Genomic DNA, 72089 nt, shown 5'->3' with positions numbered 1-72089 from the left:
CTGCACCGCTCCCTACTACGCCCATGGGAGGGCAGAGAGAGAGTAGACAGGATGAGACAGGGAGGAAAGAGAGAGAGAGAGGAGAACAGGATGAGACAGGGAGGAACAGGAGAGAGAGAGGAGAACAGGATGTAGACAGGAGGACAGAGAGAGAGAGAGTAGAAAGGATGAGAAGGGAGGAACAGGAGAGAGTAGAACAGATGAGAGCGGGGAAAGAAGAGTAGAACAGAGATGAGACAGGGAGAACGAGAGAGAGTAGAACAGGATGAGACAGGGAGGAACAGAGAGAGTAGAACAGGATGAGACAGGGAGGAACAGAGAGAGAGAAGAGAGAGTAGAACAGGATGAGACAGGGAGGAACAGAGAGAGGAGAAGAACAGGATGAGACAGGGAGAACAGAGAAGAGAGAGTGAACCGGATGAGACAGGGAGGAACAGGAGAGAGTAGAACAGGATGAGACAGAGAGGAACAGAGAGAGAGAGAGAGAGTAGAACAGGATGAGACAGAGAGGAACAGAGAGAGAGAGAGAAACAGGATGAGACAGAGAGGAACAGAGAGAGAGAGAGAAACAGGATGAGACAGGGAGGAACAGAGAGAGAAGAGTATAAACAGGATGAGACAGGGAGGAACAGAGAGAGTAGAACAGGGTGAGACAGGGAGGAACGAGAGAGAGTAGAACAGGATGAGACAGGGAGGAAACAGAGAGAGAGTAGAACAGGATGAGACAGGGAGGAACAGAGAGAGAGTAGAACAGGAATGAGAGCAGGGAGGAACAGAGAGAGAGATAGAAACAGATGAGACAGGGAGGAACAGAGAGAGTAGAAACAGGATGGACAGGGAGGAACGAGAGAAGAGCATTATATCCTCTACATATCCTCTTCAGTTATACCTCTTCAGTTATATCCTCTACATATCCTACATATCCTCTTCAGTTATATCCTCTACATATCCTCTTCAGTTATATCCTCTTCAGTTATATCCTCTACATATCCTCTTCAGTTATATCCTCTAGATATCCTCTTCAGTTATATCCTCTACATATCCTCTACAGTTATATCCTCTACATATCCTCTTCAGTTATATCCTCTATATATCCTCTTCAGTTATATCCTCTACATATCCTCTTCAGTTATATCCTCTACATATCCTCTACATATCCTCTTCAGTTATATCCTCTACATATCCTCTTCAGTTATATCCTCTTCATTTATATCCTCTACATATCCTACATATCCTCTTCAGTTATATCCTCTACATATCCTCTTCAGTTATATCCTCTTCAGTTATATCCTCTACATATCCTCTTCAGTTATATCCTCTAGATATCCTCTTCAGTTATATCCTCTACATATCCTCTACAGTTATATCCTCTACATATCCTCTTCAGTTATATCCTCTACATATCCTCTTCAGTTATTTCCTCAACATATCCTCTTCAGTTATATCCTCAACATATCCTCTTCAGTTATATCCTCTATATATCCTCTTCAGTTATATCCTCAACATATCCTCTTCAGTTATATCCTCTACATATCCTCTTCAGTTATATCCTCTACATATCTTCTACATATCCTCTTCAGTTATATCCTCTACATATCCTCTTCAGTTATATCCTCTACATTCCTCTTCAGTTATATCCTCTTCAGTTATATCCTCTTCAGTTATATCCTCTTCAGTTAAAGCCTCTACATATCCTCTTCAGTTATATCCTCTACATATCCTCTTCAGTTATATCCTCTACATATCTTCTACATATCCTCTTCAGTTATATCCTCTACATATCCTCTTCAGTTATATCCTCTTCAGTTATATCCTCTACATTCCTCTTCAGTTATATCTTCTACATATCCTCTTCAGTTATATCCTCTTCAGTTATATCCTCTTCAGTTATATCCTCTACATATCCTCTTCAGTTATATCCTCTACATATCCTCTTCAGTTATATCCTCTACAGTTATATCCTCTACAGTTATATCCTCTTCAGTTATATCCTCTACATATCCTCTTCAGTTATATCCTCTTCAGTTATATCCTCTTCAGTTATATCCTCTCAGTTATATCCTCTACATATCCTCTTCAGTTATATCTTCTTCAGTTATATCCTCTACATATCCTCTACAGTGATATCCTCTACATATCCTCTACAGTTATATCCTCTACATATCCTCTTCAGTTATATCCTCTATATATCCTCTTCAGTTATATCCTCTTCAGTTATATCCTCTACATATCCTATTCAGTTATATCCTCTACAGTTATATCCTCTACATATCCTCTACAGTTATATCCTCTATATATCCTCTTCAGTTATATCCTCTACAGTTATATCCTCTACAGTTATATCCTCTACAGTTATATCCTCTACATATCCTCTTCAGTTATATCCTCTTCAGTTATATCCTCTACATATCCTACATATCCTCTTCAGTTATATCCTCTTCAGTTATATCCTCTACATATCCTCTTCAGTTATATCCTCTACATATCCTCTTCAGTTATATCCTCTTCAGTTATATCCTCTACATATCCTCTTCAGTTATATCCTCTTCAGTTAAATCCTCTTCAGTTATATCCTCTACATATCCTCTTCAGTTATATCCTCTTCAGTTATATCCACTACATATCCTCTTCAGTTATATCCTCTTCAGTTATATCCTCTTCAGTTATATCCTCTACATATCCTCTTCAGTTATATCCTCTTCAGTTATATCCTCTTCAGTTATATCCTCTACATATCCGCTTCAGTTATATCCTCTTCAGTTATATCCTCTTCAGTTATATCCTCTTCAGTTATATCCTCTATATATCCTCTTCAGTTATATCCTATTCAGTTATATCCTCTACGTATCCTCTTCAGTTATATCCTCTACATATCCTCTTCCGTTATATCCTCTACATATCCTCTTCAGTTATATCCTCTACATATCCTCTTCAGTTATATCCTCTTCAGTTATATCCTCTTCAGTTATATGGGGCGGCAGGGTAGCCTAGTGGTTAGAGCGTTGGACTAGTAACCGAAAGGTTGCAAGTTCAAATCCCCGAGCTGACAAGGTACAAATCTGTCGTTCTGCCCCTGAACAGGCAGTTAACCCACTGTTCCTAGGCCGTCATTGAAAATAAGAATTTGTTCTTAACTGACTTGCCTAGTTAAATAAAGGTAAAAAAAAAAAAAAAAAAAATCCTCTTCAGTTATATCCTCTACATATCCTCTTCAGTTATATCCTCTGCCTTTATTTATTGCGCCACCCCAGAAATACCCCCCTTGATAGGAAAACAGGAAACATTCCACTCCGATATCTTTTTGATTCTTAACACACGTTTCTTCTGCTCCGCAGACACACAAAACATCTAAATGAGACCCCTTCTTTCAGTGGCTTTTTGCTAGTTGAGACCGGCTCGACATCGGGTTGTCCTTGCGCAGGAACAAAAAAGTGCAAAAGATGACACGCAAATTAGTGAAGCGTTTCTTACTACCCTGGGGGTAGTTTGGGCTTTTTTTAACCTAAGAACTGCCTAAATGACGATGTCTGAAGCCATGAAGTGCTTTGAAAGGCTGGTAATGGCTCACATCAACACCATTATCCCAGAAACCCTAGACCCACTCCAATTTGCATACCTCCCCAACAGATCCACAGATGATGCAATTTCTATTGCACTCCACACTTCCCTTTCCCACCTGGACGAAATGAACACCTATGTGATAATGCTGTTTGTTGACTACAGCTCGGCGTTCAACTCCATAGGGCCCTCAAAGATCATCAATAAGCTTAGGACCCTGGGACTAAACACCTCCCACCGCAACTGGATCCTGGACTTCATGACGGGCTGCCCCCAGGTGGTAAGGGTAGGTAACAGTAGCATGCTAAAGTTACTGTACTGTAGCCTGCATCACGTAAACACTATTTCACAACTTCACAGACGTCTTACACCATACAACAAAGCACGAATTTAAGCGATAGTATGCATTAAAATAGCTACGATTGTAAAAATACTATTGAAAATGCAGACGAGTGGCCGCTGATTGTACCGGTAGTTACCGATACCAAACCAATGCTACGGGTATCATAGGTAGATGACTGCAGAGATAGAACTATATAATGTTTTCAATTCACTTTTCCATTCTTCTTACAACTTCACAGATGTAGCAATACGATTACAATCCATTTCATCCAACCTTATTAAAGATACTTCCTCTGTAACTCTCCTTGTGATTTAAACAATGATCCGATGAAGGGAAAGTGTCTTCTTCTTCGATGGAGTTTAACGGCGGTTAACATCCAATGTTAAGGTGCATTACCGCCACCAGCTGGACGAGGTATTAAATAAGAAACGTAAACAAAATATTCCGGATAAGAGGTAAAACGATATCATACAAAATAAAACACGTCAACTAAAAAAACCATCATACGTCTTCAATCCCAGTCCAGTCCAAAATACATCCCTACACCGGCTCAGGGGCCTGTGATGGGGCTACATTCACCGACAGGATTTCTTGCACCGAGGAAATCAGGAAGACCCCCAAAAACGTTCAGCTGCATTCACAATGATTCCAATGTTCTTAGACTTCTTCTCTGCTTGTGTTGTACAGTTTATAACCATTGTAATAAATTATACAAAGTCCACCATTTTAACATGTAGCATTTTACTATCCCTCGGTTGATGAAAAACCTTCACTGGTCCTGGAGGCTCTACTACCATTGTTCTTCCCTGCCATTCTTTCCTTCCCATTTTCACTCCTTACCCTTGACACCTCATTCTCCTTCAGCCTATCAGGGCACTCCAAGAGCCACATGTTCACCTCCACAGTTGCAGCATTTCCCTTCATCTATTGGACAGTTTCTATACATCTTCCTACTTGTTGCGAGATGTCGCCAATAGATGGCGCTGCTGTTATGTGTATCTGAGTGTGATACTATATAGTACTAGTGAGCCAAGTTAGGCATGACTTACTACGCGCTGAATGGAGCTGTATACGTACTACAGAGTTATGCTGAAGTAAAGACTAACTAATCAACATTACCTTGCTCTTGTATAGAATAAACACCGTACAAAACAATACTAAACCATCTTTGGAATAACTGACAACTAAAAGAGGGCTTTCAATAATCACTATTTTTAGCTCAAATAATTTGCACCAATGTTGAATTGTCTCATATGGGAATCACTTGGCTACATTTACAAGCCATACGTACAAAACACCAAACTTTCAAATGCTTCATTACAGATATTTTATTCCTTCCATTGGGAAGAAGATTGATCATATTTAGGGAAAGCTAGTCAGTTGAAGGAATTCACCCCAAATGTGTCTTTCACATCAAACCCAAGCCCTCTGAATCAGAGAGGTGGGGGGGACGGCCTTAATCAACATCCACGGCACCCAGGGAACAGTAACTGTTGTTGGGGGTTAAATGCCTTGCTCAAGGGCAGAACGGCAGATGTTTCCACCTTGCCTTCTCAGGGACTAGAACAAGCAACCTATCAGTTACTGTCACAACGTTCTAACCTCTAGACTACCTACAGTATACAGGGGCAATATGCAGCTCAAACAATAACACATTGTCTCACCCCGTCACTGTTTGGGTTAACAGCTGAGGGATAAGGGCTGGAGAAATGTAAACACTCTCAAATTCATAGACAGAGCTTCTGATGCAATGACTGACAATCCATGATATCAAAATAATAGTTTTAACCATGTTTTGAGGGTATACAATGTTTGTTTACAACTAATACAGCTGTCTACTACAGCAGGTCAGGTCAGTAGTCTACTACAGCAGGTCAGGTCAGTAGTCTATTAAAACAGGTCAGGTCAGTAGTCTACTAAAGCAGGTCAGGTCAGTAGTCTACTAAAGCAGGTCAGGTCAGTAGTCTACTAAAGCAGGTCAGTGGTCTACTAAAGCAGGTCAGGTCAGTAGTCTACTAAAGCAGGTCAGGTCAGTAGTCTATTAAATCAGGTCAGTACAGAAGTCTACTAAAGCAGGTCAGGTCAGTAGTCTACTAAAGCAGGTCAGTAGTCTACTAAAGCAGGTCAGTAGTCTACTAAAGCAGGTCAGTACAGTAGTCTACTAAAGCAGGTCAGGTCAGTAGTCTTCTAAAGCAGGTCAGGTCAGTAGTCGACTACAGCAGGTCAGGTCAGTAGTCTACTAAAGCAGGTCAGGTCAGTAGTCTACTAAAGCAGGTCAGGTCAGTAGTCTACTAAAGCAGGTCAGGTCAGTAGTCTACTACAGCAGGTCAGGTCAGTAGTCTACTAAAGCAGGTCAGGTCAGTAGTCGACTAAAGCAGGTCAGGTCAGTAGTCTATTAAATCAGGTCAGTAGTCTACTAAAGCAGGTCAGGTCAGTAGTCTACTAAAGCAGTTCAGGTCAGTAGTTTACTAAAGCAGGTCAGTAGTCTACTAAAGCAGGTCAGTACAGTAGTCTACTAAAGCAGGTCAGGTCAGTAGTCTACTAAAGCAGGTCAGTAGTCTACTAAAGCAGGTCAGGTCAGTAGTCTACTAAAGCAGGTCAGGTCAGTAGTCTACTAAAGCAGGTCAGGTCAGTAGTCTACTAAAGCAGGTCAGGTCAGTAGTCTACTAAAGCAGGTCAGGTCAGTAGTCTACTAAAGCAGGTCAGTAGTCTACTAAAGCAGGTCAGTACAGTAGTCTACTAAAGCAGGTCAGGTCAGTAGTCTACTAAAGCAGGTCAGGTCAGTAGTCTACTACAGCAGGTCAGGTCAGTACTCTATTAAAGCAGGTCAGGTCAGTAGTCTACTAAAGCAGGTCAGGTCAGTAGTCTACTAAAGCAGGTCAGGTCAGTAGTCTACTAAAGCAGGTCAGTGGTCTACTAAAGCAGGTCAGGTCAGTAGTCTACTAAAGCAGGTCAGGTCAGTAGTCTATTAAATCAGGTCAGTACAGAAGTCTACTAAAGCAGGTCAGGTCAGTAGTCTACTAAAGCAGGTCAGGTCAGTAGTCTACTAAAGCAGGTCAGTAGTCTACTAAAGCAGGTCAGTACAGTAGTCTACTAAAGCAGGTCAGGTCAGTAGTCTTCTAAAGCAGGTCAGGTCAGTAGTCGACTACAGCAGGTCAGGTCAGTAGTCTACTAAAGCAGGTCAGGTCAGTAGTCTACTAAAGCAGGTCAGGTCAGTAGTCTACTAAAGCAGGTCAGGTCAGTAGTCTACTACAGCAGGTCAGGTCAGTAGTCTACTAAAGCAGGTCAGGTCAGTAGTCTATTAAATCAGGTCAGTACAGAAGTCTACTAAAGCAGGTCAGGTCAGTAGTCTACTAAAGCAGTTCAGGTCAGTAGTTTACTAAAGCAGGTCAGTAGTCTACTAAAGCAGGTCAGTACAGTAGTCTACTAAAGCAGGTCAGGTCAGTAGTCTACTAAAGCAGGTCAGTAGTCTACTAAAGCAGGTCAGGTCAGTAGTCTACTAAAGCAGGTCAGGTCAGTAGTCTACTAAAGCAGGTCAGGTCAGTAGTCTACTAAAGCAGGTCAGGTCAGTAGTCTACTAAAGCAGGTCAGGTCAGTAGTCTACTAAAGCAGGTCAGGTCAGTAGTCTACTAAAGCAGGTCAGGTCAGTAGTCTACTAAAGAAGGTCAGGTCAGTAGTCTACTAAAGCAGGTCAGTGGTCTACTAAAGCAGGTCAGGTCAGTAGTCTACTAAAGCAGGTCAGGGCAGTAGTCTACTAAAGCAGGTCAGTACAGTAGTCTACTAAAGCAGGTCAGTACAGTAGTCTACTAAAGCAGGTCAGGTCAGTAGTCTACTAAAGCAGGTCAGTAGTCTACTAAAGCAGGCAGGTCAGTAGTCTACTACAGCAGGTCAGGTCAGTACTCTATTAAAGCAGGTCAGGTCAGTAGTCTACTAAAGCAGGTCAGTAGTCTACTAAAGCAGGTCAGGCCAGTAGTCTATTAAAGCAGGTCAGGTCAGTAGTCTACTAAAGCAGGTCAGGTCAGTAGTCTACTAAAGCAGGTCAGGTCAGTAGTCTATTAAAGCAAGTCAGGTCAGTAGTCTACTAAAGCAGGTCAGGTCAGTAGTCTACTAAAGCAGGTCAGGTCAGTAGTCTACTACAGCAGGTCAGGTCAGTAGTCTACTAAAGCAGGTCAGGTCAGTAGTCGACTAAAGCAGGTCAGGTCAGTAGTCTATTAAATCAGGTCAGTAGTCTACTAAAGCAGGTCAGGTCAGTAGTCTACTAAAGCAGTTCAGGTCAGTAGTTTACTAAAGCAGGTCAGTAGTCTACTAAAGCAGGTCAGTACAGTAGTCTACTAAAGCAGGTCAGGTCAGTAGTCTACTAAAGCAGGTCAGTAGTCTACTAAAGCAGGTCAGGTCAGTAGTCTACTAAAGCAGGTCAGGTCAGTAGTCTACTAAAGCAGGTCAGGTCAGTAGTCTACTAAAGCAGGTCAGGTCAGTAGTCTACTAAAGCAGGTCAGGTCAGTAGTCTACTAAAGCAGGTCAGTAGTCTACTAAAGCAGGTCAGTACAGTAGTCTACTAAAGCAGGTCAGGTCAGTAGTCTACTAAAGCAGGTCAGGTCAGTAGTCTACTACAGCAGGTCAGGTCAGTACTCTATTAAAGCAGGTCAGGTCAGTAGTCTACTAAAGCAGGTCAGGTCAGTAGTCTACTAAAGCAGGTCAGGTCAGTAGTCTACTAAAGCAGGTCAGTGGTCTACTAAAGCAGGTCAGGTCAGTAGTCTACTAAAGCAGGTCAGGTCAGTAGTCTATTAAATCAGGTCAGTACAGAAGTCTACTAAAGCAGGTCAGGTCAGTAGTCTACTAAAGCAGGTCAGGTCAGTAGTCTACTAAAGCAGGTCAGTAGTCTACTAAAGCAGGTCAGTACAGTAGTCTACTAAAGCAGGTCAGGTCAGTAGTCTTCTAAAGCAGGTCAGGTCAGTAGTCGACTACAGCAGGTCAGGTCAGTAGTCTACTAAAGCAGGTCAGGTCAGTAGTCTACTAAAGCAGGTCAGGTCAGTAGTCTACTAAAGCAGGTCAGGTCAGTAGTCTACTACAGCAGGTCAGGTCAGTAGTCTACTAAAGCAGGTCAGGTCAGTAGTCTATTAAATCAGGTCAGTACAGAAGTCTACTAAAGCAGGTCAGGTCAGTAGTCTACTAAAGCAGTTCAGGTCAGTAGTTTACTAAAGCAGGTCAGTAGTCTACTAAAGCAGGTCAGTACAGTAGTCTACTAAAGCAGGTCAGGTCAGTAGTCTACTAAAGCAGGTCAGTAGTCTACTAAAGCAGGTCAGGTCAGTAGTCTACTAAAGCAGGTCAGGTCAGTAGTCTACTAAAGCAGGTCAGGTCAGTAGTCTACTAAAGCAGGTCAGGTCAGTAGTCTACTAAAGCAGGTCAGGTCAGTAGTCTACTAAAGCAGGTCAGGTCAGTAGTCTACTAAAGCAGGTCAGGTCAGTAGTCTACTAAAGAAGGTCAGGTCAGTAGTCTACTAAAGCAGGTCAGTGGTCTACTAAAGCAGGTCAGGTCAGTAGTCTACTAAAGCAGGTCAGGGCAGTAGTCTACTAAAGCAGGTCAGTACAGTAGTCTACTAAAGCAGGTCAGTACAGTAGTCTACTAAAGCAGGTCAGGTCAGTAGTCTACTAAAGCAGGTCAGTAGTCTACTAAAGCAGGCAGGTCAGTAGTCTACTACAGCAGGTCAGGTCAGTACTCTATTAAAGCAGGTCAGGTCAGTAGTCTACTAAAGCAGGTCAGTAGTCTACTAAAGCAGGTCAGGCCAGTAGTCTATTAAAGCAGGTCAGGTCAGTAGTCTACTAAAGCAGGTCAGGTCAGTAGTCTACTAAAGCAGGTCAGGTCAGTAGTCTATTAAAGCAAGTCAGGTCAGTAGTCTACTACAGCAGGTCAGGTCAGTAGTCTACTAAAGCAGGTCAGTATAGTAGTCTACTACAGCAGGTCAGGTCAGTAGTCTATTAAAGCAGGTCAGGTCAGTACAGTAGTCTACTAAAGCAGGTCAGGTCAGTAGTCTACTAAAGCAGGTCAGTACAGTAGTCTACTAAAGCAGGTCAGTACAGTAGTCTACTACAGCAGGTCAGGTCAGTAGTCTACTAAAGCAGGTCAGGTCAGTAGTCTACTACAGCAGGTCAGGTCAGTAGTCTACTAAAGCAGGTCAGGTCAGTAGTCTACTAAAGCAGGTCAGGTCAGTAGTCTACTAAAGCAGGTCAGGTCAGTAGTCTACTAAAGCAGGTCAGGTCAGTAGTCTACTAAAGCAGGTCAGGTCAGTAGTCTACTAAAGCAGGTCAGGTCAGTAGTCTACTACAGCAGGTCAGGTCAGTAGTCTACTACAGCAGGTCAGGTCAGTAGTCTACTAAAGCAGGTCAGGTCAGTAGTCTACTAAAGCAGGTCAGGTCAGTAGTCTACTGTGCTAATAGTTCAGAAAGTATTGTCATTAATAGTGAATGTTGATCACAGCGTGAAACTCAGGTCAGACTAAACCAGGTCCATTATTACCTGCTTGACCTGATGATGTCACAGGTTCCTGGTGGTTATGTCACTACATCATCATCACCAGCACAGAAACAAATACAACAGGTAGGTAATAACCTTTGACCCCCACAGAGACACAGTCATCATCATAGACATAATGATCACGTACATCCCGATCCTTGAGGAGAAGCGCTCTCGGAATATCACCTTTTGGACACTGATCTGGGGGGTTATGGGTTAGTAGTAGGGTTAGGGGTTAGTAGTAGGGTTAGGGGTTAGTAGTAGGGTTAGGGGTTAGTGGTAGGGTTAGGGGTTAGGGGTTAGTGGTAGGGTTCATCAACTGAATAGTTCCAACATGTCATACAGCCCTGATTGGGGGTTCAATACTTGTTTGTTCTGGTCCTCTTGGTTCACACTCCAGTGTGCTTCAGCCATCACTGGTTTCACAGCAGTAGGCTGTCCATATGATATCTGGGATGTTCACTCTGTTGTTCAGTGTGTTGTTGTAACAGCAGTAGGCTGTCCACAGGAGATCTGGGATGTTCACTCTGTTGTTCAGTTTGTTGATGATGGGAACTGCTCCAGTCACCACATAGGCTTCTGTCTTGTTGTTGTTATTCCTACAGTGCTTTTATCTGGTCGTTAGCATCCTTACAGTGCTTTTATCTGGTCGTTAGCATCCTTACAGTTAAGCTTCAGAGAGATTCAGAGTCGTTTTGACTTTGCACTCCATTTCATTCCAGCTGCCCCCGTTGAAGGACACCACCTGGGGAACGATGTTGGTCAGGGTAAAGGTGGACTTCTGAGTATCAAGGTCATGAGCATGTGAATTTGGGAAGAGGTGACCTCTGTTCACCCCTTTATTTGGTATTGAGTTATTATAGTCGTTGTCTCCAGCCTGGTGTTGGTATTCAATCTCTTTACTGTCATTCTCCATTTCAGGGCTGTTGTTTTCCCTGTTGAGCTGCAGGAAGCAACAGTCATACATTCATTCACTAGTTCTGTACAGTAACCTCTATTTTCAGGGGGGATCCACAATCCACAATCAAGACAATCAAGTCTCTATATCCTCCATAGTGGTAGTTCTATATTCTGTTAACATTTATTTTAACCTTTATTTAACCAGGCAAGTCAGTTTAAGAACAAATTCTTATTTTCAATGACGGCCTAGGAACAGTGGGTTAAATGCCTTGTTCAGGGGCAGAACGACAGATTTATACCTTGTCAGCTCATAACTGTCTGTGATATACAGCAGTAAACAAATCATGTTATGTTATATGACAAAACATTAGTCCTACCTGGGGCTCTATCATCCAACGTTGATTTGGTCTGCGGTCTGTAGGAGGACCAGTGAAGGTGTAGGCTGAGAACACAGGGATCCTGTTGGTCGTGTCGTAGAGAGTTGCAAACCTGTAGATGTTTTTGTACTTCTGGCAAATCAGCTTGTAGCGGTTCTGATTCTGGCCCTGGTTCTGGACTTTCCCACCAACCAAAATACCTGGGAGATTAGGAGTTGTCCCCTCCAGGAAGAACTTCTCAGTCTGTAAAATCACTGAACTTCTTCACTACATGAGAGAGAGCAGGAGGAAGGAGAGAGAGAAGGAGGAGAGTAGAGAGATGATTCAATACCCCCATCATCACCTGAAGACTGTACACCACAGAGACAAAGATGAAGTTACAGAGACCAGTTGGTAGACTGGAGAGACTGCTGAGCTGAGTCATGATTTTTAGCACGTATTTTTCTTAAAAATAAATTGTTGGTTAAGGGCTTGTAAGTAAGCATTTCACTGTAAGGTCTACACATGTAGTATTCGGCGCATGTGACAAATACAATTTTATTTGTTACACATGAAAACATGTTGTGAACCTGGTGTGACATTATTGAAACTGTGCTGACACCTAGTGGACATCAAGAAGAACTACCACACAACTATAACCTTAAAACAGATGGGATGCTTTACATACGTTGCTCTTTTTTATTAGACACTAATATATATGTCCAATAAACAGACATTCAAAGTCGGAATGTAAAGTCGGAATGTAATGAGTCGAGCATCTTGATGTTACCTGAAATAGGCCAAAGCATATATTTGAACATTTCTCATTTATTTAATATTTATTTAACTAGGCAAGATGAACTCAACAACATCGACACAAGTTACCTGCTATATTTGGGAAATAATTCACACAGAGAGAACTTGGCAAAATACAATGTATGCTTCTGGATTACGAGTAGGCTGATATATACCGTGTCATCGGTAACAATTGTGTACAAGCCACCTAGTTAATAAAATATTGGAGCTAGTAGTCATTAGTTAAGTTACATGTTAACCATAGAGAGAGCCTAATAGAGGCGCAGTAGAGTTCACCTGCCGAATGCCGACACACCGGAAATAATAACTAAAACAACGAACGAGACACGGTGGAGGCTACCAGAATGAAGACAGACTTGTTTCGGAATAAACGTGGTGAGTAAAAAAACGGAATTACATAAGCCACTTCCTGCCCGGTATCTTATTGCGCCGCTATACAGCCTTGTTATTTACAGCGCTTTTGGAACAGATTCCTATAGGAACGTTCCACCAATTATACCCACCCTGACAGGCTAACCATGTGTATGTGACCAATACAAGTTGATTGGATTTGACAGGCTGGTGGTGTGTGTGTTGAGAGAGCAGTACAGTTATTGGCTCCCTTCGTGTACACCACTAACACGCGGTGAAACACCGCTTCCCAGTCAGTACTGACCGCTGGATGGTGATCAGACATATTGAGTGGTTGCGGTGGCGAGTTTGAAGCTATGCGACTTTCACCAGAGAGGAGGATACTTGTGAAGGGGGTGGCAGTGTTTTTTAGTTTTTTTTTAGGGCGAGGCAGTGTGTTGCGACAGCTCAGCGGTTCCAGGTCACTGTATCGTGTCGCAGATAGATTGACATGATCCTATAGTTCCTTAGTTTTTTTTTAGGGCGAGGCAGTGTGTTGCGACAGCTCAGCGGTTCCAGGTCACTGTATCGTGTCGCAGATAGATTGACATGATCCTATAGTTCTACATAACTTCTGTCTTTAACGGGACAATATGGAGACTTATTCGGTCTGCGGGTTGTGGACACTTTTAATGTACATCATTAGTATATCATCAACATCAAGAGACACAGGCGGTAAGTACGTTTGCTATCTAGTGATAATGTGGGTTTTGCAGTTGTAACGTTACTATCTTATTCCCAAAATCAGAAATCAGAAAAACTGTTACATTCCTCAGTTACTTGGTCCTTAATCCGCTGTTCTGAGATCATACTGCTGGTGTCCTTTACAAAGGAGGGGAGCTGTTCTGAGACCATACTGCTGGTGTCCTTTACAAAGGAGGGGAGCTGTTCTGAGACCTTACTGCTGGTGTCCTTTACAAAGGAGGGGAGCTGTTCTGTGAGTGGTCTAATAAAAAGGTCAACAAAAGTCGATAGAGGGGCCTTACTGCATCAATCCCCGCTACAATAGGGCGCCCTGAAGGTTTTGTAACATTCTTGTGTAATTTCGGCAAAGTATAGAAAGTGGCAATTTTAGGGTGTTGAATTTTAGGGTGTTGAATTTTAGGGTGTTGAATAGCCAAAAAGTTGTGTTATTTTTGGGTGATTTGACCAGAACTTAAATACCCATCTAGGACAGTTAACCTCTAACGAGTCACAAACCCGGATCCGGGATCCCCCCCATCAAAAAAGCAGACTAGCATAGCCTAGCCTAAAGCCACAGGGATATCATATAATAAAATGTTCATGAAATCACAAGTCCAAGACACCAAATGAAAGATACACATCTTGTGAATCCAGCCATAATTTCTGATTTTTAAAATGTTTTACAGGGTAGACACAATATGTATTTCTATTAGCTAACCACCATAGCAAAAGACACAACTTTGTTTTTCCGCCATTTTTTTCCTGCATAGGTAGCTATCACAATTTTGACCAAATAAAGATATAAATAGTCACTAACCAAGAAACAACTTCATCAGATGACAGTCTGATAACATATTTATTTTATAGCATATGTTTTGTTAGAAAAATGTGCATATTTCAGGTATAAATCACAGTTCTACATAGCAGCTGCAATCTGAAATAGCGCCGAAGCAGCCAGAATAATTACAGAGACCAACGTCAAATACCTAAATACTCATCATAAAACATTTCTGAAAAATACACAGCGTACAGCAAATGAAAGACCAACATCTTGTGAATCCAGACAATATTTCAGATTTTTTAAGTGTTTTACAGCTTAAACACAATATAGCATTATATTAGCTTACCACAATAGCCAGAAACACAAGCCATTTACCAGCAGCAAAGGTTAGCGATCGTAACAAACCAGCAAAAGATATATAATTTTTGACTAACCTTCATAAACTTCATCAGATGACAGTCCTGTAACATCATATTACACAATGCATATAGGGTTTGTTCGAAAATGTGCATATGTAGCGGCACAAATCGTGGTTATACAATGTGATTAGTAACAACATTTCAGGCATTCTGTCCGGCGCCATCTTGGAGAGGCACCTAATCTAATCAATAACTAATCATAAACTTGACTAAAAAATACAGGTTGGACAGCAAATGAAAGATACATTAGTTCTTAATGCAACCGCTGTGTTAGATTTTTTAAATTAACGTTACTACGACATACAGCGTGCGTTACAGCGAGACCGCACCGAAATTAATGGCGGAATAATAATTTTACATTTTTCCACAGAAATACGAATTAACATCGTAAATAGTTCTTACTTTTTGATGAGCTTCCATCAGAATCTTGGGCAAGTTGTCCTTTGTCCATAATAATCGTTGCTCGGCTGTAGAATGTCCTCTTCAACTTTGGAACTAGCAGCAAACATTAGCTATGTGGCGCAGAGGTGTCCAACTGTTCATAACGCAGAACAAAGAAAATTCAGAAAATCGCAATATACTCATGTAAACTCATGTAAACTGATATAACTCGGTTTAAAATAAATACATTATGATGTTTTTAACACCTATATCGAAGAAAATCAGAGCCGGATATATCTAACGCCGATAACGTGAGCTTTTCAGAATGCCATCCTGAGGTCTCTTCTTGCGTCTCGATTCTTGCGAATCTCGCTGCCAAACGAGTTCTGTTTCACTCAGAGATATAATTCAAACGGTTTTAGAAACTAGAGAGTGTTTTCTATCCAATAGTAATAATAATATGCATATTGTACGAGCAAGAATTGAGTACGAGGCAGTTTAATTTGGGAACGAATTTTTACAAAGTGAAAACAGCGCCCCCATATTGACAAGAAGTTTTAAGATAGTATTCTGAGATTGGGCAGTGGGGTCACTTCTGAGTTTCTTGTAAAAAGTGTTGTCAAGTAGTTGTCTATGACACACACTTACATAAACAGTCCTATCCATGAGTACAACCGACCCACCCTTATCAGCAGGGAGGGTAAGGACTGACTATCGGATTGTAAATCAAGCTAAGCTTGTTTTTCATCCTGTCTGTTCTTAAGGAGATTAACACCACACTTTTCAACGAGTCTGCAATATGTCTCAATAGAGAGATTGTGATTGGCTGGAGGTACAACCAACATGTTCAGTTGAAATATCACGATTTGAGGATCTTAAGTATTCACTTAGCCTTTTGTCAATCTAGGGGGTGCTGTTTCCACTTTGGAAAATATCGTCTCCAAATTAAACTGCCTCGTACTCAATTCTTGCTCGTACAATATGCATATTATTATTACTATTGGATAGAAAACACTCTCTAGTTTCTAAAACCGTTTGAATTATTTCTCTGAGTGAAACAGAACTCGTTTGGCAGCGAGATTCCTGACGGGTACTGCAAAATCTGAAAATGTTGACTCTGTTCTAGGATCAGTCTAAAACTCTGTATGTATCCTATGGGTCGACATGAACTGCACGCGCCTTCCCCTGGATGTCAGTAACCAATGAGAATTGGAATGGAGTTTCTAGGCAGATCTGAGACCATATAAAAGCCCATGGCATGGGGGGTGCACTCTTTTCATTGTTCGTCATGGCGCAAAGCAGGACCTCAGCATGGCGTTCTGAAAAGCTCAAGTTATCGGCCTTAGATATATCCTGCTCTGATTTAATTCGATATAGGTGTTAGAAACATCATAACGAAGTTATTTTAAACCGAGTTATATATATATATATATATATATATATATATATATATATATATAGTTATGTATATTGCGATTTTCGGAATTTCCTTAGTATTGCGTTTTGAAGATTTGGGCATGTCTGCGCCACATAGCTAATGTTTGCTGCTATTTCCAAAGTTGAAGAGGACGTTCTACAACCGAGCAACGATTCTTTTGGACAAAAGTAAGAGCTATTTATGATGTTAATTCGTATTTCTGTGGAAAAATGTAAAATGATTTGTCCGCCATTAATTTCGGCACTGGTCTGGCTGTAACGCACACTGTATGTCTAGTAACGTTAATTTTAAAAGTCTAACACAGCGGTTGCATTAATAACTAATGCATCTTTCATTTGCTGTCCAACCTGTATTTTTTAGTCAAGTTTACGATTAGTTATCGATTAGATTAGGTGCCTCTCCAAGATGGCGCCGGCCAGAATGCCTGAAATGTTGCTACTGATCACATTGTATAACCACGATTTGTGCTGCTAAATATGCACATTTTCGAACAAAACCTATATGCATTGTGTAATATGATGTTACAGGACTGTCATCTGATGAAGTATATCAAGGTTAGTCAAAAATAATATATCTTTTGCTGGATTGTTACGATCGCTAACCTTTGCTGCTGGTAAATTGCTTGTGTTTCTGGCTATTGTGGTAAGCTAATATAATGCTATATTGTGTTTTCGCTGTAAAAAATCTGAAATATTGGCTGGATTCACAAGATGTTGGGCTTTCATTTGCTGTACGCTGTGTATTTTTCAGAAATGATTTATGATGAGTAATTAGGTATTTGACGTTGGTCTCTGTAATTATTCTGACTGCATCGACGCTATTTCAGATTGCAGCTGCAATGTAGAACTGTGATTTATACCTGAAATATGCACATTTTTCTAACAAAACATATGCTATACAATAAATATGTTATCAGACTGTCATCTGATGAAGTTATTTCTTGGTTAGTGACTATTTATATCTTTATTTGGTCGAAATTGTGATAGCTACCTATGCAGGGAAAAAATGGTGGAGAAAAAAAAGTTGTGTCTTTTGCTATCGTGGTTAGCTAATAGATTTACATATTGTGTCTTCCCTGTAAAACATTTTAAAAATCAGAAATGATGGCTGGATTCACAAGATGTGTATCTTTCATCTGGTGTCTTGGACTTGTGATTTAATGATATTTAGATGCTAGTATTTACTTGTGGCGCTATGCTAGGCTATGCTAGTCAGCTTTTTTACTGATGAGGGTGCTCCCGGATCCGGGATGAGTAGCAAGTAGAAGTTAAACGGATGTTTCTAAAAAAATAAAAATAAATACGTGACTTAGACATGTTTATCTTCACATCGAAATTGTTGCACTGAGTTGTAGACACAAAATATAAGCCATTACAGGCTGCTGCTGAGTGGTGGTGTGTGTGTGTGTGTGTGTTGAGAGAGCACTACAGTTATTGTCTCCCTTCGTGTACTACTAGCACGTGGGGAAACACCGCTTACCAGTAACGACCGACCGCTGGGCGGTGATTGGCGGTGAGCGGTGACTGGGCGGTCACATCGGGTGGTTCGCGTAGCGAGTTACCGCAGGTTGAGGGCACAGTGTGTTTGTAGCAGCGAGAAACAAGGAACAAGAAACAAGCAGCTCAGCGGTTTAACTCTCGTGGTGTGGTTTGTGTTTGTAGCAGCATGGGCGTAGGTGACTTTCTTTAGTGGACAATACATGCTTGCTATAGAGAGTGTAAAGAGGAGGATACTTGGGAGGGGAGGGGCTGCTATAGAGAGTGTAAAGAGGAGGATACTTGGGAGGGGAGGGGCTGCTATAGAGAGTGTAAAGAGGAGGATACTTGGGAGGGGAGGGGCTGCTATAGAGAGTGTAAAGAGGAGGATACTTGGGAGGGGAGGGGCTGCTATAGAGAGTGTAAAGAGGAGGATACTTGGGAGGGGAGGGGCTGCTATAGAGAGTGTAAAGAGGAGGATACTTGGGAGGGGAGGGGCTGCTATAGAGAGTGTAAAGAGGAGGATACTTGGGAGGGGAGGGGCTGCTATAGACAGTGTGTAAAGAGGAGGATACTTGGGAGGGGAGGGGCTGCTATAGACAGTGTGTAAAGAGGAGGATACTTGGGAGGGGAGGGGCTGCTATAGACAGTGTGTAAAGAGGAGGATACTTGGGAGGGGCTGCTATAGAGAGTGTAAAGAGGAGGATACTTGGGAGGGGCTGCTATAGAGAGTGTAAAAAGGAGGCTACTTGGGAGGGGAGGGGCTGCTATAGAGAGTGTAAAGAGGAGGATACTTGGGAGGGGAGGGGCTGCTATAGAGAGTGTAAAGAGGAGGATACTTGGGAGGGGAGGGGCTGCTATAGAGAGTGTAAAGAGGAGGCTACTTGGGAGGGGAGGGGCTGCTATAGAGAGTGTAGAGAGGCCTTGGAGGGAGGGCTGCTATAGACAGTGTGTAAAGAGGAGGATACTTGGGAGGGGAGGGGCTGCTATAGACAGTGTGTAAAGAGGAGGATACTTGGGAGGGGAGGGGCTGCTATAGACAGTGTGTAAAGAGGAGGATACTTGGGAGGGGAGGGGCTGCTATAGACAGTGTGTAAAGAGGAGGATACTTGGGAGGGGCTGCTATAGAGAGTGTAAAGAGGAGGATACTTGGGAGGGGAGGGGCTGCTATAGAGAGTGTAAAGAGGAGGATACTTGGGAGGGGAGGGGCTGCTATAGAGAGTGTAAAAAGGAGGCTACTTGGGAGGGGAGGGGCTGCTATAGAGAGTGTAAAGAGGAGGATACTTGGGAGGGGAGGGGCTGCTATAGAGAGTGTAAAGAGGAGGATACTTGGGAGGGGAGGGGCTGCTATAGAGAGTGTAAAGAGGAGGCTACTTGGGAGGGGAGGGGCTGCTATAGACAGTGTGTAAAGAGGAGGATACTTGGGAGGGGAGGGGCTGCTATAGACAGTGTGTAAAGAGGAGGATACTTGGGAGGGGAGGGGCTGCTATAGAGAGTGTAAAGAGGAGGATACTTGGGAGGGGAGGGGCTGCTATAGAGAGTGTAAAGAGGAGGATACTTGGGAGGGGAGGGGCTGCTATAGAGAGTGTAAAGAGGAGGATACTTGGGAGGGGAGGGGCTGCTATAGAGAGTGTAAAGAGGAGGATACTTGGGAGGGGAGGGGCTGCTAGAGAGAGTGTAAAGAGGAGGATACTTGGGAGGGGAGGGGCTGCTATAGACAGTGTGTAAAGAGGAGGATACTTGGGAGGGGAGGGGCTGCTATAGAGAGTGTAAAGAGGAGGATACTTGGGAGGGGAGGGGCTGCTATAGAGAGTGTAAAGAGGAGGATACTTGGGAGGGGAGGGGCTGCTATAGAGAGTGTAAAGAGGAGGATACTTGGGAGGGGAGGGGCTGCTATAGAGAGTGTAAAGAGGAGGATACTTGGGAGGGGAGGGGCTGCTATAGAGAGTGTAAAGAGGAGGATACTTGGGAGGGGAGGGGCTGCTATAGAGAGTGTAAAGAGGAGGATACTTGGGAGGGGAGGGGCTGCTATAGAGAGTGTATTTGCAGTAGCTCTGTGGTTTCAGATCACTGTATCGTGTCGCAGATAGATTGACATGATCCTATAGTTCTACATAACTTCTGTCTTTAACGGGACAATATGGAGACTTATTCGGTCTGCAGGTTGTGGACACTTAATGTACATTAGTATATCATCAACATCAAGAGACACAGGCGGTAAGTACGTTTACTAGCTAGTGATAATGTGGGTTTTGCAGTTGTAACGTTACTTTCTAATACACAGGATCTGTAGAATGGAACAGGGTTGGGTCCCGGTTTCCCAAAACCATCAGATAGGATCCTATGGTTCTAACGATACACTGAGCCTTAAGATGCTTCTTGTCGTGTACACAATCTGGGTGGGTATAATTTATAATGTAATGAAACAGCAGGGAGCAGGTCTCGAACCCTCGACCCCCTAGCCCTAGGTCCGGCGCGATAGCGATTGTGCCGCAAAAGCATGCTCGTGCGGCAGCGTCGATTTCCGCGCTTATAAACCCAGCGTCGTTACAATAATTTAAGAGAGAAAGAAAAAAGAGTAGCCTTTGTTATTGTTCAACAGCTGATTGCCGCTTTAAAGAAATGTCTGCAGGTAACTGTTCAGGAGAACTATTAAAGGCCCAGTGCAGTCAAATGTTCCAACTTGTAAGTCGCTCTGGATAAGAGCGTTAAATGACTTAAATGTAAATGTAAATGTGTTTTTACCCCCTGTGTTCTATATTTCCACACTGAGGTTGGAATAATGCTGTGAAATTGTGATAATGATGATTATGTCATTGTAGTGTTGGAGCGGTTTGAAAGGACCAGGTGAAATTTCAACCTGTTTTGGTGGGATGGAGTTTTGTCTTTCCATGGTGACATCACCATGAGGTAAATTAGTTAATAGACCAATAAGAAAGAGTTCCAAACCTCTCTGCCAATAACAGCTCGTTTTCAGTTTCCCCTCCCCACTCAGACCAAGATAAATTATTGCTTGAGAAAAGTCTCTTTGCTAAGATTCTATTTGTTTCTTTTGGACAATTTTAAGTGAATACATTCACAATAACGTCCTTAATAGTTACCCAGAAATGATTTGATATTCAGATAAAAACGGCTGCATTGGACCTTTTAAAAGTGTCTCCTGAGGTAGCCTAGCATCATGGGAAAGCTCTCACTAAAGCAGTCCTTCTCAAATAGTGGGGCGCCCCCCCTGGGGAACATGCTTTTAAAAGTGTCTCCTGAGGTAGCCTAGCATCATGTGAAAGCTCTCACTAAAGAGAGATCAGCTGTCTGTGGAAATGCAGCCTTTTTCATATCTGTGATTGATTCAAACACCTCCGATCAACTAATCAATAAACCGATTATTCTAACTGATCACTACTATTTAGTGAGACGCTTTATTGAATTGTGTATGAGAGTAAAGTTCACATTTGTAGGACTGCTGATGTTAGTCAATGTTCATAGATCATTTCATGTTTTAAATTACCTGTTGTGGAAGTCCCTGTCAACCTGCTCAACATACAGTAGCCATATATCTTGTTTTGTCTCAAAGTATATCAATCTGTAATCTGTTTCTTTCAGGTACAGTTCAGCACATTGTGGCCTTAGTTGGTGATGACGTCATCCTGCCTTGCACCCTGAGAAGCACTGTCAGTGCTGTGCATCAGACAGTAGAGTGGCAGAGACCGGACCTAAAACCAAAAGAGGTCCATCTTTACAGAGATGAGAAGGAGGATCTGGTGCTCCAGAATCCAGTCTTCAGGGGAAGGACGTCACTGTTTAAAGAAGAACTAGAGAACGGCAACGCTAGTTTAAAGTTGACCAGAGTGAAACTGTCTGATGCTGGAAACTACACCTGTTACATTCCACTGCTGGACCACCAGAAAAGCATCATTCAACTCATTGTTGGTGAGTCAACACACCTGCTGACCACCCAAACCCCCTTAGGAGACAGATCTCATGAAATCAAGGGTGAGTTCAATGTCAAGTCCATAGCATGATGAGTATTAGTTACATACTGTACATTGGTTAGACTACATACTGACCTTGACCCCAGCTAAGTCCCTGTACAATGCTGTGATCTATTGTTAGTTCCTCTTTTAATTTAAAGGTCCAAGAATATCAACAAACCCTTGTGTTATATTTAAGCAATAAGGCCCGAGGGGGTGTGGTATATGGCCAATATATCACGGCTATGGGCTGTTCTTATGCACGACGCAACCTGGATACAGCCATTAGCCGTGGTATATTGGCCATATACCACTAACCCTGAGTTACCTTATTGCTATTGTAAACTGGTTACCAAGGTAACAAAACAGTAAAAAGTATTGTTTTGTCATACCTGTGGTATACAGTCTGATATACCACACATTATAAACTAGGTGGTTTCAGCCCTGAATGCTGATTGGCTGAAAGCCATGGTATACAGTCTGATATACCAAACATTATAAACTAGGTGGTTTGAGCCCTGAATGCTGATTGGCTGAAAGCCGTGGTATACAGTCTGATATACCAAACATTATAAACTAGGTGGTTCAGCCCTGAATGCTGATTGGCTGAAAGCCGTGGTATACAGTCTGATATACCAAACATTATAAACTAGGTGGGTTCAGCCCTGAATGCTGATTTGCTGAAAGCCATGGTATACAGTCTGATATACCAAACATTATAAACTAGGTGGTTCAGCCCTGAATGCTGATTGGCTGAAAGCCGTGGTATACAGTCTGATATACCAAACATTATAAACTAGGTGGGTTCAGCCCTGAATGCTGATTGGCTGAAAGCCGTGGTATACAGTCTGATATACCAAACATTATAAACTAGGTGGTTTCAGCCCTGAATGCTGATTGGCTGAAAGCCGTGGTATACAGTCTGATATACCAAACATTATAAACTAGGTGGTTCAGCCCTGAATGCTGATTGGCTGAAAGCCGTGGTATACAGTCTGATATACCAAACATTATAAACTAGGTGGTTTCAGCCCTGAATGCTGATTGGCTGAAAGCCGTGGTATACAGTCTGATATCATAAACATTATAAACTAGGTGGTTTCAGCCCTGAATGCTGATTGGCTGAAAGCCGTGGTATATCTGTATAGGTGCTGCATCTAGACCAGTTATCATCATTGAGGGAATCAAAGGCGATGAGGTGGTCCTGCGGTGTGAGGCTGAAGACTGCTACCCAGAGCCTGTCATGGAGTGGTGGGACGCTCATGGACGTGTCCTCCCTGCTGCTGGACCTACAGAGACATCCAGAGACCGTGAAGGCTGCTACACTGTGACAAGCCATGTTAACGTCCCGAAATCTGACAACAACACCTTCACCTGTCGGGTTCAACAGTTGGAGATCAGACACATGAAGGAGAGACAGATTCACGTTCCAGGTGAGGGTCTGTTTTGGATATTTGAATGAAGGCACTATCTGGAAAAAATGTCCTGTTTAAAAGTCATTTCATGTGTAATAAGCATTAGGTATTGTAATAATTCTACATCCTGTGTTTCAGATCAAATGTTTCCTAAGACGTGTCATTCTTGGTGGCTGACAGTTCTTGTTGCAGTTCCCGTCGTTTATGTAGCTGGAGTTGGAGTCGGAGCTGGAGGTCTCTACCTGTTGATAAAAAAAGGGATATTGACCATCAGAAAGGTAAGTCACACTTCCTGGTGTGGTAGTGTTATGTGGTGGAGTTACTTCCTGGTATGGTAGTGTTATGTGGTGGAGTTACTTCCTGGTATGGTAGTGTTATGTGGTGGAGTTACTTCCTGGTGTGGTAGTGTTATGTGGTGGAGTTACTTCCTGGTGTGGTAGTGTTATGTGGTGGAGTTACTTCCTGGTGTGGTAGTGTTATGTGGTGGAGTTACTTCCTGGTGTGGTAGTGTTATGTGGTGGAGTTACTTCCTGGTGTGGTAGTGTTATGTGGTGGAGTTACTTCCTGGTGTGGTAGTGTTATGTGGTGGAGTTACTTCCTGGTCTGGTAGTGTTATGTGGTGGAGTTACTTCCTGTTGTGGTAGTGTTATCTGGTGGAGTTATAATATGACTTTCCTCTCTCTTTAGGTTGTTTAATATGTTTGTCTACATTAGTGGTCACCAACCGGTCGATCGTGATTGACTGGTCCATCTCCAAGCCTTTCCTAGTCTATCACCAAACATTTCTGTATAAAACCCAACGATAAAGCTGAGAAGAACAACATTGGCAGGGAAATTCAAGCTTATCCAATATGCAGTGATACTGTATTGGGCCTATATCCTACTGCACAAACCTCATCGCTACAGAACTGTTTTTAATAGGTTAATGTTGAGTAGGCTTCTGTTATTGAAGTCCTGTTTTAAAAGAGAATCTGAGTGGTAGTGATGTTGACAGAAGGTTGGTGACTACTGGTCTACACGGCCAATAGGGGACCACCGGTCTACACGGTCAATAGGGGACCACCGGTCTACACGGTCAATAGGGGACCGCTGGTCTACACGGTCAATAGGGGACCGCTGGTCTACACGGTCAATAGGGGACCACTGGTCTACACGGTCAATAGGGGACCGCTGGTCTACACGGTCAATAGGGGACCACTGGTCTACACGGTCAATAGGGGACCACTGGTCTACACGGTCAATAGGGGACCACTGGTCTACACGGCCAACAGGGGACCGCTGGTCTACACGGCCAATAGGGGACCACTGGTCTACACGGTCAATAGGGGACCACTGGTCTACACGGTCAATAGGGGACCACTGGTCTACACGGTCAATAGGGGACCACTGGTCTACACGGTCAATAGGGGACCACTGGTCTACACGGTCAATAGGGGACCGCCGGTCTACACGGTCAATAGGGGACCGTTGGTCTACACGGTCAATAGGGGACCGTTGGTCTACACGGTCAATAGGGGACCACTGGTCTACACGGTCAATAGGGGACCACTGGTCTACACGGTCAATAGGGGACCGCTGGTCTACACGGTCAATAGGGGACCACTGGTCAATAGGTGACCACTGGTCTACACGGCCAATAGGGGACCACTGGTCAATAGGTGACCACTGGTCTACACGGCCAATAGGGGACCACTGGTCTACACGGTCAATAGGGGACCGCTGGTCTACACGGTCAATAGGGGACCACTGGTCTACACGGTCAATAGGGGACCACTGGTCTACACGGTCAATAGGGGACCACTGGTCCACACGGTCAATAGGGGACCACTGGTCTACACGGTCAATAGGGGACCACTGGTCTACACGGTCAATAGGGGACCACTGGTCTACACGGTCAATAGGGGACCACTGGTTTACACGGTCAATAGGGGACCACTGGTTTACACGGTCAATAGGGGACCACTGGTCTACACGGTCAATAGGGGACCACTGGTCTACACGGTCAATAGGGGACCACTGGTCTACACGGTCAATAGGGGACCACTGGTCTACACGGTCAATAGGGGACCACTGGTCTCATTGGTCAATAGGGGACCACTGGTCTACACAGTCAATAGGGGACCACTGGTCTACACGGTCAATAGGGGACCGCTGGTCAACACGGTCAATAGGGGACCACTGGTCTACACGGTCAATAGGGGACCACTGGTCAATAGGGGACCACTGGTCTACACGGTCAATAGGGGACCACTGGTCTACACGGTCAATAGGGGACCACTGGTCTACACGGCCAATAGGGGACCACTGGTCAATAGGGGACCACTGGTCTACACGGTCAATAGGGGACCACTGGTCTACACGGTCAATAGGGGACCACTGGTCCACACGGTCAATAGGGGACCACTGGTCTACACGGTCAATAGGGGACCACTGGTTTACACGGTCAATAGGGGACCACTGGTCAATAGGGGACCACTGGTCTACACGGTCAATAGGGGACCACTGGTCTACACGGTCAATAGGGGACCACTGGTCTACACGGTCAATAGGGGACCACTGGTCTACACGGTCAATAGGGGACCACTGGTCTACACGGTCAATAGGGGACCACTGGTCTACACGGTCAATAGGGGACCACTGGTCTACACGGTCAATAGGGGACCACTGGTCTACACGGTCAATAGGGGACCACTGGTCTACACGGTCAATAGGGGACCGCTGGTCTACACGGTCAATAGGGGACCGCTGGTCTACACGGTCAATAGGGGACCGCTGGTCTACACGGTCAATAGGGGACCGCTGGTCTACACGGTCAATAGGGGACCACTGGTCTACACGGTCAATAGGGGACCACTGGTCAATAGGGGACCACTGGTCTACACGGTCAATAGGGGACCACTGGTCAATAGGGGACCGCTGGTCTACACGGTCAATAGGGGACCGCCGGTCTACACGGCCAATAGGGGACCACTGGTCTACACGGTCAATAGGGGACCACTGGTCTACACGGTCAATAGGGGACCGCTGGTCTACACGGCCAATAGGGGACCACTGGTCTACACGGTCAATAGGGGACCACTGGTCTACACGGTCAATAGGGGACCACTGGTCTACACGGTCAATAGGGGGCCACTGGTCAATAGGGGACCACTGGTCTACACGGTCAATAGGGGACCGCTGGTCTACACGGCCAATAGGGGACCACTGGTCAATAGGGGACCACTGGTCTACACGGCCAATAGGGGACCACTGGTCTACACGGTCAATAGGGGACCACTGGTCAATAGGGGACCGCTGGTCTACACGGTCAATAGGGGACCACTGGTCAATAGGGGACCACTGGTCTACACGGCCAATAGGGGACCACTGGTCTACACGGTCAATAGGGGACCGCTGGTCTACACGGTCAATAGGGGACCACTGGTCTACACGGTCAATAGGGGACCGCTGGTCTACACGGCCAATAGGGGACCGCTGGTCTACACGGTCAATAGGGGACCACTGGTCTACACGGTCAATAGGGGACCACTGGTCAATAGGGGACCACTGGTCTACACGGTCAATAGGGGACCACTGGTCTACACGGTCAATAGGGGACCGCTGGTCTACACGGTCAATAGGGGACCACTGGTCTACACGGCCAATAGGGGACCACTGGTCTACACGGTCAATAGGGGACCACTGGTCTACACGGTCAATAGGGGTCAATAGGGGACCACTGGTCTACACAGTCAATAGGGGACCACTGGTCTACACGGTCAATAGGGGACCACTGGTCTACACGGTCAATAGGGGACCACTGGTCTACACGGTCAATAGGGGACCGCTGGTCTACACGGTCAATAGGGGACCGCTGGTCTACACGGTCAATAGGGGACCACTGGTCTACACGGTCAATAGGGGACCACTGGTCTACACGGTCAATAGGGGACGACTGGTCTACACGGTCAATAGGGGACCACTGGTCTACACAGTCAATAGGGGACCACTGGTCTACACGGTCAATAGGGGACCGCTGGTTTACACGGTCAATAGGGGACCACTGGTCTACACGGTCAATAGGGGACCACTGGTCTACACGGCCAATAGGGGACCACTGGTCTACACGGCCAATAGGGGACCACTGGTCTACACGGTCAATAGGGGACCACTGGTCTACACGGTCAATAGGGGACCACTGGTCAATAGGGGACCACTGGTCTACACGGTCAATAGGGGACCACTGGTCTACACGGTCAATAGAGGACCGCTGGTCTACACGGTCAATAGGGGACCGCTGGTCTACACGGTCAATAGGGGACCGCTGGTCTACACGGTCAATAGGGGACCACTGGTCTACACGGTCAATAGGGGACCACTGGTCTACACGGCCAATAGGGGACCACGGGTCTACACGGTCAATAGGGGACCACTGGTCAATAGGGGACCACGGGTCTACACGGCCAATAGGTGACACAGAGGACTTGACTACATAGTAGCTTCCACCAGTCCAGTGATGTCAACCATATTATACTCCCAGATTAAACTAGTTAGTGTTTAGTTTTTTAAATGTTTCTCTTAGTTGACTGTGTTCATGTGAGGTGCTATTAGACAGTTCTGTTCTAATCCTGTCTCTCATCCCATTTAAACAGGAACCGTTGACGTCAGTAATGAAGAAGAACAAGGAGACGACGAAGAATGAGGAAGATGAGGCCAGTGAACCCAGTCTGTCATCGGTTTAAATGTGAAATGATCTATAATAAGTGTTATGTGCCATTTAACAGACATGTTTGGATGGTCCCAGGAATCAAACCCACTATCCTGGAGTTACAAGGACCTTAACTATGACTATATAGGAATGTGCATGGCTATATTTACATTTTAATCATTTAGCAGACGCTCTTATCCAGAGCAACTTACAGGAACAATTAGGGTGAAGTGCCTTGCTCAAGGGCACATCGCCAGATTTTACATCTTGTTGGTTCAGGGATTTGAACAAGCGACATTGGTTACTGGCCCAACGCTCTTAACCACTAGTCTACCTGCCTCTCCATATATAGCACTATGTCATCAGCAATAGTTTTTTCTATCAGACATCTTTGGTGTAGTTTACGTAGTCTGTGCTGATTTATTTGACAGGGACAAAATGCACATCATATAGTGAAAGGACCAGCTATTGCATACAGAAGCTATCAATGCCTGGCTGAGTTGGTGAGAGACTTCTGTATTGCCGGGGTCGCGACACAGGTCACACGTAGGGAGTTGCTGTAGGGACTCTTATCAGGCTCTTCTCAGGTACTAAGATTTGTCTCTAGCGTCATAATGACCTCTCACTGTACCAAAGAGGGGCATTGTAACTTCACTGCCAAAATCACCAGGTGCTCTATGCTGTAACTTTACCTTCAAGGTAGACTATAGAAGAACGGGAGAAACTCCCCAAATACAGGTGTGCCAAGCTTGTAGCGTCATATCGAAGAAGACTCAAGGCTGTAATCGCTGCCAAAGGTGCTTCAACAAAGTACTGAGTAAAGGGTCTGAATACTTATGTAAATGTGTATTTTTATTTAATTTTTAATTTTTTTGCAAAAATCTCTAAACCTGTTTTTGCTTTGTCATTATGGGGAATTGTGTGTAGATTGAAAAAAAAACTATTTAATTAAGGTTACGCTGTATGCACTGTACTGACGATTGTTCAGAAGAAGGCAATTAAATAGTGTACTGTACACAGCGCACCACAGCAGACCACAGCAGCCTCAACTCTTACAGCTGTGTAGCTGCTGGCCAAGTCAGTCAGAGACTTCATCACTCAGGATGGAACTTTACTCTGCTGCTATTTTTACCATGTAATGTTACTACGACAACAGCATCAGAACACCCTATAGAACAACAGTTTATGTATTTACCTAGTCGGCTTGTTGTCGTGTGTTAGAGGAATATTCCTCCTGAGATAAATTCACGTTGCGATAGGGAGAGAAACGTATTCTGACGGGCAGTCAAAGCACAACAATTCGTAATGCAATTGAAGGAGAGCAGTTTTTACGGATCTAGAAGCACAAGCATTTCGCTACACTCGCAATAATATCTGCTATCCACGTGTATGACAAATACAATTTTGATTTGTAATGTATGTGAGGCCTTTTGAGACTTCATACTAAATATGTAGCCTTGTGGGATATTAATGAATGTGAACTCAGCAACTGTTCTGTAATTGTAGTAGTGTGATGAGTATCTTCTGACAGACTATGCTGAGTAAAGTAATGTTTTGTCCACCTCTTTAGTGAACAGCTCTTTTTTGCTAAATCAGCCTTTGGATTCCTTGCACCTTGTGTTTGGAAGGATCTACAATGCACTTAAGAAATGGAGGAATTGGTGTCTAAGGCATTTGACGGTTGTTAGGGGACCTTTTTACTGAAGAATGTCTGTTTTTATGATCGTGTTTTACTTTTCATGTATTTTAATGTGTAGTTTGTATTATATTGTGGTGATATACAGGGCTCACCTGGAAAAGAGACCTGTCTCAGCATTAACTTCCTGTCAAAATATACAAATTTCTAAAGAAATGTGATTTTGGCTCCATGATTTGTAAACTAACTGTTGCTTGTTGAGCTCCAGACATTGATTATCTGCAGATAAATGATCAAAACATTCTCTGAAGATGTAATTCCTCAGTGCAGGAACTATATAGAGAGGAGGGAGCATCATTCTGGTCCACTCTCATTTGTTCAGTCCATGTTCCTCAGTGCAGGAACTATTTAGAGAGGAGGGAGCATCATTCTGGTCCACTCTCATTTGTTCAGTCCATGTTCCTCAGTGCAGGAACTATATAGAGAGGACGCAGCATCATTCTGGTCCACTCTCATTTGTTCAGTCCATGTTTTTTGTTGCAGGCCATCTAATAATAAGGTCAGGTAAAACTGTATTTGAACTGACATTTCACTATCTGACATAATGGTAGGTAGCCATTGTAGAGTTTGTATGGACTATTTTGTCATGGTTTTTCCGTTTCTAATCCATACTGAACGAACAGCTGTTTGGGAGCCGAATGAACGTCTCTTTTAGGTGAACGGAGACAAATGTTCCGACTCACAGAAGACTGAATGACCACAATATATACAGCTAGCAAAGGTAATAGCTTAGCACGCTAGGCTAGCAGGCTGAATATATAGCAATAATAAAACCAGCACCATTAGTTGTAGTGAGTTAGCATGCTGTGTGGCTAGCAATGCTAATATGTAAACAGACAGCCATCTTGGTAGAGGTTCGTATGAGGAAGTGACCGGGTGTAATGACATCACCGATCGGCCATACTGGTTGTGTAAGAATGATCCATCTTAGACACAACCAACAATGGAAGGCCTGAAAACTGTACTGTACCCAGAACTATGCCAAGGGGATAAACAGGATATGCAGTATGGATAGTACCCATACATGAATTACTGGCATATAAACACTGGATGTATTAGCATACGGGCGCCTAGCTTTTTGGGGCTTCTGTACTATTTATATTTGACAACTTTTACTCCACTACATTCTGATGTATTAGCATTCAGTAGTAAGTTTTTTGGGGTTTCTGTACTGTTTATGTTTATATTACTATTTATATTTGACAACTTTTACTTTTACTCCACTACATTCCTAAAGAAAATAATCAAATCAAATCAAATTTTATTAGTCACATACACATGGTTAGCAGATGTTAATGCGAGTGTAGCGAAATGCTTGTGCTTCTAGTTCCGACAATGCAGTAATAACCAACAAGTAATCTAACCTAACAATTCCACAACTACTACCTTATACACACAAATGTAAAGGGATAAAGAATATGTACATAAAGATATATGAATGAGTGGTGGTACAGAACGGCATAGGCAAGATGCAGTAGATGGTATAGAGTACGGTATATACATATGAGATGAGTACTGTAGGGTATGTAAACATAAAGTGGCATAGTTTAAAGTGGCTAGTGGTACATGTATTACATAAAGATGGCAAGATGCAGTAGATGATATAGAGTACAGTATATACATATGAGATGGGTAATGTAGGGTATGTAAACATTATATTAAGTGGCATTGTTTAAAGTGGCTAGTGGTACATTTTTACATAATTTCCATCAATTCCCATTTTTAAAGTGGCTGGAAATAATGTACTTTTTACTCCGTACATTTTCCCTGACACCCAAAAGTCACATTCTCGTTACATTCTTAATTTTACCTTTGATACTTAAAGTATATTTAAAACCAAATACTTTTACTCAAGTAGTATTTTACTGGGTGACTTTTAGTTGAGTAATTTTCTATGACGGTATCTTTACTTTTACTCAAGTATGACACTGTTTTATATATTTCCTTTGGGGTCTAGTGGTTTAGGTAAATCAGCCTTTGGTTTCTTTACGTTTGGAATGTTCAACAATACACTTTAAGATTTGAGGAATTGGTGCCTCTAGGGCATTTGATTGTTTTTTAAATTTTAACCTTTATTTAACGAGGCAAGTCCGCTAAGAACAAATTCTTATTTACAAAGACGGCCTACCCCGGCCAAACGTGGACGACGGTGGGCCAATTGTGCGCCGCCCTGTGGGACTCCCAAGCACAGCAGGATGTAGTCATTATTTATAATGTATTAATAATACCAATCAGGAAGTGTCCAATGGGGTAAATGCAGATGGACCAACCCCAGACTTCTGGACCTTTTCTAGCCTCTATGCTGCATCGGTTACAGATTATAAGGGTTATTGTTCATAGAACATCTGATAGTGAATCATAAAGCCCATCTATAGTCTATCAGACGTTCTATTAACAATAACTATAGATGGGCTATATGGTCCACTGTGTTACAATAATACACTATAGATGGGCTGTATGGTCCACTATGTTAAACCATAGATGGGCTGTATGGTCCACTATGTTACAATAATACACCATAGATGGGCTATATGCTCCACTATGTTACACCATAGATGGGCTATATGGTCCACTGTGTTACACCATAGATGGGCTATATGGTCCACTATGTTACAATAATACACTATAGATGGGCTATATGCTCCACTATGTTACACCATAGATGGGCTATATGGTCCACTGTGTTACACCATAGATGGGCTATATGGTCCACTATGTTATAATAATACACCATAGATGGGCTATATGGTCCACTATGTTACAATAATACACTATAGATGGGCTATATGGTCCACTGTGTTACAATAATACAACATAGATGGGCTATATGGTCCACTATGTTACAATAATACAACATAGATGGGTTGTGGATTCGAACCAGGTACTGCATTGGCACCTCTTGTACTGAGATGCAGTGTCTTAGACCACTGAGCCATTCTGGAGCGTTTTTTATTGACGCCTGTCTTTCATATGATTGTATTTAGCTTTTCATGTATTGTAGTGTATAATTATGTCTATTTGAAGGTTTCATGTGTTTATTGTATACAGGGCTCACCTGGAAAAGACACCTCAGCATGACTCAAAATAAAGGTGAAATAAAATGTGATTGAAAGGTTCATTTGGTTCAATGATTTGTGTGATTTATTTATTTTTAATTTTCTGATGGTATTCCTCAGTGCAAGAACAGTTTGGAGAGGAGTGGAGGGGAGGGGAGAGAAGAGGTCCACATTCTGGTCCACGCATTTTCTTTCCGTGTGTAAATGTTTAAGTCTCAATGCACATCATATAGTGAAAGGACCAGCTATTTCAGTCCATGTTTTTTGTTGCAGGCCATCTAATAATAAGGTCAGGTAAAACTGTATTTGAACTGACATTTCACCATCTGACATAATGGTAGGTAGCCATTTTAGAGTTTGTATGGACTATTTTGTCATGGTTTTTCCATTTCTAATCCATACTGAACGAACAGCTGTTTGGGAGCCGAATGAACGTCTCTTTAAGGTGAACGGAGACAAATGTTCCGGCTCACAGAAGACTGAAGGACCATCACTACACAACAGAGAAAACGGGAAAATTACCATATTTTATCATATAAATGAAAAAACAATTATAGAGTGAATAATAAGTAGTTATTATTTATAATGTATTAATGATACCAATCAGGAAGTGTGCAATGGGGTAAATGCAGATGGACCAACCCCAGGCTTCTGGACCTTTTCAGACCTTTTCTGATTAGATGTTCAGGAGTAGAAGGGGTAGAAGCTGTTAAGAAGCCTCTTGGACCTCCACACGGTCAGGTCTCTGATCTCCTCCCCAAACGTGAAACATTTAAAAACTAAACACTAACTAGTTTCATCTAGGAGTATAATATGGTTGACATCACTGGACTGGTGGAAGCTACTATGTAGTCAAGTCCTCTGTGTCCCCTATTGACCGTGTAGACAAGTGGTCCCCTATTGGCCGTGTAGACCAGTGGTCCCCTATTGACCGTGTAGACCCGTGGTCCCCTATTGACCGTGTAGACCAGTGGTCCCCTATTGGCCGTGTAGACCGGTGGTCCCCTATTGGCCGTGTAGACCGGTGGTCCCCTATTGGCCGTGTAGACCAGTGGTCCCCTATTGACCCGTGGTCCCCTATTGACCGTGTAGACCGGTGGTCCCCTATTGGCCGTGTAGACCGGTGGTCCCCTATTGACCGTGTAGACCAGTGGTCCCCTATTGGCCGTGTAGATCAGTGGTCCCCTATTGACCGTGTAGACCAGTGGTCCCCTATTGGCCGTGTAGACCAGCGGTCCCCTATTGGCCGTGTAGACCAGTGGTCCCCTATTGACCAGTGGTCCCCTATTGGCCGTGTAGACCCGTGGTCCCCTATTGACCAGTGGTCCCCTATTGACCAGTGGTCCCCTATTGGCCGTGTAGACCCGTGGTCCCCTATTGACCGTGTAGACCGGTGGTCCCCTATTGACCGTGTAGACCGGTGGTCCCCTATTGACCGTGTAGACCAGTGGTCCTCTATTGACCGTGTAGACCGGTGGTCCCCTATTGACCGTGTAGACCAGTGGTCCCCTATTGACCGTGTAGACCAGTGGTCCCCTATTGGCCGTGTAGACCAGTGGTCCCCTATTGACCGTGTAGACCGGTGGTCCCCTATTGACCGTGTAGACCAGTGGTCCCCTATTGACCGTGTAGACCAGTGGTCCCCTATTGACCGTGTAGACCAGTGGTCCCCTATTGACCGTGTAGACCAGTGGTCCCCTATTGACCCCTATTGACCGTGTAGACCAGTCCCTCCCAGAGAAAGTCAAATATTCTTCCATATTAAAAAGACAAATCGCTATTAATAACAAATGCAAGTTTATATAAACACTGTATTCATTCATTACAGCTACAGTGCTGGTTGTAGTCATTCATTACAGCTGCAGTGCCGGTTGTATTCATTCATTACAGCTGCAGTGCCGGTTGTAGCGTGAGTGGAAGTAGGGAGAACACACATTTTATGTCTTATAAAAGTGTTGAACTAAGAGTTGACAGTACTGAATAACAACAACCATTAATTTACTTGTAAAAACAGCAGCTCTTTGCTCTATTCGTTGAGTCTCTCGCCAGTCATGGTTTTGAAATCTCACAGAATTTGCTGCGTGTTAGAGACTTTGTTTAACAGCCTATGGCATGAAGAAACCATGCAGACATTGATCTGAGCTATCTGATTGGCCAGCGGTAGGCCTAAAGGTGCACTTGATTTGCTCTCTGGGCCTGCCGGGCAGGCAGAATTCTACCTTCAGACATACAGTTGAAGTCTGAAGTTAACATACACCTTAGCCAAATACATTTGAACTCAGTTTTTCACAATTCCTGACATTTATTTGTTGTAAAAATTCCCTGTTTTGGGTCAGTTAGGATCACCACTTTATTGTGCAGAGTGATTTATTTCAGATTTTATTTATTTCATCACATTCCCAGTGGGTCAGAAGTTGACATACACTCAATTAGTATTTGGTAGCATTGCCTTTCAATTGTTTAACTTGGGTCAAATGTTTCGGGTAGCCTTCCACAATAAGTTGGGTGAATTTTGGCCCATTCCTCCTGACGGAGCTGGTGTAACTGAGTCAGGTTTGTAGGCCTCCTTGCTCGCACACGCTTTTTCAGTTCTGCCCACAAATTTTCTATAGGATTGAGGTCAGGGCTTTGTGATGGCCACTCCAATACCTTGACTTTGTTGTCCTTAAGCCATTTTGCCACAACTTTGGAAGTAGGCTTGGGGTCATTATTCGTTTGGAAGACCCATTTGTGACCAAGCTTTAACTTCCTGACTGATGTCTTGAGATGTTGCTTCAATATATCCACATCATTTTCAATCCTCATGATGACATCTATTCTTCGGCTTGCAAGCCTCCCCCTTTTTCCTCCAAACATAACGATGGTCATTATGGCCAAACAGTTCTATTTTTGTTTCATCAGACCAGAGGACATTTCTCCAAAAAGTACGATCTTTGTCCCCATGTGCAGTTACAAACCGTAGTCTGGCTTTTTTATGGCAGTTTTGGAGCAGTGGCTTCTTCCTTGCTGAGCGGCTTTTCAGGTTATGTCGTTATAGGACTCGTTTTACTGTGGAAATAGATACTTTTGTACCTGTTTCCTCCAGCATCTTCACAAGGTCGTTTGCTGTTGTTCTGGGATTGATTTTAACTTTTCGCACCAAAGTACGTTCATCTCTAGGAGACAGAATGAGTCTCCTTCCTAAGCGGTATGACGGCTGCGTGGTCCCATGGTGTTTATACTTGCGTACTATTATTTGTACAGATGAACGTGGTACCTTCAGGTGTTTGGAAATTGCTCCCAAGGATGAACCAGACTTTTTTTCCTGAGGTCTTGGCTGATTTCTTTAGATTTTCCCATGATGTCAAGCAAAGAGACACTGATTTTGAAGGTAGGCATTGAAATACATCCACAGGTACACCTCCAATTGACTCAAATGATGTCAATTAGCCTATCAGAAGCTTCTAAAGCCATGACATTTTCTGGAATGTTTAAAGACACAGTCAACTTAGTGTATGTAAACTTCTGACCCACTGGAATTGTGATACAGTGAATTATAAGTGAAATAATCTGTCTGTAAACAATTGTTGGAAAAATTACTTGTGTTATGCACAAAGTAGATGTCCTAATTGACTTGCCAAAACTATAGTTTGTTTTGGCTTGGGGGCGCTATTTTCACATCCGGATGAATAGTGTGCCCAAAGTAAACTGCCTGCTACTCAGGTCCAGAAGCTAGAATATGCATATAATTGGTATTTGGATAGAAAACACTCTAAAGTTTCTAAAACTGTTTGAATAAAGTCTGAGTATAACAGAACTCATTTGGCAGGAGAAACCCTGAGCACAATCCATCCAGGGAATATTTTTTTGAGGTCAATCTGTTTTCCATTGGTTTTCTATGGCAAGGCTGTTTCAATAGAAATATGCGTGCAGTTCCTATAGCTTCCACTAGATGTCAGTCTTTAGAAATTGGTTGATGTTTTTCTTTAGAGACATGAAGAAGTAGCCCTGTTATTTTCCTGTGTCACTCCAGGTGCACTCTTTTGGTGCCCGCGACCTGGAACGTGCGTTTTCGTCCGGTATTGAACACAGTATATCCCGTCTTAAATTTGATCGATTATTAAAATACCTAAAGTTGTATTAGGAAAGTTGTTTGAAATGTTAGGACAAAGATTACAGGTAACTTATGAGATATTTTGTAGTCATGTAACGTGAGTTGGAACCGGTGTTTTTCTGGATCAAACGCGCCAAATAAATGGACATTTTGGATATATAACGACAGAATTAATTGAACAAAAGGACCATTTGTGATGTTTATGGGACATATTGGAGTGCCAACAGAAGAAGCTCGTCAAAGGTAAGGCATGAATTATATCTTTATTTCTGAGTTTTGTGTCGCGCTTGGCGGGTTGAATTATGATTGTCTGTGTTGGTTTGATGGGGTGCTGTCCTCAGATAATAGCATGGTTTGCTTTCGCCGTAAAGCCCTTTTAAAATCAGACACTGCGGCTGGATTAACAACAAGTGTAGCTTGAATTTGGAGTATTGCATGTGTGATTTCATGAAAGTTTAATATTTATAGTAATTTAATTTGAATTTGGCGCTCTGCAATTTCACCGGATGTTGTCAAATCGATCCCGCTAAAGGGATTTGATCCATAAGAAGTTTTTCGCCGAACAATTTCTTTGTTTAAGAACAATTTCGCCGAAAGGTGACTAGTTTGCATCCCTGCTACACGACAAGAAGTATATTAAGGCTCAGTGTATCGTTAGAATCACAGGATCCTATCTGATGGTTTTGGGAAACCGGGCTCTAACACGGAACCCAAACCGGCTGCGCGCGTGCGCCATAGTGCATAAATGTATTTTTTCCCCCTACACCAAACGCGATCACGACACGCAGGTTAAAATATCAAACAAACTCTGAACCAATTACATTAATTTGGGGACAGGTCGAAAAGCAGTAAACATTTAACGTTATGGCAATTTAGCTAGTTAGCTTGCACTTGCTAGCTAATTTGTCCTATTTAGCTAGCTTGCTGTTGCTAGCTAATTTGTCCTGGGATATAACATTAAACATTGAGTTGTTATTTTACCTGAAATGCACAAGGTCCTCTACTCCTCCAATTAATCCACACATAAAACGGTCAACCGAATCATCTCTCCTCCTTTCAGACCTTTTCTTCTCTTGACTTTATATTGCGATTGGCAACTTTCATTAATTAGGTGCATTACTGCCACTGACCTCTGTCTTTCAGTCACTCACGTGGGTATAACCAATGAGGAGATGGCACGTGGGTACCTGCTTCTATAAACCAATGAGGACTTGCAGCGCAATCTGCGTCACAAATAGAACTGACTTCTATTTTAGCCCTTGGCAACACAGACGCTTGTTGATGCCGTAACTGAATTATTTTATTTTTTACAAAATGTATTTTGTAACGCTCGCGCACACGACGCGAGCGGTGTAGTCAGGGTACTGCTCACCAGTCTTGGATACAGACAGTACTGCTCACCAGTCTTGGATACAGACAGTACTGCTCACCAGTCTTGGATACAGACAGTACTGCTCACCAGTCTTGGATACAGACAGTACTGCTCACCAGTCTTGGATACAGACAGTACTGCTCCAAACACGCATCAGTCGTTCGCTTACATCCAGTAGTGATCCAAAGCAGCCCCCCCCCCCAACTTTTCTCATCGGATCTACACGAATCACGGTGAATTTCGCCATAAGGTGACTAGTTTGTGTACACGACAAGAAGCATCTTAAGGCTCAGTGTATCGTTAGAATCACAGGATCCTATCTGATGGTTTTGGGAAACCGGGACCCAACCCTGTTCCATTCTACAGATCCTGTGTATTAGAAAGTAACGTTACAAATGCAAAACCCACATTATCACTAGCTAGTAAACGTACTTACCGCCTGTGTCACTTGATGTTGATGATATACTAATGATGTACATTAAAAGTGTCCACAACCCGCAGACCGAATAAGTCTTCATATTGTCCCGTTAAAGACAGAAGTTATGTAGAACTATAGGATCATGTCAATCTATCTGCGACAGGATACAGTGACTTGAAACCGCAGAGCTGCTGCAATACACTCTCTATAGCAGCCCCTCCCCTCCCAAGTATCCTCCTCTTTACACTCTCTATAGCAGCCCCTCCCCTCCCAAGTATCCTCCTCTTTACACACTCTCTATAGCAAGCATGTATTGTCCACTAAAGAAAGTCACCTACACCCAAGCGGCACCTCCTGCTACAAACACAAACCACGAGAGTTAAACCGCTGAGCTGCTTGTTTCTTGTTCCTTGTTTCTCGCTGCTTCAAACACACTGTGCCCTCAACCTGCGGTAACCGCCCCTTTTAGCCCAAACTCGCCAATCACCGCCAATAACACGACTTTTGGGCTTTTCAACACCCTAAAATTCAACACCCTAAAATTCAACACCCTAAAATTCAACACCCTAAAATTGCCACTCTCTATGCTTTGCCGAAATTACACAAGAATGTTACAAAACCTTCAGGGCGCCATATTGTAGCGGGGATTGATGCAGTAAGGCCCCTCTATCGACTTTTGTTGACTTTTTTATTAGACCACTCACAGAACAGCTCCCCTCCTTTGTAAAGGACACCAGCAGTATGGTCTCAGAACAGCTCCCCTCCTCCTAAAGGACACCAGCAGTATGGTCTCAGAACAGCTCCCCTCCTTTGTAAAGGAAACCAACAGTAAGGTCTCAGAACAGCTCCCCTCCTTTGTAAAGGACACCAGCAGTATGGTCTCAGAACAGCTCCCCTCCTAAAGGACACCAGCAGTATGGTCTCAGAACAGCTCCCCTCATTTGTAAAGGACACCAGCAGTATGGTCTCAGAACAGCTCCCCTCATTTGTAAAGGACACCAGCAGTATGGTCTCAGAACAGCTCCCCTCATTTGTAAAGGACACCAGCAGTATGGTCTCAGAACAGCTCCCCTCCTTTGTAAAGGACACCAGCAGTATGGTCTCAGAACAGCTCCCCTCCTAAAGGACACGAGCAGTAAGGTCTCAGAACAGCTCCCCTCCTTTGTAAAGGACACCAGCAGTATGATCTCAGAACAGCTGATTAAGGACCAAGTAACTGAGGAATGTAACAGTTTTTCTGATTTCTGATTTTGGGAATAAGATAGTAACGTTACAACTGCAAAACCCACATTATCACTAGATAGCAAACGTACTTACCGCCTGTGTTTCTTGATGTTGATGATATACTAATGATGTACATTAAAAGTGAACACAACCCGCAGACCGAATAAGTCTCCATATTGTCCCGTTAAAGACAGAAATTATGTAGAACTATAGGATCATGTCAATCTATCTGCGACAGGATACAGTGATCTGAAACCGCTGAGCTACTGCAACACACTGCCTCGCCCTAAAAAACACACACTGCCTCGCCCTAAAAAACACACACTGCCTCGCCCTAAAAAACACACACTGCCTCGCCCTAAAAAACACACACTGCCTCGCCCTAAAAACACACACTGCCTCGCCCTAAAAAACACTGCCACCCCCTTCACAAGTATCCTCCTCTCTGCTGAAAGTCGCATAGCATCAAACTCGCCACCGGAACCACTCGATGTGACTGATCACCGCCCAGCGGTCAGTACTGACTGGGAAGCGGTGTTTCACCGCGTGTTAGTAGTGTTCACGAAGGGAGACAATAACTATACTGCTCTCTCAACACACACACACACACCACCAGCCTGTCAAATCCAATCAACTTGTATTGGTCACATACACATGGTTGTCAGGGTGGGTATAATTGGTGGAACGTTCCTATAGGAATCTGTTCCAAAAACGCGGTAAATAACAAGGTTGTATAGCGGCGCAATAAGATACCGGGCAGGAAGTGGCCTATGTATTTCCGTTTTTTTACTCACCACATTTATTCCGAAACAAGTCTGTCTTCATTCTGGTAGCCTCCACCGTGTCTCGTTCGTTGTTTTAGTTATTTTTTCCAGTGTGTCGGCATTCGGCAGGTGAACTCTACTGCGCCTCTATTCGGCTCTCTCTATGGTTAACATGTAACTTAACTAATGACTACTAGCTCCAATATTTTATTTGCTCGGTGACTTGTACACAATTGTTACCGATGACACGGTATATATCAGCCTACTCGTAATCCAGAAGCATACATTGTATTTTGCCAAGTTCTCCTGTGTGAATTCTGTTTCCCAAATATAGCAGGTAACTTGTGTCGATGTTGTTGAGTTCAACAGTCTCCAGTCTACCAACTGATCTCTGAAATAACTATTTAAAATCAGTCTGTCCTGACTCAGATCAACAGTCTCCAGTCTACCAACTGGTCTCTGTTATAACTATTTAAATCAGTCTGTCCTGACTCAGCTCAACAGTCTCCAGTCTACCAACTGGTCTCTGTTATAACTATTTAAAATCAGTCTGTCCTGACTCAGATCAGCAGTCTCCAGTCTACCAACTGGTCTCTGAAATAACTATTTAAAATCAGTCTGTCCTGACTCAGATCAGCAGTCTCCAGTCTACCAACTGGTCTCTGAAATAACTATTTAAAATCAGTCTGTCCTGACTCAGCTCAGCAGTCTCCAGTCTACCAACTGGTCTCTGTAATAACTATTTAAATCAGTCTGTCCTGACTCAGATCAACAGTCTCTCCAGTCTACCAACTGGTCTCTGTAACTTCATCTTTGTCTCTGTGGTGTACAGTCTTCAGGTGATGATGGGGGTATTGAATCATCTCTCTACTCTCCTTCTCTCTCTCCTCCCTCCTGCTCTCTCTCATGTAGTGGAAAAGTTCAGTGATGTTACAGACTGTGAGAAGTTCTTCCTGGGGGGGACAACTCCAAATCTCCCAGGTATTTTGGTTGGTGGGACAGTCCAGGACCAGAACCGCTACAAGCCGATCTGCCAGAAGTACAACAACATCTACAGGTTTGCAACTCTCTACGACACGACCAACAGGATCCCTGTGTTCTCAGCCTACACCTTCACTGGTTATACAACGGGTCGACCAGATGATCCCTGGATGATCGAGCCCCAGGTAGGACTAATGTTTTGTCATATAACATAACATGATTTGTTTACTGCTGTATATCACAGACAGTTATGAGCTGACAAGGTACAACTCTGTCGTTCTGCCCCTGAACAAGGCAGTTAACCTACTGTTCCCCTGAACAAGGCAGTTAACCCACTGTTCCCCTGAACAAGGCAGTTAACCCACTGTTCCCCTGAACAAGGCAGTTAACCCACTGTTCCCCTGAACAAGGCAGTTAACCCACTGTTCCCCTGAACAAGGCAGTTAACCTACTGTTCCCCTGAACAAGGCAGTTAACCCACTGTTCCCCTGAACAAGGCAGTTAACCCACTGTTCCCCTGAACAAGGCAGTTAACCCACTGTTCCCCTGAACAAGGCAGTTAACCCACTGTTCCCCTGAACAAGGCAGTTAACCCACTGTTCCCCTGAACAAGGCAGTTAACCCACTGTTCCCCTGAACAAGGCAGTTAACCCACTGTTCCCCTGAACAAGGCAGTTAACCCACTGTTCCCCGGCCCTCATTGAAAATAAGAATTTGGTCTTAAACTGACTTGCCTGGTTAAATAAAGGTTAAATAAATGTTAACAGAATATAGAACTACCATTATGGAGGATATAGAGACTTGATTGTCTTGATTGTGGATTGTGACCCCCCTAGAAAACAGGGTTTATTTGACAGGAAATAGAGGGTTTACTGAACAGAACTAGTGAATGACTGTATGGCTGTTGTTTCCTGCAGCTCAACGGGGAAAACAACATCCCTGAAATGGAGAATGACAGTAAAGAGATTGAATACCAACACCAGGGAAAACAGCAGCCCTGAAATGGAGAATGACAGTGAAGAGATTGAATACCAACACCAGGGAAAACAGCAGCCCTGAAATGGAGAATGACAGTAAAGAGATTGAATACCAACACCAGGGAAAACAGCCCTGAAATGGAGAATGACAGTAAAGAGATTGAATACCAACACCAGGGAAAACAGCCCTGAAATGGAGAATGACAGTAAAGAGATTGAATACCAACACCAGGGAAAACAGCCCTGAAATGGAGAATGACAGTAAAGAGATTGAATACCAACACCAGGGAAAACAGCCCTGAAATGGAGAATGACAGTAAAGAGATTGAATACCAACACCAGGGAAAACAGCCCTGAAATGGAGAATGACAGTAAAGAGATTGAATACCAACACCAGGGAAAACAGCCCTGAAATGGAGAATGACAGTAAAGAGATTGAATACCAACACCAGGGAAAACAACAGCCCTGAAATGGAGAATGACAGTAAAGAGATTGAATACCAACACCAGGGAAAACAGCCCTGAAATGGAGAATGACAGTAAAGAGATTGAATACCAACACCAGGGAAAACAACAGCCCTGAAATGCAGAATGACAATAAAGAGATTGAATACCAACACCAGGCTGGAGACAACGACTATAATAAATCAATACCAAATAAAGCGGTGAACAGAGGTCACCTCTTCCCAAGTTCATATGCTCATGACCTTGATACTCAGAAGTCCACCTTTACCCTGACCAACATCGTTCCCCAGGTGGTGTCCTTCAACGGGAGCAGCTGGAATGATATGGAGGAAAATGTCAGAAAAATGATATGGAGCACAAAGTCAAAACGACTCTTAATCTCTCTGAAGCTTAACTGTAAGGATGCTAACGACCAGATAAAAGCACTGTAAGGATGCTAACGACCAGATAAAAGCACTGTAAGGATGCTAACGACCAGATAAAAGCACTGTAAGGATGCTAACGACCAGATAAAAGCACTGTAAGGATGCTAACGACCAGATAAAAGCACTGTAAGGATGCTAACGACCAGATAAAAGCACTGTAAGGATGCTAACGACCAGATAAAAGCACTGTAAGGATGCTAACGACCAGATAAAAGCACTGTAAGGATGCTAACGACCAGATAAAAGCACTGTAAGGATTCTAACGACCAGATAAAAGCACTGTAAGGATGCTAACGACCAGATAAAAGCACTGTAAGGATGCTAACGACCAGATAAAAGCACTGTAAGGATGCTAACGACCAGATAAAAGCACTGTAAGGATGCTAACGACCAGATAAAAGCACTGTAAGGATGCTAACGACCAGATAAAAGCACTGTAAGGATGCTAACGACCAGATAAAAGCACTGTAAGGATGCTAACGACCAGATAAAAGCACTGTAAGGATGCTAACGACCAGATAAAAGCACTGTAAGGATGCTAACGACCAGATAAAAGCACTGTAAGGATGCTAACGAGCAGATAAAAGCACTGTAAGGATGCTAACGAGCAGATAAAAGCACTGTAAGGATGCTAACGAGCAGATAAAAGCACTGTAAGGATGCTAACGAGCAGATAAAAGCACTGTAAGGATGCTAACGAGCAGATAAAAGCACTGTAAGGATGCTAACGACCAGATAAAAGCACTGTAAGGATGCTAACGACCAGATAAAAGAACTGTAAGGATGCTAACGACCAGATAAAAGAACTGTAAGGATGCTAACGACCAGATAGAAGCCTATGTGGTGACTGGAGCAGTTCCTAACATCAACAACACACTGAACCACAGAGGGAACATCCCAGAGCTCCTGTGGACAGTCTACTGCTGTTACAACGAAAAGATCAAAAAGTGGATGGCTGAAGCACACTGGAGGAGGAACCAAGAGGAACAGAACAAACAAGTATTGAACCCCCAATCAGGGCTGTATGACATGTTGGAACTATTCAGTTGATGTCCAGCTGTTCCCAGATCAGTGTCGAAAAGGTGATACTCCGAGAGCGCTTCTCGTAAAGGATCGGGATGTACGTGATCATTGTGTCTATGATGATGACTGTGTCTCTGTTGGGGTCAAAGGTTATTACCTACCTGTTGTATTTGTTTCTGTGCTGGTGATGATGATGTAGTGACATAACCACCAGGAACCTGTGACATCATCAGGTCAAGCAGGTAATAATGGACCTGGTTTAGTCTGACCTGAGTTTCACGCTGTGATCAACATTCACTATTAATGACAATACTTTCTGAACTATCAGCACAGTAGACTACTGACCTGACCTGCTTTAGTAGACTACTGACCTGCTTTAGTAGACTACTGACCTGACCTGCTTTAGTAGACTACTGACCTGACCTGCTTTAGTAGACTACTGACCTGCTTTAGTAGACTACTGAAATGCTTTAGAAGACTACTGACCTGACCTGCTTTAGTAGACTACTGACCTGACCTGCTTTAGTAGACTACTGACCTGACCTGCTTTAGTAGACTACTGACCTGCTTTAGTAGACTACTGACCTGCTTTAGTAGACTACTGACCTGCTTTAGTAGACTACTGACCTGACCTGCTTTAGTAGACTACTGACCTGACCTGCTTTAGTAGACTACTGTTTTGAACTGCTTTAGTAGACTACTGACCTGACCTGCTTTAGTAAACTACTGACCTGACCTGCTTTAGAAGACTACTGACCTGCTTTAGAAGACTACTGACCTGACCTGCTTTAGTAGACTACTGACCTGACCTGCTTTAGTAGACTACTGACCTGACCTGCTGTAGTAATCTACTGACCTGACCTGCTTTAGTAGACTACTGACCTGACCTGCTTTAGTAGACTACTGACCTGACCTGCTTTAGAAGACTACTGACCTGACCTGCTTTAGTAGACTACTGGCCTGACCTGCTTTAGTAGACTACTGTTTTGACCTGCTTTAGTAGACTACTGACCTGACCTGCTTTAGTAGACTACTGTACTGACCTGCTTTAGTAGACTACTGACCTGACCTGCTGTAGTAGACTACTGATCTGACCTGCTTTAGTAGACTACTGACCTGACCTGCTTTAGTAGACTACTGACCTGCTTTAGTAGACTACTGACCTGACCTGCTTTAGTAGACTACTGACCTGACCTGCTGTAGTAGACTACTGACTTGCTTTAGTAGAGTTCTGTACTGACCTGTTTTAGTAGACTACTGTACTGACCTGCTTTAGTAGACTACTGACCTGACCTGCTTTTGTTGACTACTGAGCTGACCTGCTGTAGTAGACTACTGACCTGACCTGCTTTAGTAGACTACTGGCCTGACCTGCTTTAGTAGACTGCTGACCTGACCTGCTTTAGTAGACTACTCACCTGACCTGCTTTAGTAGACTACTGGCCTGACCTGCTTTAGTAGACTACTGGCCTGACCTGCTTTAGTAGACTACTGACCTGACCTGCTTTAGTAGACTACTGACCTGACCTGCTTCAGTAGACTACTGTACTGACCTGCTTTAGTAGACTACTGACCTGACCTGCTTTAGTAGACTACTGTACTGGCCTGCTTTAGTAGACTACTGACCTGACCTGCTATAGTAGACTACTGACCTGACCTGCTGTAGTAGACTACTGACCTGACCTGCTTTAGTAGACTACTGACCTGACCTGCTTTAGTAGACTACTGACCTGACTTGCTTTAGTAGACTACTGACCTGACCTGCTATAGTAGACTACTGACCTGACCTGCTGTAGTAGACTACTGACCTGACCTGCTTTAGTAGACTACTGACCTGACCTGCTTTAGTACACTACTGACCTGACTTGCTTTAGTAGACTACTGGCCTGACCTGCTGTAGTAGACTACTGGCCTGACCTGCTGTAGTAGACTACTGACCTGACCTGCTTTAGTAGACTACTGACCTGACCTGCTTTAGTAGACTACTGACCTGACCTGCTGTTGTAGACTACTGACCTGACCTGCTTTGGTAGACTACTGACCTGACCTGCTTTAGTAGACTACTGACCTGACCTGATTTAGTAGACTACTTTACTGACCTGCTTTAGTAGACTACTGACCTGAACTACTTTTTTTGACTACTGTACTGACCTGTTTAGTAGACTACTGACCTGCTTTAGTAGACTACTGACCTGACCTGCTTTAGTAGACTACTGTACTGACCTGCTTTAGTAGACTACTGACCTGACCTGCTTTAGTAGACTACTGAGCTGACCTGCTGTAGTAGACTGCTGGCTGATCTGCTTTAGTAGACTCCTGACCTGACCTGCTTTAGTAGACTACTGACCTGACCTGCTTTAGTAGACTACTGGCCTGACCTGCTTTAGTAGACTACTGACCTGCTATAGTAGACTACTGACCTGACCTGCTTCAGTAGACTACTGTACTGACCTGCTTTAGTAGACTTCTGACCTGACCTGCTTTAGTAGACTACTGACCTGACCTGCTGTAGTAGACTACTGACCTGACCTGCTTTAGTAGACTACTGACCTGACTTTCTTTAGTAGACTACTGACCTGACCTGATTTAGTAGACTACTGACCTCACCTGCTTTAGTAGACTACTGACCTGACCTGCTTTAGTAGACTACTGACCTGACCTGCTTTAGTAGACTACTGACCTGACCTGCTGTAGTAGACTACTGACCTGACCTGCTTTAGTAGACTACTGACCTGACTTGCTGTAGTAGACTACTGACCTGACCTGCTTTAGTAGACTACTAACCTGACCTACTGTAGTAGACTACTGACCTGACCTGCTTTAGTAGACTATTGACCTGACTTTCTTTAGTAGACTACTGACCTGACCTGCTTTAATAGACTACTGACCTGACCTGCTTTAGTAGACTACTGACCTGCTTTAGTAGACTACTGACCTGACCTGCTGTAGTAGACTACTGACCTGACCTGCTGTAGTAGACTACTGACCTGACCTGCTGTAGTAGACTACTGACCTGACCTGCTTTAGTAGACTACTGACCTGACCTGCTTTAGTAGACTACTGACCTGCTTTAGTAGACTACTGACCTGCTTTAGTAGACTACTGACCTGACCTGCTGTAGTAGACTACTGACCTGACCTGCTGTAGTAGACTACTGACCTGACCTACTTTAGTAGACTACTGACCTGACCTGCTTTAGTAGACTACTGACCTGACCTGCTTTAGTAGACTACTGACCTGACCTGCTGTAGTAGACTACTGACCTGACCTGCTGTAGTAGACTACTGACCTGACCTGCTGTAGTAGACTACTGACCTGACCTACTTTAGTAGACTACTGACCTGACCTGCTTTAGTAGACTACTGACCTGACCTGCTGTAGTAGACTACTGACCTGACCTGCTGTAGTAGACTACTGACCTGACCTGCTGTAGTAGACTACTGACCTGACCTGCTGTAGTAGACTACTGACCTGACCTGCTGTAGTAGACTACTGACCTGACCTACTTTAGTAGACTACTGACCTGACCTGCTTTAGTAGACTACTGACCTGACCTGCTGTAGTAGACTACTGACCTGCTTTAGTAGACTACTGACCTGACCTGCTGTAGTAGACTGCTGACCTGACCTGCTTTAGTAGACTACTGACCTGACCTGCTTTAGTAGACTACTGACCTGCTTTAGTAGACTACTGACCTGACCTGCTGTAGTAGACTACTGACCTGACCTGCTGTAGTCGACTACTGACCTGACCTGCTGTAGTAGACTATTGACCATACCTGCTGTAGTAGAACTACTGACCTGACCTGCTGTAGTAGACTACTGACCTGACCTGCTTTAGTAGATTACTGTACTGACCTGCTGTAGTAGACTACTGACCTGACCTGCTGTAGTAGACTACTGACCTGACCTGCTGTAGTAGACTACTGACCTGACCTGCTTTAGTAGACTACTGACCTGACCTGCTTTAGTAGACTACTGACCTGACCTACTTTTGTTGACTACTGTACTGACCTGCTTTAGTAGACTACTGACCTGACCTGCTTTAGTAGACTACTGTACTGACCTGCTTTAGTAGACTACTGACCTGACCTGCTTTAGTAGACTACTGAGCTGACCTGCTGTAGTAGACTACTGGCCTGACCTGCTTTAGTAGACTGCTGACCTGACCTGCTTTAGTAGACTACTGACCTGACCTGCTTTAGTAGACTACTAGCCTGACCTGCTTAAGTAGACTACTGGCCTGACCTGCTTTAGTAGACTACTGGCCTGACCTGCTTTAGTAGACTACTGGCCTGACCTGCTGTAGTAGACTACTGACCTGACCTGCTTTAGTAGACTACTGGCCTGACCTGCTGTAGTAGACTACTGACCTGACCTGCTTTAGTAGACTACTGACCTGACCTGCTGTAGTAGACTACTGACCTGCTTTAGTAGACTACTGACCTGACCTGCTTTAGTAGACTACTGACCTGACCTGCTTTAGTAGACTACTGACCTGACCTGCTTTAGTAAACTACTGACCTGACCTGCTTTAGTAGACTACTGACCTGACCTGCTTTAGAAGACTACTGTACTGACCTGCTGTAGTAGACTACTGACCTGACCTGCTGTAGTAGACTACTGACCTGACCTGCTGTAGCAGACTACTGACCTGACCTGCTGTAGTAGACTACTGACCTGACCTACTTTAGTAGACTACTGACCTGACCTGCTTTAGTAGACTACTGACCTGACCTGCTGTAGTAGACTACTGACCTGCTTTAGTAGACTACTGACCTGACCTGCTGTAGTAGACTACTGACCTGACCTGCTTTAGTAGACTACTGACCTGACCTGCTTTAGTAGACTACTGACCTGCTTTAGTAGACTACTGACCTGACCTGCTGTAGTAGACTACTGACCTGACCTGCTGTAGTAGACTACTGACCTGACCTGCTTTAGTAAACTACTGACCTGACCTGCTTTAGTAGACTACTGACCTGACCTGCTTTAGAAGACTACTGTACTGACCTGCTGTAGTAGACTACTGACCTGACCTGCTGTAGTAGACTACTGACCTGACCTGCTGTAGTAGACTACTGACCTGACCTGCTGTAGTAGACTACTGACCTGACCTACTTTAGTAGACTACTGACCTGACCTGCTTTAGTAGACTACTGACCTGACCTGCTGTAGTAGACTACTGACCTGCTTTAGTAGACTACTGACCTGACCTGCTGTAGTAGACTACTGACCTGACCTGCTTTAGTAGACTACTGACCTGACCTGCTTTAGTAGACTACTGACCTGCTTTAGTAGACTACTGACCTGACCTGCTGTAGTAGACTACTGACCTGACCTGCTGTAGTAGACTACTGACCTGACCTGCTGTAGTAGACTACTGACCTGACCTGCTGTAGTAGACTACTGACCTGACCTGCTTTAGTAGACTACTGACCTGACCTGCTGTAGTAGACTACTGACCTGACCTGCTGTAGTAGACTACTGACCTGACCTGCTGTAGTAGACTACTGACCTGACCTGCTTTAGTAGACTACTGACCTGACCTGCTGTAGTAGACTACTGACCTGACCTACTTTTGTTGACTACTGTACTGACCTGCTTTAGTAGACTACTGACCTGACCTGCTTTAGTAGACTACTGTACTGACCTGTTTTAGTAGACTACTGACCTGACCTGCTTTAGTAGACTACTGACCTGCTTTAGTAGACTACTGACCTGACCTGCTTTAGTAGACTACTGACCTGACCTGATTTAGTAGACTACTGTACTGACCTGCTTTAGTAGACTTCTGACCTGACCTGCTTTAGTAGACTACTGACCTGCTTTAGTAGACTACTGACCTGCTGTAGTAGACTACTGACCTGACCTGCGGTAGTAGACTACTGACCTGACCTGCTTTAGTAGACTACTGACCTGACCTGCTGTAGTAGACAGTTGTATTAGTTGTAAACAAACATTGTATACCCTCAAAACATGGTTAAAACTATAATTTTGATATCATGGATTGTCAGTCATTGCATCAGAAGCTCTGTCTATGAATTTGAGAGTGTTTACATTTCTCCAGCCCTTATCCCTCAGCTGTTAACCCAAACAGTGACGGGGTGAGACAATGTGTTATTGTTTGAGCTGCATATTGCCCCTGTATACTGTAGGTAGTCTAGAGGTTAGAACGTTGTGACAGTAACTGATAGGTTGCTTGTTCTAGTCCCTGAGAAGGCAAGGTGGAAACATCTGCCGTTCTGCCCTTGAGCAAGGCATTTAACCCCCAACAACAGTTACAGTTCCCTGGGTGCCGTGGATGTTGATTAAGGCTGTCCCCCCCACCTCTCTGATTCAGAGGGCTTGGGTTAGATGCAGAAAACACATTTGGGGTGAATTCCTTCAACTGACTATGTTTCCCTTATTCCCCTTATTGGTATGTCAGGTTCTGTTTGTTTTATCACTGTAACCATAGAGATCCTACTTTATTTTCTAAATGTGATCAATCTTCTTCTTGGAAGGAATAAAATATCTGTAATGAAGCATTTGAAAGTCTGTTTTTTTGTACGTATGGCTTGTAAATGTAACCAAGTGATTCCCATATGAGACAATTCAACATTGGTGCAAATGTATTTGAGCTAAAAATAGTGATTATTGAAAGCCCTCTTTTAGTTGTCAGTTATTCCAAAAATGGTTTAGTATTGTTTTGTACGGTGTTTATTCTATACAAGAGCAAGGTAATGTTGATTAGTTAGTCTTTACTTCAGCATAACTCTGTAGTACGCATACAGCTCCATTCAGCGCGTAGTAAGTCATGCCTAACTTGGCTCACTAGTACTATATAGTATCACACTCAGATACACAGAACAGCAGCGCCATCTATTGGCGACATCTCGCAACAAGTATGAAGATGTATAGAAACTGTCCAATAGAAATCCCCGATCACACTTCCAGGCAATGTCATGGCAACGTTGGCTAGCTAAGTTAATGCGCAGAAAACAACATTGATTCAAACAGTTTGAGCCCTGTGGGGCATGTGAAGGCTATCAAATCAAAGACAAAGGCACAAATTAAATGTATTTACCTTTATTTAATTAAAATAATTAAAGAGCAGCAGTAAATAACAAGAGCAGCATAGAAGGGGGACAATGCAAATAGTCTGGGTAGCTATTTGATTAGATGTTCAGGAGTCTTATGGCTTGGGGGTAGAAGCTGTTTAGACGCCTCTTGGACCTAAACTTGGTGCTCCGGTACCGCTTGCCATGTGGTAGCAGAACGTACAGTCTATGACTGGGGTGGCTGGAGTCTTTGACAATTTGTAGGGCCTTCCTCTGATACTGTCTGGCATAGAGGTCCTGGATGGCAGGAAACCTGGGCCGTACACACATCCCTCTGTTGTGCCTTGCGGTCGGAGGCCAAGTAGTTGCCATACCAGGCAGTGATGCAACCCGTCAGGATGCTCTCGATGGTGCAGCTGTAGAACATTTAGAGGACCTGGGGACCCACGCCAAATATGTTCAGTCTCCTGAAGGGGAATAGGCTTTGTCTTGCCCTCTTCACGACTGTCTTGGTGTGTTTGGACCATGATAGTTTGTTGGTGATGTGAACATCAAGGAACTTGAAGCTCTCAACCTGCTCCACTACAGCCCTGTCGATGAGAATGGGGGTGTGTTCGGTCCTCCTTTTCCTATAGTCCACAATCATCTCCTTTGTCTTGATCATGTTGGGGGAGAGGTTGTTATCCTGGCACCACCCGGCCAGGTCTCTGACCTCCTCCCTATAGGCTGTCTCATCGTTGTCGGTGATCAGGCCTACCACTGTTGTGTCATCAGCAAACGTAATGATGGGGTTGGAGTCGTTCCTGGCCGTGCAGTAATGAGTGAACAGGAGGTGACTGAGCACACACCCCTGAGGCGCCCCGTGTTGAGGATCAGCGTGGCGGATGTGTTGTTACCTACCCTTACCACCAGGGGGCAGCCCGTCGGGAAGTCCAGGATCCAGTTGCGGTGGGAGGTGTTTAGTCCCAGGGTCCTAAGTTTATTGATGATCTTTGAGGGCCCTATGGTGTTGAACGCCGAGCTGTAGTCAACAAACAGCATTATCACACAGGTGTTCATTTTGTCCAGGTGGGAAATGGCATAAATAATACAATGGTTATAAACTGTACAACACAAGCAGAGAAGAAGTCTAAGAACATTGGAATCATTGTGAATTCAGCTGAACGTTTTTGGGGGTCTTCCTGATTTCCTCGGTGCCAGAAATCCTGTCGGTGAATGTAGCCCCATCACAGGCCCCTGAGCCGGTGTAGGGATGTATTTTGGACTGGACTGGGATTAAAGACGTATGATGTTTTTTTTAGTTGACGTGTTTTATTTTATATGATATCGTTCTACCTCTTATCCGGGATATGGTTTTTACGTTTCTTATTTAATACCTCGTCCAGCTGGTGGCGGTAATGCACCTTAACATTGGATGTCAACCGCCGTTAAACTCCATCGAAGAAGAAGACACTTTCCCTTCATCGGATCATTGTTTAAATCACAAGGAGAGTTACAGAGGAAGTATCTTTAATAAGGTTGGATGAAATGGATTGTAATCTTATTGCTACATCTGGGAAGTTGTAAGAAGAATGGAAAAGCGAATTGAAAACATTATACAGTTCAATCTCTGCAGTCATCTACCTATGATACCCGTAGCATTGGTTTGGTATCGGTAACTACCGGTACAATCAGCGGACACTTGTCTGCATTTTCAATAATGTTTTTACAATCGTAGCTATTTTAATGCATACTATCGCTTAAATTCGTGCTTTGTTGTATGGTGTAAGACGTCTGTGAAGTTGTGAAATAGTGTTTACGTGATGCAGGCTACAGTACAGTAACTTTAGCATGCTACTGTACAGTAGTTTATTTTCGGTTCCAGTGTATAACAGTTTTATTCAACATGTATCAGTCATGGATTAGCTTATACATGTATTATGTTATCTAGTTTAATGGTGTGATAATCGGGATATTTGCTTTGCATTTCAATCTACACATGAATATGGTTCTGCAATGTATTGCAGTGTTAGGTAGGCTACTCAATTCCCTTGGCATTCTGCAAGCATGAATACTTTACAATAATGGAAGATATGCATTGTGTTAATCTTACTATTTGTCCATGTATTGAATGATACACAGCTTTCCATAAATGCAGTGTGGACTTTTTACAGATGAAACCCCTTCCATTATGACACTCCCTTCCTGTATCTGTCATAAAGGCCTATGCATTCTTTGTCCTTTAGTTACACAACTAAATCTAGTATCTGTCACTTACCTTTCATGCTGTAGATCTGCTGTCATGGTGCTGAGAATGCTTAGTACTGTATCTGTCACTTATGTATTCTCTGTATGTATTAGGTATGAACCCTTGGATGTACAGGTACCTCCAGCGCTCCCTCCTGCCTCACGTTCGGCCCCTGTCCCTGGTGATCTACCCCAGGCCCTCTTGTATCCACCCCAGGCTTCTGAACTTGCCCCAGTGGGGTGAAGGCCAGAAGAGGGTGATGTCCTTCCTGCCTCTCTCTCTCTCTCCCTTAAATGCAACTGGTGATTCCAGAGAGCCGGCGGGCATCTCTCAACAAGAAGCAGCAGTGGATTGACCGGATGCTGTTTACCAGGAGCCTCCTACAGAGCTCACAGTTCATCACTGTCCTTTCCCTGGTGGGGTGAAGACCAGAAGAGGGTGATGTCCTTCCTGTCTCCAAGTTCTGCCTCAGAAAGTGCTGGGGTTAGTTTTTCCATAATAAATGAGAAGCTTAGAAATGGTCATTTAATATTTTCTTCTCTCATGATCTATCAATGTCTCAGGATGCCACTGGGTAAACATTATCTAACTGATTAACTTTTCTGTGATGATATGTGGAAGAAGATGTGGCTGAAGTAAGCAGAGGAACTAGCCTAGAGTTAGTCCTGTCTGGTATAATTAGTGGTCAAGACTGGACAAGGAGGGTTGGATAAACTCCTCTGTATGAAGATGAGTCCTGTCTGGTATAATTAGTGGTCAAGACTGGACAAGGAGGGTTGGATAAACTCCTCTCTATGAAGATGAGTCCTGTCTGGCATAATTAGTGGTCAAGACTGGACAAGGAGGGTTGGATAAACTCCTCTGTATGAAGATGAGTCCTGTCTGGTATAATTAGTGGTCAAGACTGGACAAGGAGGGTTGGATAAACTCCTCTGTGTGAAGATGAGTCCTGTCTGGTATAATTAGTGGTCAAGACTGGTCAAGGAGGGTTGGATAAACTCCTCTGTATGAAGATGAGTCCTGTCTGGTATAATTAGTGGTCAAGACTGGACAAGGAGGGTTGGATAAACTCCTCTGTATGAAGATGAGTCCTGTCTGGTATAATTAGTGGTCAAGACTGGACAAGGAGGGTTGGATAAACTCCTCTGTATGTGGAACAGGTGTGACTATTTATCATGTGTAACAATCAAACCTCCCTATTGGCTGTGTGTTCCACATTCTAAAGTAGAACCATCATTTTACTTGCTGAAATATTGTCCAGAAATGACCTCATTGGACAGAAAGGGGAACTCCTCCCCACACGCATGTTGAACAAATATAATGTTTCCCTGAAACAAAGGATTCCTGTAATTTCATGAAATAAGAAATTGATTCAGTCTCCTTTGTCTGGGGTGATGTGAGTTTCCTTCAACAATCAGTCTTCCAGATAGATGACACAGGAACCTTGGTATAAAACTCTTTAGTAATAAAATGTAATTGCAGACAGAGACTCACATCCAGAATACCTCAGTAGTCTATAGTAAAGATCTGTGTGGTAAAACAGGAGACAACGCTCTTTATACCAGGTGGTGTGGACAACAACTTTATACCAGGTGGTGTGGACAACCTATGTCAAATGCATACGTCAATCATACCTTAACATTGTTGCATTGGATTAGATACAAGGTATCTAAGATGAGAAAAGCATGACTGTGGTTTGTCACTCTGCTATGAGCCATCAACCACACCTGTGTGGTCTCAGGCTCTTTGCTACTTTCAGAACATCTTGGCCTTGCGGCTGAGTGACTATCAGCAGGAGCAGACAGTTCTCAGCCTGAGAACTAACGCAGGACATCTCCATCACCCAGTACTTTTACATCGTTGCACATTGCAAGCACACAAAGGTTATCACATACAGTGGGGAGAACAAGTATTTGATACACTGCAGGTTTTCCTACTTACAAAGCATGTAGAGGTCTGTAATTTTTATAATAGGTACACTTCAACTGTGAGAGACGGAATCTAAAACAAAAATCCAGAAAATCACAGTGTATGATTTTTAAGTCATTAATTAGCATTTTATTAATCATGGCATTGGTGTAGCCCCACCTCCGACCCCCAGGGTAACCCCCAACAATAGTATTTCATACAAGACCAACATTTAAGGCAACATTTGATGTGAACACTTAGCAAATAAACGTCCACACCTTTACAGGAAGTAAAACTGTGTGACCTGCTTCAGCTGTTTAACATTTGTATGTAGGTGAAGAAGTTAAAAATGTTTTACTTAAGTGAAGCAGTCACTTTAAATATTATCCATGAAGGTAGGGTAGACTGGGGAACAAAGTAACACAGGGTCAGTTGTAACAGATAAATAAGTCCAATTAGAAACCAGGTAGAAAGCTCTTATTCAATGTGATAATGGTTGGTTAGTGTCTCTACTAGGGCTGGGCGGTATACTGTATTTTACTATATACCAGTGTTGATACAAGGACCGGTTTGAGTTTTTACTTTACTTTCTAGAACGGTATTTGAATGTTTGGTTTGTTAAATGTGATACGCTGTGTGTAACGTCCATTTTTATAGTTTACTCTGCTCCTTGAGTCATCCCTCTCCGCTCTCTCTCTCTCTCTCCACGCCACTTTCCACACAGACCTAGTCCCGCCCCCTGTCACTCAAGGAGAACATGTGTTGTTGCTTGACCACCACACACTTTCGTTCAGTCTACTTGGTCAATGCAGCACATGCAACAATGTTGATGACAACGATGTTGTTTCCACTTTGATCTTAATAGAAATCCACATCTATAATTACAATATTACTTTGTGTTTCTTACATCTGCAAGCAGCTCGTTTGGATTTTCTTAGCAAGTTAAGCTAAATCGTGTTTGCCACTAATGGCTAACACGCTAGTTAGCTGGCTAAATCAGCATGTTGTTTGTTCAACTTCTAAATCAAAGAGGAAGAGGCAAAGCATGCATATGTAATGTAGCCAAAGATTATAGGGTCCCCTAGGAAACACTGAACATCACTTTGGTTCCTACCCTGTCACAATAACTCATCCATGGCATTTTCATTCGTTGTCATGTCAAACACCACTGTATTCAAAGTACCCACTATTATTTATATTCTAACTATAGAATTATAATAAACATTCTATTTCCATGATTCCAAAAGTTCACCCAAGTGTTTTGATCTAAATCGCAATTGCAACATTTGGTTAAAATAAGGCCTAGTATTTTTGCCCGTATCGTGGCCCTGTGGAAATGATCTGAAATGAGTGCAGGAAATGCAGACAAAGATGGAAATGCAGGAAATGATTTTAGGTTGAAGTTGAATTGAACAGAATAAGCCAATCAGAATGGAGAAAGACTTTGAAATAATTGACATTGAAATAATTCAGAATATATGTGTTGCCACCGTAGGTTCACACACTACTCATAAAGAAAATGGACAACTTTTATTAATCAAAAACATTAAATACCGTCAAAAATGTGAAAAATATAATATGATCTTTTGGCCATATCGCTCTAGTCGCTACATGACCAAGAGGTTTTGTTTAAATCCATTGATTACTTTTAGTTTTATTTAAGTTTTTTCTTCAATAAAAAAAGGTTTTTGAGACACTTGAGTAAATATACTTGACTCCTCTCTTTTTGTTAAATTATTGACCTGTGGAACATTCACCTACTGGGTCAATTGTAACATTTAATTCCCACCACTTGGTTGAATTGTAAATGACTGGTACGTCCTGGGAACATACTTAGTGTGTAATGGTAGCTGAGCTATGTTGTTTGTATAAAAATATTATTAATAAACTGAAGTCTAAAAGTGTTAGTTTGTTCCTCCTCTACTCTTACTGAGAAAAGGCCTCAACTGAAGAATCTACAGCTGCTGAGTCTGAGGTGTTAAACAGTCCAGTGCTGCTCTGACCACAGTGTTGTTAGGAACCACATTTTCTAACTCTACATACACAGCCTTGTGTCAACTCTTACTGTGAACTACTTCAGTTACTGGAAATATACTCAGCAGTGGTCAGACCACAGAATATGCTGTTAGGTTCTATTACTAGAGTGAGAACTTGAACCAAACCAAGTTTATTCTTCCCAGAGGGTCAAACCAGCTGCATTAGACACAGACATGGTTTCCCCTGTGGTAGTATACAGTCTTGGCCAAATGTTTTGGGAACGACACAAATATGAATTTCCACAAGGTTTGCTGCTTCCGTCTCTTTAGATATTTTTGTCAGATGTTACTATGGAATACTGAAGAATAATTACAAGCATTTCATAAGTGTCAAAGGCTTTTATTGACAATTACATGAAGTTGATGCAAAGAGCCAATATTTGCAGCGTTGACCCTTCTTTTTCAAGACCTCTGCAATCCGCCCTGGCATGCTGTCAATTAACTTCTGGGCCACATCCTGACTGATAGCAGCCCATTATTGCATAATCAATGCTTGGAGTTTGACAGAATTTGTGGGTTTTTGTTTGTCCACTTGCCTCTTGAGGATTGACCACAAGTTCTCAATGGGATTAATGTCTGGGGAGTTTCCTGGCCATGGACCCAAAATATCGATGTTTTGTTCCCCGAGCCACTTAGTTATCACTTTTGCCTTATGGCAAGGTGCTCCATCATGCTGGAAAAGGCATTGTTCATCACCAAACTGTTCCTGGATGGTTGGGAGAAGTTGCTCTCAGGGGATGTGTTGGTACCATTCTTTATTCTTCACTGTGTTCTTAGGCAAAATTGTGAGTGAGCCCACTCCCTTGGCTGAGAAGCAACCCCACACATGAATGGTGTCAGGATGCTTTACTGTTGGCATGACACAGGACTGATGGTAGCGCTCACCTTATCTTCTCCGAACAAGCTTTTTTCCGGATGCCCCAAACAATCGGAAAGGGGATTCGTCAGAGAAAATGACCTTAAAAAACTTCTTATGGCTGCAATCCCGTTAACGGGATGATATGACAACAGCCAGTGAAAGTGCAGGGTGCCAAATTCAAAAAACAGTAATCTCATAATTAAAATTCCTCAGACATACATGTGTCTTATATCATTTTAAAGGTAATCTTGTTGTTAATCCCACCAAAGTGTCCGATTTTCAAATATGCTTTTCAGCGAAAGCACTACAAACGATTATGTTAGGTCACACCAAACCACAATAAGCACAGACATTTTTCCAGCGAAAGATAGCAGTCACAAAAAGCAGGAATATAGCTCAAATTAATCACTAACCTTTGATCTTCATCAGATGACACTCATAGGACTTCATGTTACACAATACATGCATGATTTGTTTGATAAAGTTCATATTTATATAAAAACATCTGAGTTTACATTGGCGCGTTACATTCACTAGTTCCAAAAACATCCAGTGATAGTGCATAGCCACATCGTTTCAACAGAAATACTCATCATAAATGTAGATGATAATACAAGTTATACACATGGAATTATAGATATACCTCTCCTTAATGCAACCGTTGTGTCAGATTTCAAAAAAACTTTACGGAAAAAGCAAACCATGCAATAATCTGAGACGGAGCTCAGAACGAGTCAAATTAGTCACCATGTTGGGGTCAACAGAAACCAGAAATTACATGATAAATATTCCCTTACCTTTGATGATCTTCATCACAATGCACTCCCAGGAATCACAGGTCCACAAATAAATGCTTGATTTGTTCCATAATGTCCGTTATTTATGTCCAATTAGCTACTTTGGTTAGCGCGTTTGGTAAACAATTCCAAAGTCACAAAGCGCGTTCACTAAAACGTGACGAAATGTCCAAAAGTTCCGTAACAGTCAGTAGAAACATGTCAAACGATGTACTGAATCAATTTTTAGAATGTTGTTAACATACATCTTGAATAACGTTCCAACCGGAGAATTACATTGAGTTGAGCGATGGAACGGAGCTGCCTCTCACGTGAACGCGCGTGGTCACCTCATGGCAGTGATTACTCATTCCTGTCTCCTTCGGCCCCCCTTCACAACAGAGTCATCAGACAAAGTTCTATTGACTGTTGACATCTAGTGGAAGCCGTAGGAAGTGAAAACTCATCCATATCTCGCTGTAATTTCAATGGGAGCTTGGTTGAAAATCTACCAGCCTCAGAAAAAATTCAAACAGGAATTGGAACTTCTCAGGTTTTTGCCTGCCATATGAGTTCTGTTATACTCACAGACATAATTCAAACAGTTTTAGAAACTTCAGAGTGTTTTCTATCCAATACTAATAATAATATGCATATATTAGCAACTATGACTGAGGAGCAGGCAGTTTACTCTGGGCACCTCTGTGCACCTTTCATTCAAGCTACTCAATACTGCCCCTGCAGCCATAAGAAGTTAACCCAGTCCTCAGCAGTCCAATCCCTGTACCTTTTGCAGAATATCAGTCTGCCTGATGTTTTTCCTGGAGAGAAGTGGCTTCTTTGCTGCCCTTCTTGACACCAGGTCATCCTCAAAGTCTTCGCCTCACTGTGCGTGCAGATGCACTCACACCTGCCTGCAGATGCACTCACACCTGCCTGCTGCCATTCCTGAGCAAGCTCTGTACTGGTGGTGCCCTGATCCCGCAGCTGAATCAACTTTAAGAGACGGTCCTGGTGCTTGCTGGACTTTTTTGGGCGCCCTGAAGCCTTCTTCACAACAATTGAACCGCTCTCCTTGAAGTTCTTGATGATCCGATAAATGGTTGATTTAGGTGCAATCTTACTGGCAGCAATATCCTTGCCTGTGAAGCCCTTTTTGTGCAAAGCAATGATGACGGCGCATGTTTCCTTGCAGGCAACCATGGTTGACAGAGGAAGAACAATGATTCCAAGCACCACCCTCCTTTTGAAGCTTCCAGTCTGTTATTCAAACTCAATCAGCATGACAGAGTGATCTCCAGCATTGTCCTTGTCAACACTTACACCTGTGTTAACGAGATAATCACTGACATGATGTCAGCTGGTCCTTTTGTGGCAGGGCTGAAATGCAGTGGAAATGTTTTTGGGGGATTCAATTAATTTGCATGGCAAAGAGGGACTTTGCAATTAATTGCAATTCATCTGATCACTCTTCATAACATTCTGGAGTATATGCAAATTGCCATGATACAAACTGAGGCAGCAGACTTTGTGACAATTAATATTTGTGTCATTCTCAAAACTTTTGGCCACGACTGTATGTGAGGCCTTTGAGACATCATACTAGATATGTTGACTTGCTGGTCAAGGGAAATGCAAGTTTACTTCTTTGAGTTGTTGAGTTAGAAGTGTTAAGCCTTGTGGGATAACCACCCATCCCGGATCCGGGATAATTGTCATCAGAAACGCTAACTAGCATAGCGCCACAGGTAAATAATATTACTAGAAAATATTCATATTCATGAAATCACAAGTGCAATATTGCAAAACACATCTTAGCCTTTTGTTAATCCACCTGTCGTCTCAGATTTTGAAATTATGCTTTACAGCGAAAGCAATACAAGCGTTTGTGTAAGTTTATCGATCGCTCGACAAAACAATAAGTACACTTAGCATCAGGTAACTTGGTCACGAAAATCAGAAAAGCAATCAAATTAATCGTTTACCTTTGATGATCTTCGGATGTTTTCACTCACGAGACTCCCAGTTAGACAACAAATGTTCCTTTTGTTCCTTAAAGATATTTTTTATATCCAAATACCTCCATTAGTTTGCTGCGTTATGCCCAGGAATCCACCGGAAAGAGCGGTCACGACAACGCAGACAAAAATTCCAAATTATATCCATAATGTCCACAGAAACATGTCAAACGTTTTTTATATTCCATCCTCAGGGTGTTTTTCAAATGTCTATTCGATAATATATCAACCGGGACAGTTGGCTTTTCACTAGGACCGGGAGTAACAATGGCTGCCTTTCCCTTTTGCGCACAACTCACTTTGAGAGCCCCCACATATCCATGTGGTCGTTCACGCTCATTCTTCAAAATAAAAGCCTGAAACTATGTCTAAAGGCTGTTGACACCTTAGGGAAGCCATAGAAAAAGAAGTCTGGTTGATATCCCTTTAAATGGGCAATAGGGATGCATAGGAACAGAGAGGTTTCAAAAACAGGGGCACTTCCTGATTGGATTTTCCTCAGGTTTTCGCCTGCAATATCAGTTCTGTTTAACTCACAGACAATATTAAGACAGTTTTGGAAACTTTAGAGTGTTTTCTATCCTAATCTGACAATTATATGCATATTCTAGTTTCGGGGGCTGAGAAATAGGCAGTTTCAAATGGGTACGTTTTTTAGCCAAAAACGAAAATACCGCCCCCTAATCTTAAGAAGTTAACCTGTCTCACTCCCCCGTTCCGCTAGCGGAACTCCTCCCACATTCCACTGAAAAGGCAGAGCGTGAAATTCAAAAAAATGTTTTTTAGAAATATTTAACTTTCACACATTAACAAGTCCAATACAGCATATGAAAGGTACACATCTTGTGAATCAAGCCAACATGTCCGATTTTTTAAATGTTTTACAGGGAAGACAAAATATGTAAATCTATTAGCTAACCACGTTAGCAAAAGACACCACTTTCTAACACCATCAGTTTTTTACTCCATCACCAGCTATCACTAATTCGACCAAATAAAGATATATATAGCCACTAACCAAGAAACAACTTCATAAGATGACAGTCTGATAACATATTTATTGTATAGCATATGTTTTTTTGGGAAAAATGTGCATATTTATGGTATAAATCATAAATTACATTTCAGCTACAATCATAAATTGCACCGAAAGCAGCCATAACATTTACAGACACCAACGTCAAATACCTAATTACTCCTCATAAAACATTTCTGAGAAATACATACTGTGCAGCAATTGAAAAACAGGATTCTTGTGATTCCAGACAATATTTCCGATTTATTAAATGTTTTACAGCGAAAACAAAATGTAGCGCTATATTAGCATAGCCACGCCAGCAAGACACACTTGGGCGCGCACGACCAGTTGACATGCACGACAGATATATGAAATAACATTATAAATTTGGTCTTACTTTTGCTGGTCTTTCATCAGAATGTTGATCAAGGTGTCCTGAGTCCAGATGAGTCGTTCTTTCCATTCAGAATGATACATTTCCCTCTTCATTTATCATAGGTACTGGTCGACTGGCACAGATCTGTCCAAAGCCAAAAAAGTTTGACAACGGAACACGGCAAAACTCCCGAAAAAATTCAAATAATCTGATTAAACTATATTGAAAAAACATACATTACGATGATATGGTCGCATTTATCAAATCAAATCCGAGCCGGAGATAGTTGACATCCGAAACGGCAGCAAAACAAAACACAATCTCTCTTCAAAGTCGCGCACTTCAGACTTCCGGAAATGGACGGTCACGTCAAAGATATAGGTCTTATTTCACGTCAGAACAAGATAAACACAAAATTTCTCCTCTGACGTCCTCTTGACACCCAGAGGAAGACGTATGAGGTGTGTTTCGGGTCATAGGTGGCATGACCATGTATAGGCAGAGCGTTGAAGCGAGCATAGACATCTTGCATTCTACTTCCTGGTCAGGGAAAGTGCTGTCAAATGACCTCTGTTCCACTCAGAGAAAAAATTCAAACGTTTTTAGAAACTAGAGGTTGTTTTCTATCCAATGCTACTAAAAATATGCATATTGTACTAGCAAGAATTGAGTACGAGGCCGTTTAAAAATCATACGATTTTCAACAAAAGTGAAAATAGTACCCCTGGTCCCCAACAGGTTTTAAGGTACTACAGTAATGTATAGGGGATGGCTTACATACAGTACATCTCTGATCTGGTCATTATCATATTTCTTTCAACTTATTGTGACGTGAAATCCTAATAGTACATTACACTATATATCAAACTTACTATGTTTCTACAAACATACATTTTCATGATGCAGTTCTCCAACTCTGTAGCAGAGAAAGCAGTGTTAAATCTGTAGCAGACAAAGCAGTGTTAAATCTGTAGCAGACAAAGCAGTTTAGATCTGTAGCAGACAAAGCAGTGTTAAATCTGTAGCAGACAAAGCAGTGTTAAATCTGTAGCAGACAAAGCAGTGTAAAATCTGTAGCAGACAAAGCAGTGTTAAATCTGTAGCAGACAAAGCAGTGTTAAATCTGTAGCAGACAAAGCAGTGTTAAATCTGTAGCAGACAAAGCAGTGTTAAATCTGTAGGTTTACCAAACGGTGAAGTGATTATCACTGAGCAGATGAAGTAATAGTAAAATGTATTTTGACAAATGACAAGACAAAACATAATGTGAGCATTGTACTTTGCATGAACATTTATTGCAAAATGTGAAACATGTATTTCTAGATGAAACAATGATTACGTTTACTGAAAAAGTGACTATGATTTTGTGTGTTGTACTTAGTCAATTGAAAATGTGTTCAGAGTTTTAAGTTTGTACTAAATGTGAAAATTGCGTTGAAAATAAACTGTAATACATAGGCTTGGAGCAGAGTTGAGGTCAATTCCATTTCAATTCTGGAACTGAAATGCCTAAATTATAAACGTAACATGCCACAATTTCAAAGTAACTGAGTTACAGTTCATATGAGGAAATCAGTCAATTTTAATTAATTTATTAGATCCTAATCTATGGATTTCACATAACACAGATATGGTTCTGTCGGTCACAGATACCTTAAAAGAAATGGGCCTCAGAATCTCGTCCCGGTATTTCTGTGCAATCAAATTGCCATCGATAAGATGCAACTGTGTTAGCTGTCTGTAGCGTATGCCTGCCCATACCATAACCCCACCGCCACCATGGGGCACTCTGTTCACAACGTTGACATCAGCAAAACACTCGCCCCCACACGATGCCATAAACGTAGTCTGCGCTTGTGAGGCCGGTTGGACATACTGCAAAATTCTCCAAAGCACTGTTGGAGGCGGATTATGGTAGAGAAATTGTAATTCAATTATCTGGCAACAGCTCTGGTGGACATTCCTGCAGTCAGCATGCCAATTGCACGCTCCCTCAAAACTTGAGACATCTGTGGCATTGTGTTGTGTGAGAAAACTGCACATTTTAGAGAGGCCTTTTATTGTCCCCAGCACAAGGTGCACCTGTGTAATGATCATGCTGTTTAATCAGCTTCTTGATATGCCACACCTGTCAGGTGGATGGATTATCTTGGCAAAGTAGAAATCCTCACTAACAGCGATGTAAACCAATTTGTGCACAACATTTGAGAGAAATAAGCTTTTTGTGCGTATGCAACATTTCTGGGATCTTTTATTTCAGCTGATGAAACATGGGACTTTACATGTTGCGTTTATATTGTTGTTCAGTATATGTTCTGAATGTAATTATATCACTTTATGTATCAACCTTCTTCCCAACTGAAGGAATAAAACAACTGTAATGAATGAAGCCTTTGAGAGTTTAAAGGTTTGTCTGCATGGTGTTTACATGTAACCACAGGTAGTGTACACACACACTGTCACGACTTCCACCGAAGGTGGCCCCTCTCTCTGTTCGGGCAGGCGCTCGGCGGTCGTCGTCACCGGTCTACTAGCCATCGCCGCTCCACCTTTCATTTTCCATTTGTTTTGTCTTGGTTTTCCGCACACCTGGTTCACATTCCCTCATCTGACTAAATGTATATTAGCCTCTGTTCCCCCCATGTCTGTGTGTGGAATTGTTTGTTTGTTACGTGTGGTTAGCATCAGGCTGGTTTGCGCCGGGTATGTGTTTGACCCGTGTGTTTCGTTTATTGTACCGTTTGGGTACTTTGGGCGTGATCACTGTGTTCCTTGGGCATGAATAAAGTGCGCCTGTTATCACTCTGCTCTCCTGCACCTGACTTCCCTTCAACCAGTTGCGCACATCGTGACACTCCAAACGAATGGAACATGGATGGGCTCCACATTCGCTCCAGTCACTAACCTTTAGGTGCTGTAGAAATATAGTATTATTTATATAATTTTGAAGAACATTTTGTTAACAATGAAAATGAAAATCCATTCTTGAATTAAACCCTGAAGTTGTATTGATATATTGAGGACATGTTTTGCATAAGGGGAGGAACGGAGAATATCTGTCAGACTTCATGGCATTTCTCAATGACATTGACCCCAATCTTAAATTCACTATTGAATGTGACACTAGACGTGTTCATTACCTCGATATGTGGATTGATAAATCACATGGAACCCTGTTTACAACTCTGTATAGAAAACAAACGGACAGTTATACTCTATTACAGGGAGACAGATTCCACCCTGAGACAATACTATATCACAGGGAGACAGATTCCACCCTGAGACATTACTATATTACAGGGAGACAGATTCCACCCTGAGACAATACTCTATTACAGGGAGACAGATTCCACCCTGAGACAATACTATATTACAGGGAGACAGATTCCACCCTGAGACAATACTATATTACAGGGAGACAGATTCCACCCTGAGACAATACTCTATTACAGGGAGACAGATTCCACCCTGAGACAATACTATATTACAGGGAGACAGATTCCACCCTGAGACAATACTATATTACAGGGAGACAGATTCCACCCTGAGACAATACTCTATTACAGGGAGACAGATTCCACCCTGAGACAATACTCTATTACAGGGAGACAGATTCCACCCTGAGACAATACTATATTACAGGGAGACAGATTCCACCCTGAGACAATACTATATTACAGGGAGACAGATTCCACCCTGAGACAATACTCTATTACAGGGAGACAGATTCCACCCTGAGACAATACTCTATTACAGGGAGACAGATTCCACCCTGAGACAATACTATATTACAGGGAGACAGATTCCACCCTGAGACATTACTATATTACAGGGAGACAGATTCCACCCTGAGACAATACTATATTACAGGGAGACAGATTCCACCCTGAGACAATACTCTATTACAGGGAGACAGATTCCACCCTGAGACAATACTATATTACAGGGAGACAGATTCCACCCTGAGACAATACTATATTACAGGGAGACAGATTCCACCCTGAGACAATACTCTATTACAGGGAGACAGATTCCACCCTGAGACAATACTCTATTACAGGGAGACAGATTCCACCCTGAGACAATACTATATTACAGGGAGACAGATTCCACCCTGAGACAATACTATATTACAGGGAGACAGATTCCACCCTGAGACAATACTATATTACAGGGAGACAGATTCCACCCTGAGACAATACTATATTACAGGGAGACAGATTCCACCCTGAGACAATACTATATTACAGGGAGACAGATTCCACCCTGAGACAATACTATATTACAGGGAGACAGATTCCACCCTGAGACAATACTCTATTACAGGGAGACAGATTCTACCCTGAGACAATACTATATTACAGGGAGACAGATTCCACCCTGAGACAATACTATATTACAGGGAGACAGATTCCACCCTGAGACAATACTCTATTACAGGGAGACAGATTCCACCCTGAGACAATACTATATTACAGGGAGACAGATTCCACCCTGAGACAATACTCTATTACAGGGAGACAGATTCCACCCTGAGACATTAAAAAGAGAACTTCCAAGAAGCCAGTGTTTCAGACTGCGTGGTATATGTCACTCCACCGAGGACTCTGTAGAAAAAGCAGCGGAGATGCGCAATATGTTTCTAAGAGGCTCCTCTCCACAATGTGTGGATGAAGCTCTTAATGTGGCATTAGGGGAAACACCAGATGAACTGCTACAACAAAGAGCCACTAGAGCTAAAGACCTCTGTAATGTTCACCACCACGTAGACTTTGAACTCGCACAAAGTGGGAGATGCTGTCAAGAACCATTGTCATGTTTTATCATCGGACCCAGCTCTGCCAGCTGAATTTACGAACCCACCACTTATTGTATATAGGAGAGGTCGGGTAAATTTAAGAACCCACCCATATTGTATATAGGAGAGATCGCAATTTACGCGACAAATTGGTCCATGCCAAACTTCCAGCCACAAAAGAAAACGAGCCAGGCTCTTTTACGCCCTCTTCTGATTGGTAGCTATAAATGCAGATGCTGAGCCCAGTGCAACAATATGATGAAGTGTGAACGTTTCTGCCACCCACATACAGGAGAACGGTTCCAAATAAATGACATTATTATGTGCTCCACCACCCATGTTATCTACATGATTAAATGTCCATGTGGGCTGTGTTATGTAGGTAAACACCACCCATGTTATCTACATTATTAAATGTCCATGTGTGTTATGTAGGTAAAACCTCTCGTTATCTCAGAGAATTAGTGAACATAAAAGTGCAATCAGGAGTAACGACAGGGATTATCCAGTCGCAGTACATTGTAATGACCTACAACATGACAGTAATACCTTTAGGTTGTGTGACAGAGAGAAAGTCAAGATATCAGACAGGGGAGGTGATATAACACTGAGCTAATGAGAATGTTGGGGGATTTTCACCCTCCAGACATGATTCCCTAAAGGTCTTAATGATGAAATGTCCATGCATGTTATGTTGTAAATGTCAACATGAATTAATGCCTCCACTTCAGACTACTCTGACGTTTCTTCTTGAACGGAACCCAATGATTTATGAAAACTTACTTGATGTCCTCATTGTGGGTTTACAGACGTGTTCAGGGCCAGCCCTCCCATTAGACCGTCGCCTATGGCAGCAATTGAATTTGAGAAGATATTTTGACAATTGTCTGCCGCCCTCCGTCGCCCCTGTTCGGTCACTACACCGCCCGCGGCGCCCCAGCCACCAGCTCATAGTGCTGCTACAGTTCCCTCCCCCACCCCATTCCCCCTTCTCCCGAAGTTCACTCACACTATCCTTGGTAGGAATGGTGAGGTGTGTCTTTATATGGGATTATCCAAATGAGAAACATTAATAAATGAATCTGCCAAATAAATTATTGTATTTTTGCTTAAGTGTGTGTGAGGAAGACGATTAGTGATTAAGGCAGTAGCCTAACCTAACCTGTTAACGTTAGTGATTAAGGCAGTAACCTAACCTAACCTGTTAATCACTAACGTTAAGACAGTGGCCTAACCTAACCTGTTAATGTTAGCTAGTAGTTAGCTACTAGTGGATATCATTATAGATAAAAGTCATCTATAGACATTTCAAATAATTTGCTACCATGTCTAATAGACAAAAAATATCAGTAAGCAAATATTTTTTTTAAACTATGACAAAAGAGGCACAATCTCTAAACCAAAGAAATTCTCTGGTGAAATGTATCAGTGTGCAGCAATGTCCATCAGTCGGTGTGGAGAATTACAAGCCTACGAGGACAGGACATTCATTCACCGAGAACGACGAGCCCCCGTTAGCTGATTCTAGCAGCGAAGAGGACAAACCGGAGGAGTCCGAGCCATGCACTTCCACCGATGATGACAGCTCTCTGGCTGGACAAGAACAGGTGGTCCCACCAGGCCTAGCTACACCTCCAAACAATACCGGCGAAGACCCTACTATCTTGGATCCAGACTCAGATTCGTCGCTCCCCGTCCCCGGTGACAGTGGTGGTGCTGCTGCTAAATCCGACTCCCAGACAAAATCATAGAAGATCCCGGTGAGTGGCCAAAATATATGAATGGATCTTTACAGGATATGTTAGTGCAGGATGGGCCACATCAGGATAAGGAGGGGAATTTACCAAGAGATGAGGGGCAACGAACGTTTTCGGTGGCTAACTACAATAGGAGGATGGCGAACGGGGAGAGAGTGGAGAGACCAAGGCTTGTCTTTTCCAAGCACAACGATGCAGAGAGAAAGTCAAGATATATATATATATATAACACTGAGCTAATAGTTACACCAGTTTATATGGAATAGACCTATAGTTACATCAGTTTATATGGAATAGGACTATAGTTACATCAGTTTATATGGAATAGACCTATAGTTACATCAGTTTATATGGAATATACCTATAGTTACATCAGTTTATATGGAATAGGCCTAAGGTTACACCAGCTCCATCGAATCAGAGAGGATTTTAAGCAAATTCAACCCTCCTCCTCCACTCTTGACATCTGAAGGAGGAGTCTCTGAAAACCTATTTAAAGCAGTCTGTCCTGACTCAGATCAACAGTCTCCAGTCTACCAACTGGTCTCTGTAACTTCATCTTTGTCTCTGTGGTGTACAGTCTTCAGGTGATGATGGGGGTATTGAATCATCTCTCTACTCTCCTCCTTCTCTCTCTCCTTCCTCCTGCTCTCTCTCATGTAGTGAAGAACTTCAGTGTTACAGACTGTGATAAGTTCTTCCTGGAGGGGACAACTCCAAATCTCCCAGGTATTTTGGTTGGTGGGATAGTCCAGAACCAGAACCACTACAAGCTGATTTGCCAGAAGTACAACAACATCTACAGGTTTGCAACTCTCTACGACACGACCAACAGGATCCCTGTGTTCTCAGCCTATACCTTCACTGGTCCTGGGGGCAAGAGACCAAAAAATATACCCTGGAAGATAGAGCCTCAGGTAGTTCTAATTTCTATTCATTCAACATGTGTATTTATTTACTGGTATAGACATACAGTATCTTTGATACAATAATGTGTTGCAACCACTTTCAGCTTACGTCTGGATTGTTAAATTGTGACTTTTTTTTACGAGTTAATGTCTAAACTTGTTAAAAAGTTTTAATGTCTGAACTTGTTAAAGAGTTGTAATGTCTAAACTAGTTAAAGAGTTGTAATGTCTAAACTAGTTAAAGAGTTGTAATGTCTGACTGATGTTTCTGCAGCTTGAAGATATAGATATAAAAGAGATGAAAACCCAACATGAGGTGAAGGTGCTTAATAATAATAAAGATATAGTCAACCAGGCTGTGAACACAAACTACGACGCTAACGGCCGGGGTCTGGACAGAGGTCACCTTTTCCCATGTTCGCATGCACCCGATGATGAAACGAAGAACTCCACTTTCACCCTGACAAACGCCGTTCCCCAGGTAGGTTCTTTCAACAGGGGCAGATGGCGTGTAATGGAGTGCAACGTCAGAAAATATCTTGAGCTTAACTGTAAGAATAACAACAACAAGATAGAAGCCTATGTGGTGACTGGAGCACTTCCCAACATCACCAACAAACTGAACAACCAAGTGAACATCCCAGATCTCCTGTGGACAGCCTACTGCTGTTACAACGACAAGGACAAGAAGTGGATGGCCGGAGCATACTGGGGGGAGAACAAAAAGGACAATGGGAAAATATTGCCCCTGGAAACCTTGGGAGCACTCGAAGTCAAGTTGAAGGAAAGCTACAAGGTTGATGGTAATGTCAAGGTGTTTCACGATAAATGTCCAAGAAACGTTCATGTACAACAGGTTAAGAGGGGCAGGGAAGAGAGCGGAGAGGAGAACGGAGAGAGGAACAAAAAGAAGGCGAGAACATCAGGGGAGTTAAAGGAATGTGATGAGGAGGATGGATGTGATTGTGACTGTGATGAAAAGTGATGAGTTTTGTCCAGTGGTAATTCTCACAACTATTGAGTACACATTCCCTACGTTACAAGGGTTATAATGGTTATAATAACAGTTATAACTGGGTTATATAACAAGGGTTTAGTTATAAGGATTTAATGGTTATAATAAGGCTTATAAGTGTTTAATGGTTATAATGGTTAAGTAATAAGGTGAAGCAGGTAATAATGGAACTGGTTTAGTCTGACCTGAGTTTCACGCTGTGATCAACATTCACTTTTAATGACAATACTTTCTGAACTATCAGCACAGTAGACTACTGTACTACCCTGTTTAATGTAGACTACTGTACTACCCTGTTTAATGTAGACTACTGTACTACCCTGTTTAATGTAGACTACTGTACTACCCTGTTTCATGTAGACTACTGTACTACCCTGTTTCATGTAGACTACTGTACTACCCTGTTTAATGTAGACTACTGTACCACCCTGTTTAATGTAGACTACTGTACTACCCTGTTTAATGTAGACTACTGTACTACCCTGTTTAATGTAGACTACTGTACTGACCTGCTTTAGTAGACTACTGACCTGACCTGCTTTAGAAGACTACTGTACTGACCTGCTTTAGTAGACTACTGACCTGACCTGCTTTAGTAGACTACTGACCTGACCTGCTGTAGTAGACTACTGACCTGACCTGCTGTATTAGACTACTGACCTGACCTGCTTTAATAGACTACTGACCTGACCTGCTGTATTAGACTACTGACCTGACCTGCTTTAGTAGACTACTG

At 43.0% G+C, this 72089-nt stretch overlaps 1 protein-coding gene across 1 annotated transcript; it reads left to right on the top strand.

Annotated features, from left to right (window-relative positions):
* The first annotated feature begins 13396 nt into the window (after positions 1 to 13396).
* On the top strand, positions 13397 to 42726 carry LOC120030525 (CD276 antigen homolog). The gene is made up of 7 exons (XM_038975933.1): positions 13397 to 13548; positions 21652 to 22041; positions 23168 to 23452; positions 23573 to 23712; positions 28066 to 28129; positions 41657 to 41910; positions 42643 to 42726. The coding sequence occupies exons 1-7, from the start codon at positions 13467 to 13469 to the stop codon at positions 42724 to 42726; spliced, it is 1299 nt and encodes a 432-aa protein (XP_038831861.1). The 5' UTR covers positions 13397 to 13466.
* The last annotated feature ends 29363 nt before the right edge of the window (positions 42727 to 72089 follow it).

The sequence above is a fragment of the Salvelinus namaycush genome, chromosome 36 (assembly GCF_016432855.1).
Source record: "Salvelinus namaycush isolate Seneca chromosome 36, SaNama_1.0, whole genome shotgun sequence".
NCBI classification, from domain to species: domain Eukaryota; kingdom Metazoa; phylum Chordata; class Actinopteri; order Salmoniformes; family Salmonidae; genus Salvelinus; species Salvelinus namaycush.
This window is presented reverse-complemented; position numbering and strand designations above follow the sequence as displayed.

Coding starts and splice junctions, on each gene's coding strand:
- LOC120030525 (XM_038975933.1), top strand. CDS start 13,467: ATGGAGACTTATTCGGTCTGCGGGTTGTGGACACTTTTAATGTACATC. Junction 22,042..23,167: donor CAGATCTCATGAAATCAAGG/GTGAGTTCAATG, acceptor ATATCTGTATAG/GTGCTGCATCTAGACCAGTT. Junction 41,911..42,642: donor CCTGGATGATCGAGCCCCAG/GTAGGACTAATG, acceptor TGTTTCCTGCAG/CTCAACGGGGAAAACAACAT.